Here is a 61,616-nt window from a genome sequence, read left to right on the forward strand (position 1 = left end):
TATTGGAGCTTCAACTTCAGCATCAGTCCTTCCAATGAATATTCAGGGTTGATTTCCTTTAGGATTGACTGGTTTGATCTCCTTGCTTTTCAAGGGACTCTTTTCCACTACCACAGTTCAAATGCATCAATTCTTTGGTGCTCAGCCTTCTCTGTGGTCCAGCTCTCTTTATTTGTAAATAAATAAAAACATTTTAAAAATAAGAGGTTGGCAGGGGCCTTTTAGGTGAAGGAATTTGATTTTATTACAAGATCAATTTATAGCCAGTGGTACTCTTCACAGGTAAGGAAGAGTCCTCTAGTGGCTGTGAGCATGAATTACAGGCGGGGAGGAGCAGATGACGCCAGCTGAACCGGGTGGTGACAGTGGGCATGATAAGAAAGGCAGGCAGATTTCAGGTATGTTTTGATACAATCCAAAAAGATGTTTTGATGAACAGAGTGGAGGGCAAAAATGAAGGAAGAATCAAGAATAATTCCTCATGTTCTGACTGAGGTTTGGCAGTGCTAGTCACTGAGGCGGGGAAGACCAGTATAGGCAGGGCAGGAGACAGAGTCAGTTTTTGATGCGCAGATTGGACGAACACCTTAAGTCCTCACTCCAACTCTGTGCGGCAGGGACTATCCTTAGCTCTACTTTAAGTATGATGCTTTTGGCCGAAAGTTCGTGTCCTTTCAAGGTTCATGTGTCAGAAGCTAATCTCCAATGTGATGGTATTTGGAGATGGAGACTTTGGGGGAGTGATACTCCCCCATAAGGGTACTCTCATAAGGGTAGAGCCCTCATGAATGAGATTACTGCCTTTATAAAAGAGCCCCAGAGAACTCCCTTGCCCTTCCACCAAGTGAGGACACATGAGAAGATGGTCATCTATGAACCAGAAAGCTGGCTCTCACCAGACACCAAATCTGCTGACGCCTTGATCTTGGACTTCCCAGGCTCTAGTGAAAGTGGAAGTGTTAGTTGCTCAGTCGTGTCTGACTCTTCGCCACCCCATGGACCTTAGCTCTTCAGGCTCCTCTGTCCGTGGAATTCGGGCGCTACTGGAGTGGGTTGCCTTTCCCTTCTCCAGGAGATCTTCCCCACCCAGGGATCAAACCCAGGTCTCCCACATTGCAGGTACATTATCATTTGAGCCACCAGGAATCCCAGGCTCTAGTACTGTGAGAAATTTAAATTTTTGTTGTTTATAAACCACCCATTTTATGATATTTTGTTATAGCAACCTGAGTGGACTAAAACATATGAAGAAACTGAGTGGCAGAGAAATTACCATTCCCCGGATTATAAATGATAAAGTTAGAAGCTGTTGATATTTTCATTTTCTACTTCTTCCCTCCGTCCAATTGTTCCTTTTCTCATCCATCCATTCTTCTAATCATCCAACTGCCCATTTTCCCACTTCCCCGCCTACATCTTTCCCAATCTATCTATCTGTCTCCATCCATCCGTCCCCTCACCTGCCAGTAAATATTCATCATATGCCAGGTTCCCCAGGCATCTGACACCTGATGTGCAGGAAGGAGGGGATTCCCAGGTGGCTCAGTGGTAAAGAACCCACCTGCTAATGCAGGAGATGTAATAGACTCAGGTTTGATCCCTGAGTCGGGAAGATCCCCTGGAGGAGGGAATGGCAACCCATCCCAGTATTCTTGCCTGGAGAATCCCATGGGTAGAAGAGCCTGGTGGGCTACAGTCCACAGGGTCGCAAAGAGTAGGACATGACTGAAGTTACTTAGCAAGCACACATGATAAGAAGACATGAGACAGACACATTGGTGTGCAACTTTATTTAAGATATTTATTTAATGCTTTTCCGGTTGGCCTCAAGTGGCTCAGCAAAGGGGTAGAGCGGAGAGGTGACACACACAATGACAGAGTGCGTCCTTCCACCTCCAGAGGCTTCAGGTCCTGCAGTCTTCCTTTCCGGTGGATGACTGATCATTCCTGACTGCAAGACACAGACACTTAGCACTCTTTGTAGACGGAGCACCCACCCCGACTTCCCCCTTCCCATGAGGACGCAGGTGCCCTGCTCCAAGAAGCCTAGCCTCCGAGCTGTATCCCTTACCATGGGGAGAAGTCCTGTGCTTTCCAATTCTCCAACGTTGTCTCCTTCTGGGAGTTAGGCCAATCATTGGTCCAGTCTGCGTCAAAGTTTCCACAGGCCCCACACAGCTTCCCGGCATGGTCATCGCTGACCACCACAGCCAGCTGCCCATCGGTGCCAAGCTGCACCTGGACCCCCGCCTTCTGCTGGACTAGCACAGAGCCGTCAGGTTTCTGACTCACGGACACAGATGTTAACACCTCAGCTGGGAGGTCCACTTGGAGACCGTTCACCTGGTGGTTTTGGCAGGGGAAAAGGTGGGTGAAACAGAGGTGAGGCTGGAACCACAGAGAAGCCTGAGTGTTACTACAAAGGAGACCCCAAGGAAGACCATGAGTCCTAGGAGCAGAAGCAGAGAGGCAGATGCTGAAAGAGATGAAGGCCCAGATGGAGGTACCAAATGGAGAGATGGACACCTAAGACAATCAGAAATGGGGATGAATGGATAAGAGCACAGAGAGTGGATGGATGAAGAGACGGATCGATGCATAAGCAGCTGTGCACACAACATTCCAAAGGCACCCGGGGTTGCGGGGAGGCACTTGCACCAGAGGGATAAACAACGAGTCAAACCCCAGCATCATCCTGTCTAATTCTAATTTTCAAAACAAAAAGAACCCTTGAGCATGTCCTGTTAAGTTACTGGTTCCCTAACAGGGCAACTTTATCCCTTACTTTCGCCCCGCTGATGTCTGAGGACAAGTCATGACCTAGCCAGTGTAATAATCATGTGAGAAAATGACTGTTTGTCCATCACAAGCTGTGGACTCAGTAACCCTGGTAACCTGATGAGTTTTTTCTTTTAAATAACTGTTGTCTGTTTTCTCTGACGAGTTAACCCTTGTAAAGTTAGACTCCCTGGAGAGCTTTCTATCAAAGAAAAGTTCTTTTTTTCAAAATGCTTTTGTATGTGACGCTTCCTCTGCCAGATGACTGGAGAGTCAGGTAGATAAGAAAGATAGGTAGACAAATCTGAAGAGGTGGATGGGTGGACGGATGGGTGAATCAATGGAAAAAAGGAGTGGAGGGGGGATGAAGGGAGGAAAAAAGGAAGGAGGAGGGATGGATGCAGTGAAGGACAGCTGGAGAAGCGGGAGAGAAGTCTCAGCAGGCTGCAAGCTTCGACGGTCTAAGAAGTGGGACTGAGTTATCTGTGTTCCCCAGCACATGGCCTGGTGCAGAGGGAATGGGGGTGAATGTAGTCATAAAACCAGACTCTTGCTGGGGCCAGGCCCTGATCTGGGTACTGGTGACAAAGTGAAGACCAAGGGGAACAGGATCCCTGCCCACCTGAGGACTATATGCCAGTGAGGGAGCATGTCAACCAACACGAAGAAATAATGGATAACTTCAGAGAGTTAACTAGCACTGGAAGGGGATAAAACAGAGTAACCGCACAGAGGCTGGACTGAAGAGGGAGAGCTTCCGTAGGGCGCTGGGAAAGGCCTCTGTAGAAGCAGTGAGGGCGGAACTGAGATCTGAAGGGTGAGAAGGAGCCGAGGCTTAGGAAATCTGGAAGGAGGGCACTGTGGCAGGGGGAACAGCAAGCGCAGAGGCCTGGCGGCGGGAGCAAGAGTGGTCCACCGTGTGAACAGCATAAAGGCCAGCTCGGCCTGTTATCAGCACAGCCCGAGAGCTCAGGAAGGAGTCGGAGGAGATGAGGTTGTTGAGGCCAGCGGCAGTCTGATCACATAGTCTTGCAGGCCATGGAAGGGAGGTGGCTTGAGTTTGAAATGTTGTTCTGAGAAGTGGCTGCAGAGTTTTAAGCAGTTTTAATCAGCAGAACCGATCTGATTCACATTTCTAGAGCATCTGTCTGCTGTGTAGAGGATTGTTTCTGGACAGATGAGCAAAGGAAGGTCGTGAGTAGGGGTCTGCCGTAATCTCACTCCTGGGCATACATCCAGAGAAAAAACACTGATAAAAAAGACACATGTTACCCCCATGTTCATTCACTGACGCACTATTGACAATAGCCAGGACACGGAAGCAACCTAAATTCCATCAATAGACGAATGGATAAAGAAGATGTGGTACATATACACCATGGAATATTATTCAGTCACAAAAAGGAATGAAATTGGGTCATTTGTAGAGACATGCACGGACCCAGAGTCTGTCACACAGACAGAAGTAAGTCAGAAAAAGAAATATATTAATGCATAGATTTGGAATCTAGAAAAATGGTACAAACGAGACGCAGACACAGGGAATGCACATGAGGACATGATGGAGGGGTAGTGGGACGAACTGGGAGGTCGGGGTTGACCGTATATGCACTGCCACGTGTAAAACGGATAGCTATGGGGAGCCTGCTGTATAGTGTGGGGAGCTCAGCTAGGTTCTGTGATGACCTAGATGGGTGGGAGGGAGGCGAGGGGATACATGTATATACATGCCTGATTCACTTCATCGTACAACAGAAACTAACACATTATAAAGCAATTACACTCCAATAAAAAAAATTAAGAACATATTCAACATAATAAAAGAGTAGGGGCCTGTCCACCTGAATTATGGATCCAGCAGAGAGTCAGAGAACGAGTGACTGGTCTAGACTATGCTAAAGAGAGAACACAAGCTTCCCTGCTGAAAGCAGGGCTGAGTCTTGGACCATCTCCCTGCACTGCAGGAGGGATGCAGACCATCCCCTGGGGGAGGGGCGTGTGGAGCATGGGCTATACCCCGCTACTGGACCTAGAAGACACCAGTGCGTGGCTCTGCAATCCAAGAACAGGCCATGGAAACAGGACACGGGAGCTTTAGAGCAGCCTGACATCTGTGTTTGGTCACGAGGCTCTATGACACAGGCCACGGCGGAGCAATCAGGGTGGTGAGAACTGTGGAGTTTGGCAAATGCAAGGCAGTGATAAGTCAATGGAAGTTGAGGAACAGAAGGGAGGACCCATCTGGGCTGGAATGGACTCAGGAGACAAACAGTGACAGGCCTGAGGGGACCCTGAAAGCAAGCTGAAAGACAGCTGAGGGCAGAGGCAAGTGGCCTGGAATTGACGGAGTTCCAAGAAAGGTCCTGCTGAGCTAGCACTGCGCCTGGAGCCCTTCTTGGTTCCCTGGGTGCACACCATCACCACCAGCACTCCATGGCCATCAAAGTGGTTTGGGGCATGGGCGGTGCTGGTGGGTTCAAGGCTTGAATCTCTCAGGTACTCTCTGAGTGATCTGAGTAAATGACTTCACCTTTTTGGGCCCTGGTTTCCCCTCTGTGTAAACGGAGATAATGATAATCTCTGTTTCTTGAGTCTGTTGGAGGCAGTCGCAGAGAATGAAGCTGACTGGTGATCAGCAAGTCTTAAACACAGAGGTACAAATCCAGGGCACCTAGATCCAGCCACTCGGGTGGCTGTGTCCCTGTATTTTCTAGTTACGTGGGCCGATAAATTCAGTTTTGCTCAAGGCACTCTGAAATTGGTTTTCTCTCACTTGCAACCACAGAGTCTTGATTAACACTAACATTTACACAGCTAAGTTACTTGACTGTGCTTTTGCTCCTCAAGAACTCAACCAGAACAGAGGGACTAAGTTTGAAGTATTGACACAAATACAAACCCAGAGAAACAAACTGCAGAGATCTGTGAAGAAAACAGACATTAGGACAGATAGGCCACAAGGAATGAAGGCACACTGCACCAGGAAGAATAAAGCCCAGGGGAGACACAGCCCCTGTGTCCCGGCTTACCCATACGCCCTTGTTTTGGGTCACAGTCACTAGCCCGTCCTGGAAGAAGATGTGAACCCGGGCCACGGCTTCCACTTTGCCCTTGCAGGGCTGGACATCGGCAACCACACGGTACCAAGGGACGGTCTCCTGTGATCCCGGGCAGCGGAAAGAGATCTCGTAGACACCAGAGGAGCTGACGGCGCCATGGGCCCCATCGAAGGTGGTGAGGTTGGCACCCACGGAGAGGGAACAGAGGCCATGGGGGAGCCAGCAGTCCCGGGCCCCAGCCTGGACCTCACATACACGGCCTGCTGGGCAGCTGGCTGCCTGGCACGTGAGGCCAGTGCTCGAGGAACAGGAACAGCGCTGGCTGCAGTCCGAGGTGAGCAGGGAGGAGTTCACCTGTGCACAGAAAGGGGTAGGTCACAAGGAGCGGTGGACCGCAAACACACCACCACCTTCCACCCTCTGGATCCATCCAGGGTGACGCTGCAGTAACTTCCTCTAAGACATGGAGGACTTCCCCGGTGGCCCAGTGGATGAGTCTGCCAACCAATGCAGGGGACACAGGTTTGATCCCTGGTCCAGGAAGATCCCACATGCCGAGGGGCAGCTAAGCCCCTGGGTCGAAACTACTGAGTCTGTACTCTAGAATGAGAAGCTGCCGCAGTGAGAAGCTCGGGGTACTACACTGAAGAGGAGTCCCTGCTCACTGCAACCGGAGAAAGCTCACGTGCAGCGATGAAGACTCAACCCCAGCACAGCCAAAAATAAACAAATAAATTTTTTAAAAAAGAAAAAAATGTTTTCTTAAAAAGAAAGAAATGTAGTCTATTTCCCCTTCCCCATTAAGGGGAAGTCTCCATGTCTGAGCTGGACTTAAGACTATGCCTTGGTTATTGCAATGCAGCAGAAGCAACCCTGTGCCAGGTTCAAGCCTGAACCTCAAGAGACCTTACAGCTTTACTACTCTTTCTTGGAACCCTATCCAGCCACCACAGGCTAGCCCACCTAAGGAGAAGAGATCTCATGGAAGAGGGATGGCTAGCCCTCAGCTAACCCACTGGGGGACTATAGAAGTATGAGTGAGCCCAGGGGATGGCAGAAGAACTGCCCTGCTGAGCCCAGACCAAATAGCAGAGTTGCTGAACTGTGAACAAAACAGTTTTTTTGTTGTTGTTGTTTAGCATCTTCTTTCCAAGAAGTCCTGCACTTCCAGAGCTTCCAGCCTACCGTTCTACTATTAATAAAACTAGGATGAGGGACTTCCCTGGTGGTCCAGTGGTTAAGACTCTGCCTTGCAATGCATGGGACACAAGTTCAATCCCTGGTCAGGGAAACAAGATCCCACACACTGTGGGACAACTGAGTCTGCATGCTGGAACTACAGAACCTGCGTGCCACAACTTGAGAGAAGCCTGCATGCTGCAGTGAAGACCCCATGCAGCAAAAAAAAAAAAAAAAAAAAGAAAGAAAGAAATGGGATGAATGGGGAAGGATTGTGGTAATCTATCTTTTCTTTATTTGACAAACATGCTTCTGAAGAAGCAGGACAGCCTCGTGGTTCAGAGGTGAGTTGAGGCTGCTGGGGTATGAACCCCAGACTCCTTCCTTGCTAATGGGTAGCCTTGGGCTGGCTTCTCTTTGTCATCTGTAAAATGGGGCACATAACAATAGTCCGTGTCTCATAGAATTGCTGTGACTATCGAATGACTTAACATCTATAACCAACTTAGTGCATAGTTGAGCTCCAAAAGCATCAATCATGGGCTTCACTGGGGGTTCAGTGGTAAAGAATCCATGTCTGCCAATACAGGAAACACAAACCCATGTCGAACCCCGTCCCAGGTCCAGAAAGATCCCACATGCCTTGGAGCAACTAAGCCTGTGTACCACAACTACTGAGCCTGTGCTCTAAAGTCCAAGAGCCACAACTACTGAGCCCACGTGTTACAGCTACTGAAGCCCGTGTGCTCTAGAGCCTGTGCTCTGCAAGAAGAGAGGCCGCCACAATGAGAAACCCGTGCACCACAACTAGAGAGTGGCCCCAACTCGCCACAACTAGAGAAAAGCCCGAGCAGCAACAAAGACCCAGCACTGCCAAAAATAAACTAATTTTTTAAAAAATCCGTCACAAAAATAAATTAACTCTTAACTTTCAATTCCCATTATTAAATGACCATAGCAGTGCTACCTACTGCTGCTAAGTCACTTCAGTCGTGTCCGACTCTGTGCGACCCCATAGACAGCAGCCCAGCAGGCTCCTCTGTCCCTGGGATTCTCCAGGCAAGAGTACTGCAGTGGGGTGCCGTTTCCCTCTCCAGGGGACTGCCTACTACACTGCTGTAAATTACTGTTATTTTTCCTGGGTGTGATGAATGTGGAGGGTGAGGCCCAGTGCTCAGCGAGTGCCTTTCAATCACCCCTGACTCCTCAGACACCTAGGGTGCAAGGATGATGGTTAACCTCATTTTACAGATAGAAAAAATAAGGCTCACAGAGAGGACTGCAGTAGGCCCAGTAACACCCTCTCTACAAAGATATCAGGTCCTAATGCCTAGAGCTACTAAATGTCACCTTATATGGAGAAAGAGTGTTTGCAAATGTGATTAAGGATCTTGAGATGAGAGATTAATCCTGGTGGGCTTTAAACACAATCAAGTATATTCTTAGAAGAGGAGGCAGAGGGAGATTTTGGGGCACACAGCAAAGAGGGGGCACATGTGGCATGGAAGCAGAAATTGGAGTGATGTGGCCATAAGCCAAGAGCTTCCCAGGTGGCTCAGTGGTAAAGAATCCACCTGCCAATGCAGAAGATGTGGGTTTGGTCCCTGGGTCAGGAAGATCCCCTGAAGGAGGAAGTGGCAACCCACTCCAGTATTCTTGCCTGGAGAACCCCATGGACACAGGAGCCTGGCAGGCCACAGTCAATGGGGTTGCAAAGAATCGGACCCAACTCAGGGACTAAAATAGTGAAAGTGTTAGTCATTCTGTCGGGTCTGACTCTTTGAGACTCCATGGATAGTAGCCTGCCAGGCTCCTCTGTCCATGGGATTTCCCAGGCAAGAATACTGGAGTGGGTTGCCATTTCCTTCTCCAGGGGATCTTCCCGACCCAGGGACCAAACCTGCATCTTCTGCATTGTAGGAGGATTCTTTACTATCTGATCCACCAGGGCAACCAGAAACAACCGAAGACAAGGCCATAAGCCAAGGAATGCCTGCAGCCACCAAAAGCCAGGAGAGACAAGGAACAGATTTCCCCCTAGAGCTGACATCTTGGCCCACCTATTCTGGTTTCTGACTTCTGGCCTCTATAACTAAACAAGAGAATAAATTTCTCTTGTGTTAAGGCACCAAGCTGTGGTCATTTGTCACAGCCGCCACAGGAAACTAATACTGGGACTTAACCAGCGTTGAGTCACACGGCAGGGAATGTGGCAGCCTCCCTGTCCCCATCCTTGAGGGGGTCAGCACAGAAACCCTGAGTCTCCACAGACTTAGAGGATGAACTTACGGTTCCCGAGGGGGAGGGTGGGAGGAAGGGATAGTTAGGGCATTCGGGGTGGACATGTACACACTGCTATGTTTAAAATGAATAATCGGCCAAGGACTGATTTTTTGGAACTCTGCTCAATGTGATGTGGCGGCCTGGATGGGAGGGGAGTTTGGGGGAGAACGGATACATGTATATGTATGACTGAGTCCCTTTGCTGCCCACCTGAAACCATCACAACATTGTCAGTTGGCCATACTCCAATACAAAATAAAAAGTTTTAAAAAAAAAAGAATATAAAATCTGAGTCCCCCTCAAGCTCCTCCATCCTCCTTGCCCACCTCAAGCTCCTTGTTGCTGTTTAGTCACTTCAGTCGTGTCTGACTCTTTGCGACCCCATGGACTGCAGCCCACCAGGCTCCTCTGTCCATGGAATTTTCCAGGCAAGAATACTGGAATGGGCTGCTATTCCCTTTTCCAGGGGATCCTCCTGACCCAAGGATCGAACCCGCGTTTCCTGCATTGGCAGGCGGGTTCTTTACTGCTGAACCTCAAGCTCCTCCACCCTTCCTGCCCACTTCAAACTCCTCCTCACCGGCAAGTATCGGCCATCGTGGGTGCAGCCGCAGTCTTGGACAGGAATGCAGATGCCCTGGGACAGCAGGAAGCGGTCGTCACACTGACAGCCCTCAAAGCAGCGGGTGGTGCAGCCCGTGAGGCCAGAAAGAGCCGCGCAGGAGCCCTGGCAGGAGCGCGTGCAGACGGAGTAATGGCTGTTGGCTGGGCACTGCAGCGCTGCAGAGAAAGGAGCGGGGTGGGGTCACGGCTGCCCGCTGAGTAACGAACGGGGCCCACTGCACAGCCGGCTGTGAGCTGCCGGCGCTGGGGACACAGCTCCAGGCCCCGCCCTCTGGGGCTCATGTCAGTGGGACAGACTGTGGTGGCCCAGTGTGATCAGGGGAAATACAGACAGAAGGTCAGGGCCAGGATGGGAGCTGTGAGGACCCAGAAGCACCCAGAGTGAGGGCCTGGGCTCTGGCTAAGCAATGGGTGGGTGGTGTGGCTGCCTTGAGATGAGGATCAAGATTGAAAAATAAGATTAAGTTTGGGGTGAAATGCTAATGTCACATGGGAACACAGGAGGTGTGTGATGGTCCCCTAAGGACACCTAGTGGAACATGTTCAGGAGGTCACTGGACCTGTGAGGCTGGCAGTCAGGAGACAGGTCAGAGAGGGAGACAGACAGTGTCCACTGCCTGCATGTAGGTCCTGCCCTGAGAAGAATGAAGGAGACAGAGCTCTGCCCTGGGGTCATGAGTGGCCACTGCTGTGTCCAGGAGAGTCCAAGGAGACACAGTCTTGTCCTGGGGGTTTGAAGGAAACAGATAAGCCCTGACTAGAGGCTAGCTAAGAGGTACAGTCTTGGGCTAGGGGTCTGAGGGAGCAGCTGCCTTGTCCTGAAGGATCTAAGGGGTGATGGTCCCATCCTGGCTGGGGCAGGGCAGGGGCCTGGGTGAGACTCCAGTTTTACTATGTGAGCCCCTGACCTGCCTGACCCACACTCCCAGGTCACCACAGATGTCCAGGAAGGGCCCTGAGAACAGTAAGAAGGTTTCAGGGGAGGGGGCTCCAGACACTCACGGCAGAAGCTGTCTGTCCTCCAGGGCTTCACGGCCACGCCGGCAGCCTGGCAGGCCGCTGTGTAGGCTGCCAGGCTGCGGCAGAGGTAGGTGATGTTGCCCTTCTGGGCACAGAGGTCATACACGCACTGGCGGAAGTACTCAGAGGGACTCAGCACCGCGTGGCAGGCTGAGAAGGGGCCGTTGGCATCCCGGAGCCGCCCGCAGGCCTCGAGGCTCTCGTATGGTGCCGTCTGCTCTGCTGAGCACACGGGGCAGCCTTGGGGTCCGCAGCCCTCGCTGCAGCCCTGGGAGGAGCCAGGATCCCGCCATGCAGCTCCAAAGGCATCCACGCTGGAGGTCGTGTCGCCGCTAGGCAGGACAAAGTCATCATTCCAGTTGCCATTGAAGTTGCCACAGAGGCCGCAGAGCCGGCCACGGAAGGTCGAAGGGATGGAAATGAGGATGTGGGCATCGCCATCAAAGAGAAGCCGCAGGTCCTTGGTTGTCTGCAGAACCATGTTCCGGCCCTCGGCCGTCACCCGCACGTGGCCCACAGCCACGGGCAGGGCTACGGCCTCACCATCCACAGTGACCTGGATGGAAGGGTCAGGTGGGTCAGGGACTCAGAGAAGCACAGGTTAGCCTGTCTCCTCAGACTCCCAGGCCACAGACTCTCTCTCTCTCTCAGATCCACTGGGGTGAGGCCATGTCCCCCAGAGACTTCCCAGGGCACGGTATGTTCCCGTCAGAGACCCCAGGCTGACAGTGTCTCCTCAGTCCCCAAGGCTGGGGCCATGTCTCCTTCAGGCCCCCAGGACAGATCTATGTCCTCCGAGTCCCCTTGCACTGGGTTCATCTCTCTCTCAAAATCCCTAGGTTAGGCCCTCTCCTCCTCAGACCCTCCCCCCCGCCAAGAGTAAGGCCGGGTCCACTTACCTGTGGGCCCCGAGCCAGGCTCACAACCTGGCCGGCCACAGTAACCACCACACGTTGGGGATCTCCAGCCGCATTCTTCTCAAGCACGATGGTAAAGTCCTCGTCCCCAGGCTGTGGGTGGCAGACCTGGGCCAAGATATAGGAGCAGGTGCCATGCAGGTCATAGACGCGTCCATCCAGGGTAATGTAGTGGGTGCCCCCATTGGCCAGGCAGCGGCCACAGCCGGTGGGGCGACAGGCCTGGACACCGTCCTGTACCCGGCACTCCTCGTAGGGCCCGCAGGTCTGGCCCTCCTGGCAGCTGACTTGGCCGCCGGGTCCACACTGGCAGCGCCGCCCACACTCGGGGCCCGGGTAGAAGGTCTCGCCCAGCGGGTAGTAGCGGCCCTCGTGGAGGCAGCCGCACTGGCCCACAGGCACGCAGGCGTCTCCGCTGAGCACGAAGCCGGCGTCGCAGACGCAGCCCTCACGGCAGGTGGACGTGCAGCCCTCGGGCGCTGAGAGGCTGGGGCAGCTCACGGGGCAGGAATCGCCGCAGAGCTGGTAGTGGCTGTGGTCAGGGCACTGGGCGGCTGCGGGACAAGAGGGGAAGGAGGCAGGGCTGAGGGAGGGCGACGCCGGGGAGGCACCGAGCGGGAGAGGCTGCCGGGGTGAACCTGTGTGTTTTGCCCGGGACATCTCATGAGTGAATCTGTCCAGGGATCAGAGTGGGGCATCTGACCCAGCACAGCCAACGAGGGATTCAGTGGGGGATCTGGGAAGCAGGTCTCTCCAGCCAGGCTGTGTGTCAACCAGCTCAAGTATTTCTAAAGATCAAGTCAGTCTGACTGGGTGAGTCCAACCCCATGTATCTGGCCAAGATATGCAGGGTTAGAACTGACCATGAGTATCTCAGGGTGTGACTCTTGCTGGGGTGCGGGGCCAGAGGCATCTTGGGGTATGAATCCATCTGACTATGCCTGCCTGTGGATGCCTGGTCTGGAAGCCTCTTCACAGTCTCTCTGACAGGGTCGGTCAGTGTGTGACTCTGACAACACGTGTATCATTGGGTAAAGCTGACAGGATAAATGTGACCAGGAGATCTGCCTGAGGGGAACTGCCCAGGATTCTCTGACCATGAACCTGTATGTATCTTCCTGGGGCTATGTCAGGGTCCTGATTCCACCAGAAAGGTATATCTGTCTACGTGTGTCTTTGTGTAAATGTGACCAAGTGTCTCTAACCAGAGGAGGCCCTGTCTGAGGTTATGAGATGAAATCGATCTGACCCTGTGCATTACTCTGTTTAAAAAATTAAAAAAAAAAAAAAAAAAAAACAGTCTAGAAGCATCTGGCAATTCGCTGGTGGCTCAGTGTAAAGAATCTGCCTGCCAGTGCAGGAGACCTGGGTTCTACCCCTGGGTTGGGAACATCCCTTGGAGAAGGACATGCCAAACCACTCCACTACTGCCTGGAGAATTCCATGGACAGAGGAGCCTGAAGAGCTATAATCCATGGGGTTGCAAAGAGCCAGACACAACTGAGCAACTAAACAACAACAACAACAACAGAGGCATCTGACCAGGTGTAACTTTCTAGGTCTCTCTGACCAGAGGTAACTGAGAGATGGAGTAATCAGTCACCGCAATCTATCTGAGTGCATGAATCCTGACAGTGTACTGGATCTCTTTGCTGACAAAGGTCCATCTAGTTAACGCTATGGTTTTTCCAGCAGTCATGTATGGATGTGCGAGTTGGACCATAAAGAAGGCTGAGCACCAAAGAATTCATGCTTTTGAATTGTGGTATAGGTGAAGACTCTTGAGAGTCCCTTGGACAGCAAAGAGATCAAGTCAGTCAATCGTAGAGGAAATCAACCCTGAATATCCATTTGAAGGACTGATGCTGAAGCAGAAGCTCCAAAACTTTGGCCACCTGATGTGAAGAGCCAACTCACTGGAAAAGACCCTGATGCTGGGAAAGATTGAAGGCAGGAGGAGAAGGGGACGACAGAAGACGAAATGGTTGGATGTCATCAGCGACTCAACAGACAGGAGTCTGAGCAAATTCTGAGAGGTAGTGAAGGACAGGGAAGCCTGGTGCATTATAGTCCACGGGGTCACAAAGAATCAGACACAACTTAGGGACTGAACAACTGGACCCAGGGTTTCTAACCACGTGTATGAGTCTCTCCCACTGCAGTATGTCACTGGGAATATTCCAGTGTGTGAATGCCAAGGTATTTCTTTCACAGGCTAAGGGAAGGCGGGCTGGTGGCTATTCCCCACAGAGAAGGCGCTTGTCTCAGGGCCCAGGGAAGAGGGTAGGAGGAGAGACTCCACTATGTGTCCCATGCATGGATCAGTACTCACGACAGAAGTCCGGCCGCCTCCACTCGCCGATCTGAGCCCCAGCGGCCTGGCAGGCTGCCACATAGGCGGCCACGGCCGGGCAGAGGCCTCCTGGATGGCCCTGAGCCTGGCAGGCGTCCAGCAAGCAGGCCTGGAAGTACTGCTCGGGCGGAATGAGGCTGTGGCAGGGAGCCAGCGGGCCTTCGGTAGCCGAAATCACGCCGCAGGCGTCTGGGCCGCCGAAGGGCTCCTGCTGCTCGGGCGTGCAGGGTTCGGGGCACGGCCCGGGCACGCACTCTCCGCAGCCCGCGGCGCCGCCCACTTGCCAGCGGTCGGGCTTCCCCTCCACCGCGTCCAGGTCGTCGTTGGGGTTCTTGTTGTAGTTCCCGCACAGCCCACAGAGGGCGCCCGCGTACGCCGCCGGCACGCGCAGGCGCACGTTGCTGTCTCCGTCGAAAGCCAGCGAGATCCCGGAGGCTGTGGTCACCACCACGTCTGCGCCGCTCAAGTAGGCGTGCACGCGGGAGTCCAGCTGGAAGGGCAGGGCCACCAGCTTGCCGTCCACCTGCAGGGGCGGGGTGGGAGTGGGGGTTACTGAACGTCGGAGGCACAGGTTCGAATCTTGACTCCACTATCTACTGGGGGCGGGAGCGGAGACACCTTGTGCGCGGCACCTCCCCCTCCTTGTAATAGTTAATAGTTGTAGTAATAATAACGAGGGCTTCCACGGTGGCTCGGTGGTAAGGAATCCACCTGCATGCAGGAGAACCGGGTTCGATCCCTGAGTGGGGAAAATACCCTAGAGAAGGAAATGGCAACCCACTCCAGTATTCTTGCCTGGAGAATCCCATGGACAGAGGAGCCTGGTGGGCTACTGTGGGTGGGGTCACAAAAAGATGGACATAATTGAACTAAATTTTTTTTTATAGACAGGATATCATTGGCTTTTCACACTACCCTCTGAAGCAGATACTTTTCTTAGACCCATTTCACAGAGGAGTAAACTAAGGCTCAGAGTTGGGGAAGCCACTGCTCCAAGCCCCCTACTGTGAATCCCTCCCTCTGCCCCATTAGCCTGTGAAAGGCAGTCAGGGAATTGGCAGACCCCTAACTATCCCAGGCAACCCCAGGGCTGGCACATGCTGGTGCACTGACCGCTCACCTGCAGCTGCCGGGGCCAGCCGGCACTGAGGGTGAAGCTGTGGCCGTAGATGTGCAGGGTGACAGTGCGGGTGTAACTGACGGCCTGGCTGCCCCTGTGCTCGTTGGCTACCGTGACTGTGAAGTTCTCAGCCCCCTTGGGTGGGTCATGGCAGGGCGCACTCAGCAGGTACTCGCAGGTGCCTTGGAAGTCGAATCGGTGCCCATCCAGGGTGATGTAATGGGGGTCACCCCAGGCCTGACACTCGGCTGTGCTGACAGGTTGGCAGCCCTGCTGACCTGAGGGCAGCAGGGCACACTCTTCACCTAGCCCACAGCTGGCAGGCTTGCAGACCAGCGAGCCACCTCCGGGCCCGCATTGGCACCGCTGGGAGCAGGTGGCATCAGCCCAGAACTCGCTGCCGGCCTCGTGGTAGGTGCCGTTGGCCCAGCAGCCGCAGCCACCTTCCAGGGGGACGCAGCGGTCGGCACTCAACACGAAGCCTGAGTCGCACTGGCAGCCCTCCACGCAGGGGCCCTCACATACGGCAGGGGTGGTGTTAGGCGTGGGAGATGGGCAGCTGGCTGGGCAGGGTGGGCCACAGAGCTCGTAGTGGCTGTTCTCCGGGCAGGGGAGCTCTGTAGGTGGAGGAAGAGAAAGAGAGAGAGAGAATGGTGTCAGGAGGTGGGGTCTGAGAATGGGGTAGGATGAGCCAGAGAGAGAGAGAGAGGGACAGAATAAGAGACAACAGAAGACCCATGGACGGGAAGAGAGAAGAGGAGAAATAGACAACCAAAGGCTGACACAAGAGACAAGGGCCGAGAGACAAAAACAAACAGCGAGACAAAGAGAAACAAACAAACAGACCCAAAAGGACTGGGATGAAATCAAACCGGCTCCAAAGAGGTGGGACCCTTGCCCTCAGTGCTCACCACAGCCGGCCTCCGTCCTCCAGTCCTTAATGACGATCCCAGCGGCTTGGCAGGCAGCAGCATAGGCAGCCAGAGCCTGGCAAAGTATGTCCTTGGCCCCACCGCCCAGGCAGACATCCAGAACGCAGCCCTTGAAGAAGCTATCAGGGGCCACGTGCTCATGGCAGGCGGCGAAGGGGCCTCCGGAGCCAGGGACCAGGGGGCCGCAGAAGCCGGGGCCCTCGTACTCCTCCAGTCGGTCCTCAGCGCAGGTCGGGCAGGACCCCTGACATTCATCCCAGCACAGTGGGTCCCAGCCTGGAACCCGCCAGCTGCCGCCCCAGATGGGTATGGAGGGGGCCAGGGTGCCGTTGGGGAAGGCTTGGTCGTTGCTCAGGTTGCGGTCCATGTTCCCGCAGAGCCCACACACGGCGCCGTGATAGCTGCTGGGCAGCATCACCTCCACGCGCCAGTCCCAATCGTAGGTGACCTGCAGCCCGAAGTCAGTGGCCAGCACCGCTTTGGATGCACCGTGGGTCACTGAAAGCCTCCCATTGGCCTCGGAGACAGGCAACGCCCTCAGTACACCATTCACCTGGGAGGAGAGGGGGGTGGGAGGCAAACCAGGTCACTGGAGATGCGGAGGCCCAGATCTGGCCCCCTGTCTCCCTCGCTCGTCCCGCCATGGCTGGGAGCTGCCAAGGCCTTCCTTATGACTGCTACTCATACAGCCATTTGACAAACACTATGGACATCTGATCTAGTCCAGGCCCTGGAGAATGAAAGCCCACCCTGTGGCTTTTTCTGGGTTTCTCTTTTGCTCTCCATCTCTCCCTTCTTCCCTCTCTTTCTCTTTCTATATATGGACCTATTGCGCTCTCTCTGGTCTCTCTCTCTGAGTTTCCCTCACTCTGTCTTTCTCTTTCTCTGGGTCCTCTTCCCTCTCTGTTTCTCTCTCACTAGTGCGTTATCTCTCTCTGCATCTGTATGTGTGTTACTTTCTCTCTCTGGGTCCACCTCTCTGGTCTTTCTCTGGGTCTTACTCACCTAGTCCCCCCCTCTCTCCTTATTTCCTGTGCATCCCTGTGTGTCTGGCCATCTCTTCCACTCACTCACCATTGTTTATTGAGTGCCTACTCTGTTCCATAAATCATTCTCTGCCTGTGAGCTGCCATTAATCTGCATCTCCACTATTCTGGGCAGAAAGGGCAGCACATCTCACTCTCTCTGGATCTCCTTGAATTACTCTCCATGTCTGAGGCTCGGGGCCTCTCATCTGTTCCCTTGCAAACAATCAAGGGTGCTTACCTGGGTCAGACCCTCAGCTGAACACTTTACATGCATCACCTCACTGTGGGGCAGTGCCTGCTATGATCCGCACTTCACAGATGAGGAAACAGGCCCAGCAAGTCAAGTCATTTGCCCAGCATCACACATTTCATAAGGACAGGGTGGATTCAAACCCAGATGTCTAAAAAGGCAAATTCTGAAGTCCTGCATGAAAGCCCTTAATGAAGGGCTAGACTCATTTAATTCCCAATAGTGGGGTGATGTAATTATCGTTGCTCTTGCTATTTTGTTTCAGGACCAAGTGAAGAGAGAGAGCCCTGAGCTCCCCACCTATGACTGGCAGGACCCTTCCCACCCTACCTGGGGACTCGGGACCAGCCTTACCCGGACTTTGCCGATCTCGCCTTTGTGGATGGCGATGTTGGTGTTGAGGGTGGTCACGGTGACCAGCCTCACGTAGGACACAGAGGGGTTGCCCCGGTTCTCGTTCTTGGTGGTGACAGTGAAGGGTGTCAGGCCCTGGGCATTGCTCCCTGAGCAGTTGGTTGATGCCAGCACATAGTCACAGGTGCCCTGGAAGTCAAAGTTCCAGCCGTCGAAGGAGTGGTAGTGTGGGTCGCCCCACAGCCAGCATGTGGCCTGGTAGTTGGGCACGCACACGCCCTGGCCATTCTTATCCTGGCACGTCTCCTGTGGCCGACACGTCACACCGTGGCATGGGTCTGGGGGCAGAGGAGAGAGGACCTTGAGGGGCTGCCAGGCAGAAAGCCAGTTTCTTCCCAGAATCAGCCAGGACACCAGCTCTGAGGGCTCCTGGGGTGCGGGGTCGGGGGAAGACCAGGTTCCAGGGGCCTTCCATTTGAGAGGCTGGCCCCCAGTCTGCCATTTCTGAGATCAGACCCTGGGTGCCCCTACTCCCATGTCTGAAGCTGTGTCTGAGACCCTGTCAAAGGTCAAACTTCTGAGACTCAGGCCCCAAGGTCCTTGCAGCCAACACACAGGTTCCAGTCCCTACCTCTGTGACCCAGGCTCTGGGGTCCCCTTGCTTGAGATCTCAGCTCCAGAGGACTGAGGTCTGAGACCACAGGGGTGCCTGTGTCTGTGATACCAGCCCTGCAGGCATCCCTAAGGACACCCACAGCCAAGGGTCCTCTGTGTCCCGGGTTCCTGGAGCCCAGGTTCCCTCACACCTGGGCTCCCAGCCTCCTGGAGGCCACCGCATCTGAGCCCAGGTCCTGGGGGTCTCTGCGCCCAAGACCAAGGTACTGCATGAACTTTCTGGTGGGGAACTAACCTCAGAGGTCCCACCATTTGAGAGCCTGACCCCAGGGTCCCTTTTTCTAAGTCTCATAGCCTGGCGAGCCCTCTGTTCCAGACTCCATCTCCCTGGGACTGCTGTGCCTGAGAGCCTGGTCTTGGGAGAGCTCATTCCTCAGGCCCTGCCTCCGAGGGTCCCTTTGTCTAGGACTCCCTTCCTAGGACCACTGAATCAGTGAGCCCAGTTTTTGGAATCCCTGTGCCCAAGTTGTTACTGTTGTTTAGTCCCTAAGTTGTATCCAACTCTTTTGCTACACCATGGACTGTAGCCCATCAGGCTCGCCAGTCCATGGGATTTCCCAGGCAAGAATACTGGAGTGGGTTGCCATTTCCTTCCCCTAGGGGATCTTCTCAACCCAGGGATAGAACCCACGTCTCCTGCATTGAAACCCAGATGTCTAAAAAGACAAATTCTGAAGTCCTGCATGAAAGCCCTTAATGAAGGGCTAGACTCATTTAATTCCCAATAGTGAGGTGATATAATTATCGTTGCTCTTGCTATTTTGTTTCAGGACCAAGTAAAGACAGAGAGCTCTGAGCTCCCCACCTATGACTGGCAGAATACTGGGTGGCCCTTTACCACTGGGTTTTTTACAACTAAACCACCAGGGAAGCCTCTAGGCCCAAGACCCCAGCCTTAAAACCTCCTCTCTCCCCATGTGCCAGTTTTCAGTTGACTGCTTCTTAGCTCCAAGTCCTCCAGTGGAGTTGGGCTTCGTCAGTAGAGGGAGCTAGAGGGTCACCGCAGGAGGAAGGGGCGGCTTCTGCTTCTAGCAGGCTTTGCTCTCTGGGCTTCTGGTGGCAAGTGGCACCAGCAGCTTGTGGGGCGCCTGCTCAGTGAGGTCCACTGGCCCCTGCTGGTCTCCCTGTGCACCCCAGTAGGCGGCTTCCCAGTGAGTTCGCCAGCACCCCAGTGAGGGTTTTCCCGCCTGCCAGCTCCAGCCTGCACAACCTGCCTGCCACCCTCCAATAAGATCTGCCTGTCAGCCTTGATGTGGGGGCCGTCGTCCCAATTCCTCCCTTCCTTAGGTGCTCTGCTGTGACCTTTGGGGCGGGGGCTGCGCCCTACAGCTCCTCTTCTTGTGTTCATTAGCATTCTTTAGTAGTCAATCTCTATTACAAGCAAAGAATTCTGTTAAACTTTCCCTATTTAAGCTCCTGTGTGGCTTCCCAGGTGGTGCTAGTGGTAAAGAATCCGCCTGCCAATGCAGGAGACTTGCACTGGGGCAATGCAACCTGCTCCAGTATTCTTGCTGGAAAATCCCATGGAGAGAGGAGCCTGGTGGGAAACAGTTCATAGGGTCGCACAGAGTTGGACATGATTGAAGTGACATAGCATGTGTGGTTTCTCCCTTTTGGATTCAGACCAAGATAACAGAGTCCCTGGGAGTTCCTGTTATCCAGCCCATGAGCCCTGATATCTCAGTCAGTCCTGGAGGTATATCCATTTATCCTCAGGATAAGGGAATTTTCTCTGCCCTTCACCCAAGAAATCAGTCCTGGGGGGTGTTTTTGTGTCTCAGACTTAATCCTGAGAGGTGTCACTGTCTGAGGGTGTATCTATATAAATCCTGAACCTCCACTTGAGGCAGGCTCTGTATTCAAGACTCTGGCCTTCGGGAGATCTCTGCCTGAGACCTCAGGACTCTGCTTTCTTTCTTTCTTTAAGATATTTTTGATGTGGACCATTTTTTAAAAGTCTTTATTTGTTACACTATTGCTTCTGTTTTACTTTCTGTGTTTTTGGTCCAGAGGTGTGTGGGATCTTAGTTCCCCAACCAGGGATCGCGCGCACACCCCCTGCCCTGGAAGGCGAAGTCTTAACCACTGGACCACTAGGGAGCACCAGGACTCTGCTTTCTGTCCCTGGGGGTCCCGGTCTCCCCTGCCCCTTGGGGATGGTGACTGAAACCTTGAGCCTAATTCCGCATACCAGTGACCAGCAAACTATGCACTGCCAGCTGCCTGTTTCTGCAAATAAAATTTCATTGGAGTCACACCCATTCACTTACCTGGTCTACAGCTGATTGCATTCTGCAAAGCGAGAGTTGAGTAATAGGGACAGAGACCATATGGCCTGCAAGTTTAAATATTTACCCTCTGGCCCTTTAGAGAAGAAATTTTCTGGTCTCTGCCTTATGCAGAGGGCCTCTGCCATCTGCCTGGGGAAACCTATTCCTGAGGGTTCCCACTGCCTGCTTTCTACCATAAGAGTCCCTGCCTCCCAGCCTGGAGGGCCGCTGCCCCAGCCCTGGGAATCCTAGCCTACGGGTGCCCAGGTCAGAGACTCCCGTTGTTGGTCCTCTGTGCCTGCCACCATGAAGATCCAGGTGACACCACCCTCAGCTCCGGAGTCCCTGTCCTCTGTCCCCTTCGCTGCACCCGCCCTGGCCCCAACCCAGCACCTTTGGTGACGCAGCTCAGGATGCCTCCCGAGGGCTGGCAAACCTGCCCGGCACTGCAGCTGTGGTTCTGGCACACCAGGCCTTTTCCAGGCTGGCACACGCACTGCTGCTGGCAGTTGTCAGTGAGTACCACCTTCTCGGGCTGTGGGGACAGAAGATAAGGCTGTCAGGGCCGGGCTGACTCTGGCAACTGCAGTGTTCTAGGCATAGGCGGTCCAGAGGATGTAAAAGGGACATCTTCCAGCAGGGTGGCCCTTTATCTGTGAAACTAAAGCACAGCATGGCCTTGGGGTCCAATTCATTCATTCATTTGCCTTCATTCATTTACTCATTCATTTATTCTGAAATATCCACTAACTGTCTTCTGTATGAGAGAAACGGTGTAACGTGGGAATTAAGAACATAGGATCTGGAGCTGATTGCCTGGGCCTGAAGCTGGTTTCTGCTATTTCCAAGTTACATCATTCTGCACAAATTGAGTCTCGTTATGCCTGAGTTTCCTCACCTGTAAGTTGCAGGTAGTAATAGCACCAACTTATTAAAGTATGTTGTTGTTTAGTCACTAAGTCGTATCTGATTCTTTTGCAACCCCATGGACTATAGCCTGCCAGGCTCCTCTGTCCATAGAGTTTTCCCCAGGCAAGAATACTGGAGTGGGTTGCCATTTCCTCCTCCAGGGGATCTTCCCAACCCAGGAATTGAACCCACATCTCCTGCATTGGCAAGCAGGTTCTTTACCATTGAGCCATCAGGGAAGCCCTGTTAAAGCATAACTGACTTAATAATACATATAAAGTACAGATGAAACGAAAAGGGATTTCCTTTAAATATCCAGACTGGAGAGGAAACAGGGGTAGAGATGAAACAAGACTGGGAAAATGTTGATTATTTTTGAAGCTGAGTGATGGGTACATGGAGATTTATTATACTGGTCCCTTGACGTTTGCCAGTGTGAAAATTTTTATAGTAAAATATTTATATATAACATTAAAATATATATATTATATATGAATAAATAAAAGGCATGTATACTGTGGGCTTCCCAGGTGGTGCTAGTGGTAAAGAACCTGCATGCCAATGCAGGAGATGTAAAAGATGCAAGTTCTGCCCCTGGGTTGGGAAGATCCCCTGGGCAAGGAAATGGCAACCCACTCACGTATTCTTGCCTAGAGAATCCCATGGACAAAGAAGCCTGGTCGGCTACAGTCCATAGGGTCGCAAAGAGTTGGACACGAATGAAGTGATTTAACACACACACATGTGTGTATTGTTTACACGGCACTTAAAGCAGTAACTGGCACACAGCAAGCACCATCTACCTGTTTGCTGTAGCACTATTGTTATTCGTATGAGGAGGAAAACACATAGGGTTCCTGCCCTGACAGAGCTCTCAGACCTTTAAGAGAGACAGACTTTACATAACACATGTTCAAAGGAAAAGCAGTAACTCTGAACACGGGAGAGGGACGCAGAGGGAGTCAGCCTCTGATATGACAAAATCGAAATCTACACCTGGGATACAAAGCCAAAACTTGACCTGAAGAACCAGGGGAAGGTTTCAAGTTGTGGGTGCATGCATGTCTACCAAGGCGCTTCAGTTGTTTCCAACTCTTTGTGACCCGATGGACTGCAGCCTGCCAGGCTCCTCTGTCCATGGGGATTCTCCAGGCAAGAATGCTGGAGTGGGTGCCATGCCCTCCTCCAGGGTATCTTCCAGACCCAGAGATCAAACCCATGTCTCTTACAAATCTGCATTGGCAGGCGGGTTCTTTACCACTGGCACCAAATGGGAAGACCTCAAGTTGCGGGACCTGTGGTCATATTTACAAAGGTCTTACCTGCTACTGTGGGGATGGTAGGCCAGAGGGAGCAAAAGTGGACAAACTGGACCACGGTGGGGCCATGTGAGGGGAAGAGGAGCAGACGGGAGAGACGTTGAGGAAGCCAAATGGACAGGCTGTAGGAGGGGCGGTCCAGCATGCAGCCCCCATTCTGCCCAGGACAGCGGGGTCCCTACCTCGTAGTAGATGCCGTTGTGGTAGCAGCCGCACTCTTGGATGGGCACGCAGCCTTGGCCGTCACTGAGGAAGCCGGAGTCACACTGGCACCCCTCTGCACAGCTCTCTGGGCACTGCGGGGGGGCGCTGAGTGCCGAGCAGCCCAGGGAGCAGGTGTCTGCACAGATCTCGTAGTGGCTGTTGGGGGGGCACGGCATGGCTGCAAATAGGGGGTGCAGGTCAGGGCCCTGGGAGTGAGAGGCGGTGGGGCCCAGCGTCTGCCCCTTCCGTGTCTCTACCTCCCCCTCCCTGCCCCTCACTCACGACAGAAAGACTCCGTCCTCCAGGGTTCCACGTGGCCTCCAGCCGCCTGGCAGGCGCTCACGTAGGCGTGGATGTTGCTGCAGAGAATGCTGTCGTTGCCGCCGCCCACACAGAGGTCGAAGACACAGTTTTGCAAGTGGCCCTGGGGGTCCAGGAGCTTGTGGCAGGCGGCCAGCGGCCCTGTGGGGCTGGTGAGGAGCCCGCAGAACTCCGGCTGCCCGTATTTGTTTTGCAGCTCCGGTTTACACTCCAGCTCTGCGTCACAGCCCTCGTTGCCCGGCTGGCAGGTGGGGGGCGGCAGGCAGGGTGAGTCGGGCACTTTCTCCTCCCAGGAGTTGCCAAACTCATTGGCGCTGCCCGCCTGCAAGCCATCCGGCTTCTGGAAGTCGTCCTTGGGGTCGCCGTTGTAGTTCCCACACAGGCCACACAGCTGCTGGTAGTAGTTGCCTGGGACGGTGACCCGCACGTTGTACACGAGGTCGTAGGCCACACGCAGGCCGAAGTCAGTCTCGATCACGACGTCGGAGCCGTGTTGGAAGACACGGATCCGGCCCTCGTCCAGCACCACGGGCAGCCTCCTGTCCACGCCGTTCACCTGGGAGGGAGGACAGGCCGGGCTTCAGAGGGTACACTTTGAGACCCTAGATCAGGCCCCTGCCTGACACTGAAGATCCCTGGGATCTCACCTCTCTGGGTTTTAGTTTCCATATGTGTAAAATGAGCATAATAATAGGGTTCATAGTGGGTTGATAAGTGGCTCCCCAAAGATACGTCCGCCAAGAACCTCAGAATATGACCGTATTTGGAGAGCTAATTAGGGCAGAGATCTTGAGATGGGATCGTCCTGGATTAGGGTGAACCCTACATCCAGTGAAAAATGTCCCTAAAAGAGCAGGAAGAGGAGAAGGTACAGGCAAACCCAGAGGAGAAGGCTGTGTGAAAAATGAAGATGGGACTGGAGCGATGGGGTGACAAGCCAGGAACACCTGGAACCCCCAGAAGCACCGGGAGGAGGGAGAGGGTTCTCCCCCAGAACCCCTGGGGGAGAACTTTGCCCACACTTTGATTTTGGACTTCTGGCCTCCACAGCTGTGAGAGAATAAATTTCCGTTGTTTTAAGCCACCAAGGTGGAGGTGAGTTGTTACGGCAGTCTCGGGAAATGAATACAGGTCTCAATAGAGTAACGCTTTCATGACAGCAGAGACCAGGAGGGAGGGGAGGTGGAGGGGAAGGTGGAGTGGAAGGGAGGAGGGGGTTGGGGAGGGTGTCCGGAAGGGATAATCAAGGGTCAGGGACTGGCTCCACAGTGGTTCAGTGGTAAAGAATCCGCCTTCCAATGCATGGGACACGGGTTCAATGTCTTGGGTCCGAGAAGATCCCAAGCCCGTGTGCTACAACTACTGAGCCTGTGCTCTGGAGCCTGGGAGTCACAACTATGAAGCTCTGCACCCTACAGCCCGTGCTCCCAAACAAGAGAAGCCACTGCAACGAGAAGCCGAGCACCACAAGAAGAGTGGCCCCCACTCGCTGCAACTAGAGAAAGACTGTGGACAGCCGGGAAGACTCAGCACAGTTATAACTAAACAAATTAAAAAAAAAAAAAGGGCAAGGAGAGGGGAGATTGAGCCACATGGGAGAAGGCCCAGGTCCCCAGGGTCTCCGCCCTCCTTGGTTCCCCACTGTAGGCTCTGACTGGCACCTCCTCTCCTGGGGGACCCAATGCCCTCCACATCTACTCAGAGCTCTGTGCCCCCTGCCCCTCAGCTGAGATCTGTGCACGCCCCGCGCACAGACTGCCCCCTACCGAAGACCCCTCCCCTTCACGTTGCGGGCTGTTCTCACCGTGACTTTCCACTGGTTCTGCTCCAGCCGCAGGGTGTAGTTGGCCACCTGGACGGTGATCGCCTTGGTCACGCTGACTTTCCCGTTGCCCCAGGCCACATTCTCCTGCAGGACGGCAAACTGGGGCAGGCCAGGCCGAGTCCCGCAGGTCTGAGCCAGCACGTACACACAGGTACCCATGAAGTCGAAGCGTTGGCCGTCGAAGGTGGTGTAATGGGGGTCTCCCGACGCCTGGCAGGTGGTAGAGCCCACAGCCACGCAGCCCAGGACTCCATTGGACGGCTGGCAGGCCTCGTGAGGGCCACAGCTAGACGGCACGCAGGACACCAGCCCGCCCTCCTCGCAGTAGCAAAGGGAATCGCACTCGGGTCCCGGGTAGAAGGTCTGTTCGGGCGGGTAGTAGGCGCCCTGGTACATGCAGCCGCAGGAGGCCACAGGCACGCAGGACTCACCGCTGAGCACGAAGCCCTCGTCACACACGCAGCCCTCTTTGCATTCGAAGCCGCAGCCCCCGGGCACCGGGAGGTCTCCGCAGGACAGCGGGCAGCCGTAGGAACACTCCTCGTAGTGACTGTGAGATGGGCAGCTCAGCGCTGCGGGGAAAGGGGCCATCAGGACGAAGCAGCCGTGCTCCCCGGGGACACCGAAGACCCCCCCCCCCCGAGACACACACGTGCACGCCCATATGCACACACACACTCACACGTATAAGCAGTCCAGCAGCAAGGAGCCCCTCGGTTCAGTGGGGCCCAGGAAACATTACATCACAGTTAATCTAATCCTGATAATTAAGATTCTATTCCAACTTAACTGTGGTCTGGGGCCATCTGTACTGTCTTTAATGACCTTATTCAAGTTGGTAACAAGTTGTGAATCTGTGATATATATTTTAACATACATAGGCATGTGTCTCTATAATCTATGCAGTGTTTTTGTGAATGCAGTATTTTTAGCTTCTTTGTTCTATAGCAGTAATGTAGTACCAGTGGTAGTAGTAGTAATTCTATAGAAAATTAAAATAGTCGCCCAGGGTGGTAAACAAAACAATGAAAAAGAATCCCCATTCCTCGCTCCAAACTCACCACCCCAGATTATAAAACAGGGGGTTTCCACAAAAACAAAAAACCCTGAAACTGAACCCAATCAAGTCTCTCTGCACCGTCCAATACAAGAGCCACACATGGCCCATTTAAATGTAAGTTAGTGACAATGAAGTAAAAACCTCTGTTTCCCCATCTGTTAAATGGGTATAACCACACCCCTACCTCACGGAGCATTAAGTGACTTAATGCTATCTATACATGAATGAATGTACATAAGGCCGAGCCCCCAGCTGTCACTCCCGGTACTCACGGCAAAGTTCTTCACTCCTCCAGGGGTGCACGGTGACCTCGGCAGCCTGGCACGCGTCAGCGTAGGCCGCCAGCGCGTCACACAGAGGCCCGGACTGGCCCGGCAGAAGGCAGCGGTCATAGACACAGTCGCGCACAGCACCCTGTGGGTCCAGCGTTTGGTGGCACTCCCGGAAGGGACCGCTGGGGTCGGCGAGGATCCCACACTCCTTCTTGCTCTGCAGCTGCTCAGCCACCAGGGCGTCCAGCTTGGGACAGTCGCCTGGCTCAGCCGCTCCGCAGCCCGGCCTCGTTTCCTCCTGCCAGCTATTTCCGAAGGCCAGTGCGTTGGCAGCTTGGCCTCCACCCTTCAGAGCCAAGTCGTCAGATGGGTCCTCATTGAAGTTCCCGCAGAGCCCGCACAGGGCCCCAGCGTAGCTGGTGGGCGCCTTGACGGTCACATGGGCGTTCCAGTCGTAGGTGACTGTCAGGCCAAAGTCCGTGCGGATGACAGCATTTTGACCCTGGCGGAACATCTGCACCTGCCCATCTGCTGCCTGGAAGGGCAGGTACTGAAGGATGTCGTCCACCTGGGGAGAGATGGGAGAGGACCAGGAGGTCAGGGTAGCCAAGGCTCTGTGGCCCTCCCTTCACTCACTCAGCTCTGGCTCTTCTGGGCTCCTTGCTATTCTCCTGATGCCCCTCAGGGCCTCTGCACTTGGTATTCCCCTCTACCTGGCACACCATCCACCTCCCCGTCCATGGGGTTCTCCAGGCAAGTGGGTTGCCATGCCCTCCTCCAGGGGATCTTCCTGACCCAGGAGTCGAAACCAGGTCTCTTACATCTCCTGTACTGACAGGTGGGTCCTTTACTGCTAGCACCACCTGGGAAGCCCTTCGTCCTTCAAGTATTTGCTTAAATCTAAATCCCTAACCCATGGCCTTCAAAACCTGCAGGATCTGTCTCCCTTGTTACCTCCCTGACCTAACCTTTCTCCCACTCTCTCCCTCACTCCTTCTGCTCCTAACTCACACTGGCTTTCTTCTTCTTTTTTTTATTCCTACTACGTGCATGTGTGCTAAGTCGCTTCAGTCATGTCCGAGTCTTTGTGATCCCATGAATTGTAGCCCTTCAGGCTCTTCTATGGGATTCCCCAGACAAGAATACTGGAGTGTGTTGCCATTCCCTTCTCCAGGGGATCTTCCCATCCCGGGACAGAACTCACATCTCCTGCATTGACAGGCAGATTCTTTACCACTGAGAAGCCACCCTTTTTCCACTACATTTATGATTATTGTTTTATTATAAACAGTACAAATGATGAGCCAGATAAACAGGAATATTGGGTACCAAGCATAAGAGCTTCTATCCCATGGGTCAGGGTGCACCTCCTTCCCAGGTATCTACACTGATTTTTCACCAACCAGGAAGCGCTCATTGTTCAGAGTTTTTATGGAGGTTACATTACGTAGGCAGGTGAAGTCATCTGCCACTTGCTTAAGCTCAGGCTCCAGCTTCTGTCTCCCCACTGGAGGCCCAGGGTGGGGACTGAAAGTTCCAACCCTCAGTCACCTTGGTTTTCCTGACAGGCAACTGAGCCTTCATTCTGAAGCTACCTAGGGACCTGCCCTCAATCACCTAATTAGCATAAACTCTGGTGTGGTTGAAAGAGGCACTTCCTGACAAAGGTGCTGGCATTTCTGATAGTCACCCAGCTCTCCTAGTTTAGTCTAACTCTGGGGTTTTTCACTTTGCCAAGAACACCGCCTACCACTTTTCTCCTGGCTGCTTCCCTTCCATGCTTTAGGACTTGGCTTAAATCTAAGCCCCTTCCCTAGAACGTCCTGCTTAACTTTGGCTCCTTGGGCTGGCACCACCTCCCACCTCCCTCACTCAGGCTCCCTGCTGTCTCCCAGAGCATATCAAGTGCACCCCCATCCCTGGGCCTTTGCACTTGCTGTGACCTCTCCCTGGGATACCTGGGATACCACCCATCACTCTTTATTTAGCCACCTCTACTTCACCTTCTAGGTGTCAGCCTTGATCCAGACTTCTTACAATGAACGGCCTAAAAGGCCATAGTGTGGTGGCATGCAGGTTCTTAGTTGCGGCATGAAAGATCTGTTTCCCTGACCAGGGACTAAACTCAAGCCCCCTGCATTGAAAGCATGGAGCCTTAACTGTTGGGAGCCATTATGGGAGGTCCCGCCCGTGACGAAGTCATGAAGAAAATACCGGGCAGGCAAGGCCATCCGGGACCCCATCCATGATGAGTTCACGAGGAAAATACCTGACAGGCAAGGCCATCTAGGATAAGGGACCCTCCAGGTTGGCCTCGGCCTCTACCCCACCCTGTATCCTCCCCTCTTTTCTGCTGTTGTTCTTATTTGCCCTGCTGCAGATTCTTGTGTTGCCTGCCGAGAGCTCTCCTGCTCCTCTTTCACTGAATGAGGACCAACTTAAAACCCTAATTAATAAATCTCCTGGATGCTGGTACCCTATGAAGGGGCCAGGGATGAAGGAAATGCTTCCATTCAAACCCTTTTGCTGGCATTCTGGCTTGTTTGATAAATGTGTGCTCTCATTGCAAAAAATGCTCATGATTGTTCTAAACATCCTAAACACAGTACGCTAACAAAAGAAACTATTAAGCATAGGTCCCTCCGCGGGGTGAGAAAAGCCCCACAAATGTTATAACCACATATATGCCCAATAAAAAATAGTTTAGATAGACATTAGCTGGTGACTCCTTGCAGGTAATTAACTTTTGGACTAAGAGCCTGTTTTGTGCCATATCTGCTGTTTTTGCAATCCTTTGCATTTCTGTTCTGTAAAAATGTAATCCTATCTAGTTCCCATGGAGATGACACCTAATAGAAAGAAAATAGATTAACCATAAAAAAGACCGGGTCGGCTACTGAAGTTGCTTAAAGTTGCACCAGGTGCAAGCCATAAATTGTCAACAGGCCTGAAAGCCAAAAGATATTATACATAGAGATTAACCATAAAAAAAGCCCTAATAGGCACAGAACCCTTTGGGGGGTGAAGAAGCCCTATTAGAAAATACAAAAAATATTGTTTTAAAAGTGGTTATTAGATCAACTTTTGATTGATTTTAATGTGCTGAGGTTGTGCAGTGGAAACTATTGTTAATATAGTTAAAGATATAGTAAAATAAGAGTTTAGCCCTAGTGTAAAAACAATAAGATAATTGTTAATTTTAACCAAGAGTGCTAAACAGGGGCTGCCTCACCAGAGCCGCAGAGTCTTTTTGTGTTAAACTTTTGAGATAAATTTAGCTGGGAATTTCTGCAAAAAGACTGACTTTTATGTTAACAGGATTGTATTTCTATTATGTTACAACTTGCTGTACCATGAGACTGCCACTTTTCTGTTTTCTGCTAACCTCAAGGCCAGAAGATAATGTACAAAAAATCTATGGGAAAAGACTCTCATAAACAAAAATATACAGAGCACATCTGGTTTCGTGAAGGACAAGCTGATGTCATGTTAAACTAAGTCTGTGTGCTTATCTGCCCCTTAGAAATGTACCAACTTAGGGTATAAAGGCTACAGTGAAAAATAAAGCAACTGCCAGACTCTGCTGCACACTCCTGTCTGGTCTCTTTCTTTCTCTCTCTCTCTCTCTCTCCCTCGCAGACTTGGCCCTATCAAGGCCGGTCCTACGTGTCTCTCTCTCTCGCCGATGCCGTTCATCCTGAGGGTTCCCCTGGATCCTGTTGGGGCTGGACCCCGGCACTTAACTACTGGACCATAAGGGAAGTCTGCATGCAAGCATTTTGACAGTCTCCTGAACTCACAAGCTCAGCCCAGCCTCAGGGCCTTTGCACTTAACTGTACACTATGCTTGCAACATACCTCCTCTCTCCCACATCCTCATTCTTGGTCTGACTGCCTGCCCATTATCCTTCACATCTCAGTTTAAAATCAAGTCCTCTACCCACCAGGCCCTGCTTGCCCCCTTTTCTGACCTCATCTCCCACCAACCTCTCTACCCTGTCTCTCCAGCCTCCCTCTCTCAGTGCAGCCTCTGACTCCCTGCTGTTCTTCAGCTCAGTCCAGCCTCAGCCTTGGCACCTGTTGTTCCCTCTGCCTGGCAACCACCACTCTTCACCTGGTGGCTTCTTCCTCATCTTCCAGGTTTCAGATTAAATCAGAAACCTCCATCATAACCATCCCCGACATCACCCCCCACCTCGCCCTCCCCTCCCTCTTCCCATTCCAGCCCTGCTGGCCTCCCTGCTGTCCCTCTACCCCTCATGTTTGTTCCTGCCTCAGAGCCTTTGCAATTGCTGTTCCTTCTCCCTGGAACACTCTTCCATCCACTTCCCTCCCTGCCTGTTCCATCTGTTTATTCAGGAAAAGCAATAGAATGTAGACTTAAGAGTATGGACTCTGGTGCCAGACAGCCCGGCTTCAAATCCTGACTCTGCCACTCATTAGCTGTGTGACCTTGAATAGGTGACTTAACTTCTCTGTGCCTCAGTTTCCTCCTCTAACAACACTAGCTATCACACAGTGTTGTTACAGAAGTTAACAAGTGAGTTACTGTACATCAAGCATTTAACACATAGAAGTAAATTATTCCCAAGTGACTCAGTGATAAAGAATCTGCCTGCCAATGCAAGAGCCGTAAGAGATGCAGGTTTGATCCCTGGGTCGGAAGATCCCCTGGAGAAGGAAGTAGCAACCCACTCCAGTATTCCTGCTTGGGAAATCCTGTGGACAGAGGAGCCTGGTGGGCTCTAGTCTACGAGGTCGCAAAGAGTCGGACACAACTGAGTGAGTGTAATGCATGCATATTCTGTCTGTCTATATATATGTATACATATTGGCTATTATTGTTCAAGACTCAGCTTAAATGTCATCTCAGATAAATGAGAATATAAATATTAATAATTACACCTTCTGTTTAGCTACAATTTCTCTATTTCAAACACCAGGCTTTGTGGGCAGAATTTCCTTTACTCTAAGGCTGTTCTGAGGATTACAGATTAAGGCCTATAAAGGGTTTAGTGCTGTGTCTGGCACATGGAACACTCTCTTGGTTTTCCATTTCCAATTCATTCTCCTCCCTAAGGCAGGGGCTACTGCCTCAAATTGCTCAATAATAATTATCAACTATCACCGTAAATCTTAAGAAATCCTACTTCTCAATTTTTATCTTTTTTAAAGAGAAAAACCAATGGTTCTTGACTTCTGCACTGGGTGGTTGTCTCTTTAAGAACACTTCGTCCAGAAACCTATGACCTGTGGGCCCATTTGTAAGCAGCGCCCACACCTTGCAACCCCTCCTCGCCAACACACTTTTTGTTCTGGACCTTTCAGGTCACCTTACTATCTGAATATCAATTGTCCTTCAGAGAATGCCCAAATCTTTACCTTTGGAGGGTTCATAGCAATAAAACATTAAGTCAACATTTACTGAATACTTGTTGGGTGCCAACGCCTCTTTTAAACATTCTGCAGATAACAACTGGACAAATATCCACAAACACCTTATAAAGCGACAGCCACTGGAGAGGCACCACCTTATTATCCCATTTGTCAGAGGACAAAACTGAGGCTCCAAGAGACAAACACACAGCCAGGAAGAGGCAGCACTGCCCAGCCTGGAGACGGGGGCAGGCCTAACTACTGACCATCAGGTCTTCTAACAGACCCCCATCCTCCACCATTCCCATCCTCTTTAAGAGGGATTCCGGCCCCTCCACCCCGCTTCGGGCGCCCCTCGCTCACCAGCACTCGGCCAGGGTACTCCCGGCGCACCGCCACCTTCACGCCGAGGGCCTCGACCCGCACGGCGCGCGTGTAGCTCACGGTCTGGCTACCCCGATGCTCGTTTTCCACCAGCACCCGGAAGGTGTGCAGCCCTGAGGCCTGGCCGCATGAGCCGGCCAGCAGGTATGTGCAGGTGCCCATGAAGTCGAAGCGTCGGCCGTCGAAGCTCACGTAGTGCGGGTCCCCGGACCCCTCGCAGGTTCCGAAGCGGTTGGGGTAACAACCCCGGAGGCCGTTCTGGACGAGGCAGCGCTCGCCCTTCGGGCAGCCCTGCGTGTCGCTGCAGCGCACCTGGCCGGTGGTGGCGTCGCAGGTGCAGCGCCGCTGGCAAGTGTCGTCGGCCCACACCTCCTGGCCGGGCGCGAGCGGGCGGCCCTCGTAGGTGCAGCCGCAGGACGAGGCCGCCACACAGGCGCCGCCGCTCTGCACGAAGCCATCGAGGCACACGCAGCCCTCCACGCACTGGCGCGCCGAGCAGTTGGACGGCGCCGCGTCGGGGTTGCAGGAGGCTTGGCAGGCCGGGGCGCAGTGCTCATAGCGGCTGTTGGCTGGGCAGGACAGGGCTGCGGGGACACGGGAGGGTGGGTCAGGCCTGTGGGAACGTGCCAGGTCCTCCCTTCCCAAGCCACTGCGTACCCACGGTTCCCCATCTTAGTTAATGGCATGCCCACCCTTCTGGGGCGGGCAGGCCCTAAACCGGAGATGTAGTTGGCTCCCTCCCCTTCATCCGCTGAACAGCCAAGTTGTCCACAAATCCTGTGAGCTCCATCTCAGGAGCAATCCGGAATCTGACCTTTCTCCTTGCACCACAGTCCCCACCCTGGTCCTGTCCGCTCCTGTGGCCTCCTGCCTGGTCTCCTGCCTGGTCTCCCGGCTGCTCCCATCCTACATCTCATCCTGTTCCTCACCTGCAGCCAGAGGGATCTGTGAACACTTGACTCCCCTCTCCTGCTCAGAGCCCTCTGGTGGCTCCGTCTTGCTCAGGTTAAAAGCCAGAGTCCTCCTACTGGCCCATGAGGCTCCCCAGGTTCCATGGTCTGTCCCCTCTCTCCTCCTTGTCCTCATCTCCTCCTTTCAGTCTGCCTCTGGCTCTCTCCACCCCTGCACGGTGGCCTCCTCTCTGGTCCTCACACTCCCCTCTCTCCTTTTCCCCTCTGCCTGTACTGTATTAGCCTTTTCTCATTGAAGACATGCAGTTAAGAGAAGGTTCCTGGAACCCAGATGGCCTGGGTTCAAATCCCAGCTCTCCCCTTCTTAGCTGTGTGATTATGAGCAAACACCTCCAACCTCCCTGTGCCTCAGTTTCCCCATCAGTAGAATGGGATAATAATAGTCTCCTCTATGTAGACACATCCCATGCAGAGCGTCATTGCTAACTCACTCTGTTGTCTAATCCTGGTCTCTGCTCCAAAGGCACCCCCTCACAAAGGTCTTCCCTGATCCCTCTCCTCCTGAACCTCCCATTTACTCTTATCCCATGAACTCTGTCTCTTTGCTCTCTGATGATATCCCACAGTTTACAGCTTACTGTCTGTCTCCCCTGCTAAGACTATAAATTCTGTGAGAGTGGGGACCTGATCTGTCTCAAACATGGTGGAATCTCCAGCACCAAGGACAGGGCTTGGCCCACAAGAGATGCCCAGAAAATACTGTGAAAACTAATGCGGAGATAAATGAATGCACTGGTTCCTCTTTTGCACCAGGCATTGGGAAACTCAGTGGTGGTGGTTGTGATGGTATGGTGGTGGTGTTTACTGGGCAGTGAGGACACAGCAGTGACCAAGACAAACCCCAAATGGCCCCAGTGTCTCCCTCAGACTTAACACCTCTCCGGAGCCCCTGTCTCAGGTCCTGAACCTGGAAGGCTTCTCCTCCTTCCTGCCCTAGGCTTTCTGCCTCCTGAACATTTCTCTGGGAGCCTCACAATGGCATAGACAGGTGTGTGTTGGTCCCCATCACCAACACAGGGGTGGAGCCAGATAGGGGTTTAGGGGATGCATGAATGAATGGGTGGATATATAAGTGAATGAGTGATTCAGTGAATGGATACCTGGCTATGGAGCTTGGACTTTACCCAGAAGATGCTGGGGGGTCATGGAAGGGTTATAAGTGAAGTGATATTCACATGTCTGCTTTGGGACACCTCATGCCAAGCGTTTGCACATGTCCTTCTCTCAGCTTATAGTTCATTTCTTGCCCCCCGCTTTTCCATCTAGTTCTGATTCCTTCTACAGGCTTCAGACTGGGCATCCCTTTATCTAGCAGATCCTCCTTCACCCCACAGGCTGAGTCAGGAAGCTTCTCTGGTCTCACATAGCCCCTCTGAACTTCCCTCATCCCAGCCCTGACCACTCTGGACCATCACTGTCTAGTGATACATCTGCTTCAACTTCAGGCTCACTGTGGGCAGAGCCTGGCCATCTTGGCCATTGCTGTGTCCCTGGCATCGTCCAGCTCCAGGCTGAACCACAGTCAATGCTCAGATGCAGGGGGCACCCCTGCCTCCTACCACCTGCTCCCAGCCCCCACCAGGGTATCACTCACGGCAGTTGGCTGACAACCTCCAGTTCCCGACAGAGATGCCAAGCTCCAGACAGGCCTGGGCATAAGCACTGAGGCCACGGCACAGGGTGGCTCGGTCCCCGTTGACCACACACAGGTCATACACACATTCCTTCAGGAAGGGCTGGGGGTCCAGGGCCTCGTGACAGACAGCGAAGGGGCCGTTGAGCTGGGTCAGCGTGCCACAGAAACGACTGCCCTCGTACTGCTGAGTCTGGTCTGGGGTGCAGGCAGGACAGTTTTCCTGGCAGCCATCCTCACAGAGGTAGTCCCCGTCATCCAGCTTCCAGCTGCTGGCAAACTCCACGGCATTGGGAGCCTGCTCCAAGTTAGGTGTAAGGAAGTCATCAGTGGGGTCACCATTATAGTTGCCACACAGTCCGAACACCTGGCCCTGGAAGCGCACGGGCAGGCTGAGTGCCAGCTGGGCATCCCAGTCGTAGCTGACCACCAGTCCGAAATCTAGCTCCACCACAGCCCGTGTCCCGCTCTGGTACACTCGCAGGCGCCCCCCATTCAGGGAGGCAGGCAGGCGTGAGCGCTGGTTGTCGATCTGCAGAGGGAACGAGGAGAGGAGGGTCAGGTCCCCGTGTGGTCTGGCCTTCAGTCCCTCATCTCCTCCCACGCGTGTCCCTCTTCTAGCCATGTGGGGATTCCTCCCTCCTGTTAGTGCCACCCATCAAGCTTCAGGATCTTTGTTCCTGCCTTTTCCTTGGCCCAAAACATTCTTTTCCTAGAAATACACATGGCTCACTCCCTTGCCTCTTACAAAGACTTTGCTCAGATGTCACTATCTCAGGGAGGCCATCCCTGACCACCCCATTTTATATGGCAACTCCTCACTGGTTCCTCTTCCCTTTCTCTGCTCTATTTTTTCCCTCTAGTGTCTAACTTTCTAAAATGTCATCTGCAACAACTATCTGATGCTTATTGCTGCTTACTTACTAAGTCATGTCCAACTAACTCATTGCAACCCCACGGACTGTAGCCTACCAGACTCCTCTGTCCACGGGATTTCCCAGGCAAGAATACTGGAGTGGGTTGCCATTTCCTCCTCCAGGGGATCTTCCCAACCCAGGGATCGAACTCACATCTCCTGCCTTTGCAGGTGAGTTTTCTACCACTGAGCCACCAGAGAAGCGCTAATCTGATGTTTATTGTCTCTAATTTGACTAGACTGTCAGCTCCATGGGACAGGGGTTTTGGTCTCTTTCAATCACTGCTTCATCTCCAGATACTAGAACAGTACCTAGCAGAATAGCAGGCGCTCAGTAAGTGAATCAGGCACTGCTGTATTAAATAAACATTCACTGGGCACTGACTCTGGACTTGACCCTGGCCTGGGAGAACCCTGGAGATACATTGATGACCAGATCCCACTTCACTGGGGGAGACAGACCCATCACTAGGTAGTGACAGATCAGAGTGATCAGGGCTGGGACGATGGAGGAATCAGAGGCTGCAGGAGCCTAGAGAAAGGACCAGACCTAAATTTTCAGGTCAGGAGAGGCTTCCTGGAGGAAGGGACACTGAACTGAGCTGTAAAGGACCAGGGAGAGAGAGAGCCACAAAAACCAGGAGGGAGAGAGATGTTTCTTTGCAAATGTCCTTAGTGGAGACAGAGAGTCCAGCTGGGAGATAAGCAGTGTATTCTCTCTGTCCCCAGGACCATTTTCCTCTGAGCATCTCTTTCTGATTCTTTCTTCACACAGTCTTGTCTTAGCCAAGTAGATGGAGTGTAAAGAAAGGAGTAACAGAGAGGACAGCATGAGCAAGGTCAAAGGTAAGACATCATTCATTCAGTCAGCAATGCCTCCCTGAGTCTTCCCATGTGTCCAAGTCTATGTCAAGCAGTGATTGAGACAGCCCATATTCACAGGCTCTCAGTCCAGGGACCACTGTCCAAATCCATCTCTTGCCTAAGACCAGGGGTCTTCTTCATTTTTACATGACACAAGTAGTATTTGTTCAGTACAGAAGACTTACAAAATACACATGATCAAAAATGAGAAAAGAGAAAACCACCTATATTGCTACAGACACACACACACATGTATTTATGCATCATGCAAGTTTCTTTTTCTACCTTTAAATACATTTTTAAAAAATAATGAGCCCATGCTGAAGTCACCATTTCATGAACCCCAATTGTCTCTAAAATAGTCTTGTGGGCATCCTAGCATCATTCTACCTGTAACTCTAAACCTTTGCTAAGTCACTGACCTCTGTAAGGATCTGACAAAGTAATAGTTCATCTCTCTGAAAAACTACACAGCACATGCAAGATCCTGGACATAAGTTCAAGGAATCTGAGGTCCCCCTGAGTTTGGGTTCAACCTATCTAGACCTCAAAAACATCTGCTTTAATCCACACGCTTATTGATCTCACAGATCCACCTGCACACTCACAAGATGAGAGAAGTACAAGAATATTCATGGGGACTTCCTGGCTGTCCAGTGGTTAAAAGTCCATACTTCTAATGCAGAGGGTGCAGGTTTGATCCCTGACTGGGGAACTAAGACCCCACATGCCTCTCAGTCAAATAAATAAATTTTATAAAAGAGATCTCCATTAAAAACTATAACTTAAAAAAAGGAATATTCAGGGCAATACGGCTCGCCATCATGAACACAGCATCCAATCACAGGGGCCTGAGCTAAAGGAACCACGATGCATTCAGCTAGTGGCAGGCTGTGCAGCTATAGAAAGAGGAGGCTCCCTCCCCACTGATAAGGAAACAGCTCCAGAATGCACTGTTCAGGGCAAAACGTCAAGTGCAGAACAGAGCCCACGTACAGTACTGTTTGCTAACAAAAGGGAGAAGTTAGAATGTATGTCTATATTTACTTGTATTGGCATAAAGAAACCCTAGAGGAACACTCAAGAAATCAGTAAAAGTCATTACCTGTGGGGAGCCGGGGAAAGCAGGTGGAGATGGGGGTAAAAGCAGGACCTTTCGCAACGTGACTTCTTGTTTTGAGCTGTGAATGCTTTATCTACTAAAAAATTAATTGCAGCAACAGGGAAGAACCTTGAAACTATTACGCTGAGTTTTAAGAAGCCTTCCACAAAAGGCTTCTTGCACTGGCTGATTCCGTTACTACGAAGTTCTAGAACCAGCAGAAGTAACCGCTGGTGGAGAAAAGTTAGAACTACGATTGCCTCTATGGGTGGGTTGGCCATTGTTTGAGAAGGGACATGAGGGATTTTTTTCAGAAGGATGAAAACATTCTATACCTTGACAGAGCTTAGATTTGCACGTTTATCAAAACTCAGTGAACTGTCCACTTAAGATGCGCGGATTTCATTATGTTTAAATTTTATCTCAAAAGTAAACAAAAATGTAAAAATATTATATTCTAGTTAATGGTATACATATTGAAATCTCTAGGGATGAAGTGTGTTGATGTCTAGAACTTACTTTCAAATGCAAAAGAACAAATTTGAGTCAGTTGTAGAGAGGTGGATGAACCTGGAGCCTGTTATACAGAGTGAAGTAAGTCAAGAAAAACAAATATAATATATTAAAGCATATATATGGAATCTGGAGAAACAGTACTGATGAACCTAATTGCAGTGAAGGAATGGAGATAACAGACATAGAGAACAGACATGTGGGCACAGTGGGGGAAGGAGAGGATGGGATCAATTGAGAAAGCGACATTGACATATATACACTACCAGGGGTCAAGCAGATAGCTAGTGAGAAGCTGCTGCATAGCGCAGGGAGCCCAGCCTGGTGCCCTGCGATGACCTAGAGGGGTGGGATTGTGGGGGCAGTGGCGAGAGGCTCGAGAGGGAGGGGTTATATGTGTAAATGTCCATGTACATATGCATAGACATATAGTTTTGACTGAGTTACCATGTTGTACAGCAGAAATCAACACAACATTGTAAAGCAATTATCCTTCAATTAAAAATAACTTAAAAATTAAGTGACTAAAAAAAAGGGACTGTTGAGTGGACAGAGGAATAGGCAGATGGTAGATATGTGATGAACTAAGAAGAGTAAAATGTTTCGAATCTAGGCAACTGGCAAATGAGTGTTCACTGTATAACGATTTCAATCTTTCTGGATGTTTAAGCATGTTCATAGCAATATAGTAGGAAAAAAATCACTACTCACTTATTTTCCTATTATTAGATTGCTGCTATTTGTATTGGCTGAGTAGCGACCCATTTATCAGAGGCAGAATAGCCTAGAGGTTAAGATGGAGGCTTGGGAGCCACCCTGCTGGTGTTCCCAGCTCCACCTCTTACTAGCCCGAGCCCTTGAGTAGTCATTCATTGCTCTGGATCTCAGTCTCCTCATCAAAAAGTGTTAATAGTGCCTATCTCCACAGATTACTGTTAGCATTAAATGCATTGATACAATAGAAAGTGGGAAGAAACAAACCCAGCACATAGTGAAGTTGCTCAGTCATGTCCAACTCTTCACGACCCCATGGACTGCAGCCCACACCAGGCTCCTCTGCCCATGCAATTTTCCAGGCAAGAGTACTGGAGTGGGTTGCCATTGCCTTCTCCGTACATAGTAGGTACTCACTAAAATTATAGTGTTTGGTCACTTAAGAAATTCCTATTGTTTGGATATTTGTCTTCTTTCTCTCCCCCACCCTCACTGCCTTCTTGATATAATAATATAAACACATTGGCATAAACCTGTTTTTCTAACCATATCTCTGAGCATTCTTAAAATTTTTAGAAATCGAATTGCTGAACGAAAGGAGTTTAAGGTTCTGCCACTGATTTTCAAATCCCCCTGCCCCAGCCCCCACGCCCTTGGCCCACTTCTCTGCACCCTCCACCCCATGGCAAAGAGCTTGGGTCTGGGGTCTGACACCCAGACATTGCCTCCTCCATCTGACTGGCAGGCGGCTCCTGGGTATTAAACTCTGATGCCTCCTCTGGATCCTTACCCGGGCGAAGCCAACTTCCCCGCGGGCCAGTGACACCACGTGGCTGTAGGCACGCACGTTCACCAAGCCCACGTAAGAGACACGGCGGCTGCCTCGGTGCTCATTCTTGGCGTCGACGCTGAAGGCAGGCAGGCTGGTGTCCTCACTGTTCAGCTCCACCAGTGAGTACAAGCATGTGCCCATCATGTCGTAGTAGCGGCCGTCGAAGGTGGTGTAATGGGGGTCACCCTGGGCACGGCAGGTAGCCACGGAGGCCATGCACCTGGCCTGCCCATTTACCACCTTGCAGAGCTGCCTGGCAGCGCACTGCTTGCCTTCACAGGGGGTCTTCTCCAGCGTCCGCTGGGCTGGGGAGGGAAGGGGGATGGCCACAGAGAAAGAATCAGGAGTGTCCACCCCAGTGGGAATCCTGGAGCTCTCCCGCCCTGGAGAGTTTGAGTGGTTGACTCCAGCCGCCCATTTGAGAAGTTGGGAGACTGAAGTCTGGAATCTCACAGGGAGAGAGCAGCTCAGGCTTGATTGTTCCTAGGTTTGGTGGTTCCCCAGTTTAATATGGCTCAGCCCCGAGGAACTGGAAGGTAATGAAGAACCTCGGGCAGGAACAATCATGGAAAGGCCTTCATTTTTGCTTTTTCTCGTTTCCCCCCTCTCCTCAACCTTCCCACTCAGGGTAAAAGGCTAAGGGATCCTTTTTTAAAGATACAAAGTGGGGACTTTCCTGGTGGTCCAGTGGTTAAGACTCCATCCTTCCAAGGCAGGGGGCTCAGGTTTGATCCCTGGTTGGGGAACTAAAGTCCCACTTGCTGTTCGGTGTGGCCAAAAAATAAAAATAAAACAAAGATAGAAAATGGAAAACAGAGACTGTTCAACAGAATGGAAATGGCAGAGTTCGAATCTTGGCAAAACTAATTAGCTGTGTGACGCTAGGAAGTAATTTAAAATTCTCTGTGCCTCAGTTTCCTCACTTGTGACATGGGGGCATAGTAATACCTTCTTCACAGGGACAGCTGGGGAGGGGAGAGTGGCCAGGTTTAAATAAGCTAAAACATAAGTTAGGGTTTGGAACTGATCCCAGGTGTTAATGAGGTTATTATCTGTTGTAAACATTCACCTATCTTTTCCCCATTACTAGTCAAGCTCAAAGTGGCCCTTTGCAGTTGAGTGGCTTCCATGCCCTGGAGGGTGGACAGGAGTGCTGGGAACTCGTGTCTAGGATCCTTGCTTCGGGATGGGGGCCCACACAGGAAGAAACAGCTCTTCCTCCCCTTCCCCCTGGTCTTCAAAAGCTCATGCCTTCTGTCTGCTCATAATAACGGTTCACCCTTATGTAGCCCTGCTCACTGTCCGATAACCCCCCAAAGGCTCCACAAACATTAACTTATTGCACTGTCACTTCACAGTCCCATGAGGGGTGCAGCATTCTTCCCATTTTGCAGATGTGGAAACAGGTCCACAGAGGTGAAGTCACAAGCCCCAGGTCACACAGGCAGAGGTGGGATCTGAACCTGGGAAGTCTGGCTTCAGCATCCATGCCCTCAAACGCTGCACTGCCTGGTGGCAACTCCTCAACAGGCTGGGCCCCAAAGCACACACGGGGCTGGGTCCTAGAAATGAACTCTGTTAACACATACAAGGCCCTAGAGTGCTCCCTGGTATTTTGAGAAATACTCCCCCCACAGTATCCATCATTATTATATTAATACTTTTAGACCTCCTGAGTTTGGCATTCATATATGAGGTGTGTGTGTGAGGGAGGGAGTTAGTAACTGGTATAGTTGGAGCTTCCTAGAGAGGCTCAGTGGTGAAGAATCCATCTGCCAATGCAAGAGATGCAGGAGACAAGGGTTCAGTCCCTGGGTCAGGAAGATCCCCTGGAGGAGGAGGAAATGGCAACCCACTCCAGTATTCTTGTCTGGAAAATCCCATGGATGGGAGACTGGCAGGTCACAGTCCATGGGGTTGCAAAGAGTCAGACATGACCGAGTGACTGAACACACACATAGTTGTCTATCAGTTGCTAGAGTAACAAAATATTTCCAAGCTGATTGGTAAGAAACTGCTGACCTGATCCTGCCCCATAAAGATCCCTTCCTCTTGGCACCCTGGCTCTCCCCAGGACTCTTTCCCTATCACCAGACCCCCCTCCCTCCACAAAAGCAATAGACAAAGGGCTGATGCCAGACACCCTGGGGGCTTCTAGGACCCTGCTGCAGAGCTGTGTCTGGTATCTCTGCAGACTGGTTGGGACCCTGGGTCGTGCCAGTTGCTAAACATTTAGAGAATTGCTTCTGTGGTAGGGTGGGGGGAAAAGGACAGGGAGGGCCTGGGAAGGCTTAAGGAAAGGAAGGATGGCAGGGAGGATTCAGGTAAGTGGGAGGCAGCCCAGCTGACCCAGAAACCACAGATGAGCACAGAGAGGATGGGAGAGGGGGAAAGGCAAGAGAGTCGGCAAAGGGGTTACCATCTGGACGGGGTCAGAGGTCATTTTTTGTCACTCACTCCGGCCACAGGCAGCTGCTGTCCCGAAGCTCACGTCCTGGTCTAGCCCAAAGGTGAGCAGCGCAAAGCTGGTAGTGGCCTCGACCACATGGACACTGTCAGTTGTGCCAAAGTCCAATTCAGCATAGGAGAACTCACTGCCCGGCACAGCGGCCCAGGGGAGTTTGGCCCCTAGCCTCTGCCCATCCATGGTCAGCTCGTCAGCAGCCTTGGTCGGTGCCACCACCAGGGCCACACCCTTAGAGCCTGGCACGCTCCTCACCACGTAGGCAGGGCAGTAGGCCGCCACGTCTGGGATCAGGACCAGGTGGGGGTCATAGGTCTTTCCATCTTTGGTGGCACCCGCACCAAACACCAGGACTTGGATGCCCACGTTTGCGGACAGGTAGAGTGGCCGGTACTGCTGGATCTCAAACTTGGCCACGTCGCCCGCCTGGAGCCCCCGGGAGCCAGCGGTGCGCCCCAGGCGGTAGGTCAGCTCTGTGGGCTGGCTGGCCATGACGTAGACCGCATCGCGCTGGCTGCGGGAGGACAGAGGCGGCACCACGTACCGGGTGCCCCAGGCAGACGTGGGGAGCAGCTGCTCTACCACATGGTTGCAGTTCGAGCTTTTCTGGGCACAGCTGTGACCGGAGAGGACAGCCACGGGGCTGCTGGCAGTGACCTTTGACCCCGAGAGGTTAGCCGTGCCCTGTACCTGGGCCACCTGGTAGGGGTCCAGGCTCACATTCAGGACATGGCCCGCTGAGTAGGGCTTGTCCTTGAATGTCACCGACCCCTTCAGCTGTATACTGACAGAGGCCCCGGCTGCACCCGCCACCACAGCAAACTCCTTGAGGTTCTTGGACGAAGGGCTGGAGGGCGTGAACACAAAGTATTCAGTGCCCAGGGCGCGGACAGGCCTCAGCAGTGTCACATCCGCCGTGTGGGGCTTAGCGTTTACCGCCTGCACCGAGATGGCGCGGTCAGAGCGGACCACCACCGCATGCTGGAAGGTGTTGCTGCCGACCATCTCAGCCTTGGCGCTGATGTTGACCAAGACTGACTGCCCTGGCCTGACAGTGACATTCTGTGCGGTGCCATCTGCCCGGCTGAGGATGGAGACTGAGGTGAGGCTGTCCGACAGACTGGAGAGGAGGAGGCAGAGATAGGCCTTGCTGTACCCGAGATTATAGTTCTGCAGGAAGGCCGTGAGGAATTCCTCACCCCCGCTGTTCTGGGGGTCCACTGAGGCCTCCTGGGTCAACCCTGGGGTGAGAAAATGCAGTCGTGGGTCTTGCTTTATCCAATCCCCCCTACCCCTGTCAGAGAAGCAGTCTCCTGCCCTGTGCCTGGCTCACAGGTTGGAATACTAACACGAGCTTCTGTTTTCTCTCTTCTCTCTCCTTTCCCCCTAGTCACGCAGCGGTCACCTACCAACCTTTCTGGCTTTTGCCTTCCAGAAGCCTGAACACTTCAGACAGGGCTCTCAGGCTCAAATGCTGATGGGGCCGAACAAGAGACATAAATGTGTGAGACAGAAGGGGCAGGCTGTGGGCTAGAGCATTCATTCGCCATACACATTGCTACTGGCTTTAATCTGTTGTGATTATAATGTCTTATAGGTTCTCCCTTAAAATTATCAGATCTTACCATTTTTCAAGAGACACTGGAGAGTTGAATTTCCGTGTGAAATCTCCAATCCAAAATTGTTTTAAGTAAGCAGTATGGGGATGTCCCTGGTGTCTAAGACTCTGAGCTTCCAGTTCACGGAGCCTGGGTTCAATCCCTGATCAGGGACCTAGATTCCATATGCTGGAACTAAAAGTTCAAGTGCTGCAAGTAAAGATCCCACTTGCTGCAACTAAGACCCGGTGTAGCCAAACAAATAAATGAAACAAATATTGCAGTGTGGGGCCCAACCTCAGGTGCAGTTTGTGATTTCTGTCTTCACAGGATGAAGCCTGTGTGTGAAGGGTAACAGGGGATTACAAGAGTATGGACAAAATGTCTCCTAGCAATAGAGAGGAGTGGGCACTTTTCAACACCTCCATCAAGGAAGAGATCCTCCAGAGCTGAGAGATGGGGAGAGGAAGAGATATATCACTCTATGGGGTCTTGGAGAGAGTTGTGGGGGGTTATAGAGGGACTGTCTGCTGAATAAGGGGATCTGTGAAGAACACCCCAGTGTCCCGCAGGGTCAGGGTATCAGGGGGGGTGAATGTAACTAGAGTAACCTAAATAGACGTTGACTGGTAACTAGAGGGCCCAGATGTCCCATCCGTCCCCCCAGACTTTGGCTTTATGTAAGACTCTAGTCCTGGACAAAGCCTTAGAGAATGAGGCACCAAGCCCCCACCCCCCCACCCCCAAATGATGTTAGTGAAATTTTCCATCACCTCAACAGAATGAGGCTCTAAGTCAAAACTTGAGCTGCAGAAAATCAAGAAAGCGGTTCTTACCTACTTGAATTTGGGGACTAAAGTTTTTACCTGTTTCCCTCCAGAACTGACAGAAGATAGGTGAATTCCACCACATTTCTCTGCCCGACTTAACGGGCCTCTCTCCCAATCTCAGCTAGCCTGAGGTCACATTGGGAGATGGGTTTGCAGAGGTGGCTCCAGTGGAGGGTGCTGACCCAGGCAGGCAGAGTTCTTCAGTCTGGAACCAGGACATAGATGGGATTTTGGTCTAACTTACCCCACAGGAGGGTTGCTCCGGCCCAAAGCATCCACCAGCTCCGCAGGGAACCCATGTCTGCAGTGGGAGAAGAGAGGGGGTCATGGGAGGCTGATCTGTCTTCCTGTCAGAGCACAAAAGTGCTTGTCTCTGGACAAGGGCTACCTAGACACCAGGAAGAATGAATTGGGCTGAGTCCAAGGGCCAACATTTGTATAAGGGGAGTTGGACATCTGGTGGGCCTGGGGGTTGGGTAGGGAGGGCACGACAGGAGTAGGATGGCAAACTGGATGTCCAGTGGGTCTGGTGGGCGGGTGGGATTGGGAGGCCTGGAGCCAGGGGCAAGGGTCGGGGACCTGACATCCCACTTCTAAAGGTGATGCGGCCCCTCTCACCTGCAGGTTCCTGGAGCTGCAGGAATGGCCCCTAGGCTGACCTATATAGTGGAGTTTCTTAATTCCTCAGGCCACACCCTGGGCCACCTGCCACGCAGATGGTGCCAATTTCCTGGAGGAGGCTGCTGACCCCAGGGTCAGCTGGAATGGGCGCCCTGGAGGCCTGCGAAGGGTGAGGGCAAGCCTGCATGCCTGATGCCTGAGAGGGGTGTGAGAACAGCTGGTAGCTGTGCCTAGGGAGTCTGCTAGAGACTTCAGTCCTGGAAGGGTGGTGTCCCCAAGAGAAACAGCTGGGGAGCAGGGTGCTGGGGGCCTGGACCTGGGCTCCCAGAGGGCAGGGAGCAGGAGCTGAAAGTAGCATTTGGTTCTGTTTGCTGGTTCGATGGCTAGGTTTTTTTTTTCCCTTTTGGCTCCTGCCAGGAACAATAGTGAAGGACTCACATCCGGGTCCCCAGTCCCTCCAAGCTCTTCTTTGGTCCCCAGCTACCCATATCGTTTCCAGCCACTTGAGGTGGGGGTGGGGGGGAGGTCAGGTGTCAGGTGGGCAGGAATCTGAGCATCTGATCCAGGGCTGCGGAGTGGGACACAATACTTCCACCCCCAAACTCACAGGGTCTCCTGGGTACCTAATCTGCAAGATGGGAACATCAGATGTAGCCTCACTGGGCTTATTTATCTCCCAGAGGACACTCTGTAAACTCTCAAGGACTGTGGCGGGGTGGGGGAGGCAGGCTCTTCTGGTGTGGCCCCAGGTGGGGAGTAGGTGGGCCGCAGGGGCTGGAGCTGTGTGCAAAGAAGGATGGAGGCCACTGTTTCCTGGTTCCACGTAGACGCTGGGTTCGGCTTTCTGGAGAATTTGTTTTTTGGGAGGTGTTTTGTTTTGTTTTCCTTAGAAGGGACTAGCTGAACAAGTTTTGGGTGATGTGGTGCCCCCATCAACCCAAAATCTGCCTGGGATGAGAGATGGGGTTCTAGGTCACATCTAGGGGAGCAGAAGCAGAGACAGATGAGAGGAGGTGTGGGTGTTCAGAGATGGAGTCTCTTCCTCCTGAGGGACTGGCCTGACCCACGCCCTGCTCTCCTCCTCCCAGCCTCAGGACTCACTGTTTGCTGGGGAGTCTCCCCTGGAACAGCAGCTGCAAAGCCTGGCTGTCCTCTCGGACAACACCCCACCAGCTGCTGCCCCCAGGACTTCACCTCCCTTATCACAAGGCCTGGGCCTCCAGGCGGCCAGGGTGGGTGGGAGCTGTCATAGCCCCCACCCAGGGCAGGTTCCCAGAGGGAGAGATAAAGACTCAGAGTTGACTGGAACCCAAAGTCAACCAGGAAAATGAGGTGAGCAAACAAGAGACAGGATGAGAGCCAAAGATATTAAGAAACAGGTAGGGGTGAGGGAATGCACGGGGAATGAGAGCTCCGTGTGGAGGCATTCCTGGGTCCTGAGGGAAAGGATTAGGAGGAGGGGCTGCTGCGAGTCCTGAGGAGGAAACAGCGATTTGCAAACAAAGATGTCAAAAAATCTTCTATATCAGATAGACACCCCTCATTTAGCCTGAGACATCTAGAGAAATAAGGGGTAAGGGGCAGAGAATTAGAGTAAGACCCAAGGTGATTCTTCACATCAATCTCTAAGCCTTGAGGTCTCCCCTGGTTAACCCAGAGAGGAACCTTTCCCCATCCAAATCCATGGCTGCATTCTGCAGAGAGAGTTCCCAGAAGTGGGGTGGTGATGGCCCCCACAATTTAGAATTTGACACCCCTGGGACCTTCTCCCTCCTTTCAGAGCCCAAGGGGTATGAGTGTGGTAGGTGTGTATGGAGGGGGGGTACGGTGTGACATGCCTTCTGCCCTGCTCCATGTTATATCAAATTCTCAGAAACTCCACCGGTGATCCCTGCGATAACCTTCGGGGGCAGTTCCTTGCGGTCAGTGAAATCACATCCGTCCTGCACCAGCAGTCCTGGCTGAGCCCAGATAAGGGGGTGTTTGTGTGTCTGAGCCTCTGGCCTCTCCCTGCCGACAGGCTCTGTTGGGGGCAGATCTGTATTGGTCATACCATTGGAGACCCCTGGGACTCTTCGGCTTGTCTGGGTTTTGGAGATCTGGAGCACAGGTGGAGAGAATTTATTCTGCAGCTCAATTCAGAGTACATTCAGATCAAGGAGGTCAAAATTGCTGCAAATTTAGAACTTCATTCTTTCATGCTCTGGATCCCACAAAGGCGTCTTTACACCTCCTTGGGGATTCCTCCGTCTTGCCACTAAGCTCTCTGAGGTTCAAACTTGACCTTCTTCCTCCTTTGCTCAAGAACATTCCATGCCTCTCTGTCCCTATGAATGCAAGTCCACACTCTTGGCAGGGCTGTCTGAAGCCCTAATGCCCCACTTTCAGCAACTTCCATCTTGCCGGTGCAGTTCCTTCCACTCTTCATCATATTCTACCTGCTAACCCCAGGCCTGGAATCTAGATATCCTTTTCTGCATGTGTCATTTCCTGAGAACCCGAGGTAAGGCTAACCATTTTTTATTCCTCCTACACGGCACTGGCCATCCACTTCCTTGCTTTATGGGAACTCCATTTATTTGTTTTACCCTCTTGAAACTTCAGACTTGCTACATCTATGTTCTGCACCTCCTCACCCATCTCTCTTTCACCCACCACAATCTGACTTCCATGTGCATTGAACTCGCTCTGCTAAACCCTCCAATGTAGCTCCTCAGCAACATTTGACACGAACACTTTCTCCTCGAAAATTTCGAATGCCTTGGTTTCCATATCACTTTCTTCTGGCTCTTGTGTTATTTTGGTCTGTTTTCTACAATAACTCTTTTAACATTGGTGTTCTTTAGATTCTCTCTCTGCTTATTTCTCTAACTGCCTCTTTTTTCCAAGAGATCATTGTTTAGTCACTAAGTCGTGTCCGACTCTGCAACCCACGGACTACAGCATACCAGGCTTCTCTGTCCTTCACTGTCTCTCAGAGTTTGCTCAAACTCATGTCCATTGAGTCAGTGATACTATCCAATGATCTCATCCTCTGCTGCTCCCTTCTCTTCCTGCCCTCAATCTTTCTCAGCATCAAGGTCTTTTCCAGTGAGTCAGCTCTTCCTATCAGGTGACCAAAGTATTAAAACTTCAGCTCCAACATCAATCCTTCCAATGAATATTCAGTGTTGATTCCTTTTAGGATTGACTGGTTTAATCACCTTGCTGTCCAAGGGACTCTTGGGAGTCTTCTCCACACCTCAATTCGAAAGCATCAATTTGTCAGCTCTCAACCTTCTTTATGGTTCAACTCCTACATCCATACACGACTACTGGAAAAACCATAGCTTTGACTATATGGACATTTGTTGGGAAAGTGATATCTCTGCTTTAAAAATAAATATTTATTTATTTATTTATTTATGGCTGTGCTGGGTCTTCACTGCTATGTGGGTTTTTTCTAGTTTCGGGGAGTTGTGGCTGCTCTCTAGTTGCAGTTTATAGGCTTCTCATTGCAGTGGCTTTTCTTGTTGCAAAGCACAGGCTCTAGGGCATAGGCTCAGTAGTTGTGGCTTACGGGCTTAGTTCTTCCACATCTGGGATAGAACTCGTCTCTCCTGCATTTGCAGGTAGATTCTTTGCCACTGAGCTACCAGGGAAGTTCTCTCCAGGAGATCTTATCTGTGTCCACTTATACTATTTTTTGTGATGATGAAACTTCTGTGTTTTGGGCCATCCAGTGTGGTAGGCAATAGTTTCATGTATATATTGAGCTCTTTTAAACATTTTTTTTTAATTTATTTATTTGGCTGTGCTGGGTCTTAGTTGCTGCACGTATGATCTTCTGTCTTTGCTGTGGCATGAGGGATCTTTAGTTGTAGCAATGCAAACTCTCAGTAGTGGCAGGTGGGTCTAGTTCCCTGACCAGGGATCGAACCTAGGCCCCCTGCATTGGGAGCTCGAAGTCTTAGCCACTGGGTCACCAGGGAAGTTCCTCTACTGAGTTCTTGAAATGTGACTCATGTAATGGAGGAACTGAATTTTAATTTAATTAATCCATTTAAAATTAAATTTAAATAGCCACCTGTAACTTATGTCTGTATTAGACAGGATAAAACTCTAAAAACCTCTATCTGCCATCCATACCTACCTACCTATCTATTCTCTTTTATACCCATTTTCTATTCCTGGACCCCTTGTAGAAACCATTCTAATTTGATTCATGGGAATATTTTTTTAACATCCTCTTGAAATAAAATACACATACTGGTAAATGCACAAATCATAAATGTATGCAGCTCACTGAATTATTTAAAAGTGAATACATCCTTATAACCCACAACCAGGTCAAGAAAGAATATTTTCAGCATTCCAGAGCCTTCTGAATTTTCCTTCCTAATCACTACCCACTCCCTACTTCCCATGCTTCCATGCAGTCGCTCAGTCATGTCCAACTCTGTGCGACGCTATGGACTGTAGCCCGTCAGGCTCCTCTGTTCCTGGGATTCTCCAGGCAAGAATACTGGAGTGGGTAGTCATTCCCTTCTCTAGGGGATCTTCCTGACCCAGGGATCATAAGGAGTCACTGTCATGACTTCCAACACCACAGATTGTTTAGCTTGTTTTGTTTTCTTTTCTTTTTTGGCTGAGCCGTAAGGCATGTGGGATCTTAGTTCCCCAACCAGGGATGGAACCCGAACCCCCTGCATTGGGAGCTTGGAGTCTTAACCACTGGACTCTGATTTTGAACTTTATACAAATGAAATGTCCATATTGTTTTGTGTCTGGCTTCTTTCACTCGGTATTATCCTATGTACATAACTGTAGTTCATTTTCATTGCCATATGATACTTGCTTGTTTAAAAATCACTACATATTTCCCCATTTTACTTTTTCCACTTTGGGCTAATGACTTCTATCTTTTGACACACGTGCAGTTTGTTGGGATGTACTGTGGAGTTCCCAATGGTCACTGCTGGGTAACTGAGCTTGGCTTTAGTAGATGCTACCAAACATGTTTCAGTTTCAACTCCCATAAACGACTGGTTTGGTTGCTCCATAGCTTCACCAATATTTGGCCTTGTTAGACTTTGTAATTTTAGCCATTCTAGAGGTGTAGTAATGTTGGGTTGTGGTTTTAATGAGCATTTCCTTGTTCTTTTAATGAGGCTGAGAACTTTTCACATAGTTATTGGTGATTAGAATCTTTTTGCAATTGGTGATTTTAGTGATGTGCTTGTTCAAGTCTGCCCATTTTTTAAAATTATGTAGTCTTTGTTCTTATTGATCTGTATGAATTCTTTATATGTTCTGGGTACAAGTCAATTATTGGTTATATATTTTGCTTTTTTCCTCTCATTCTGTGATTTACCTTTTCAAAATTTATCTTTTTCTTTTTTTGGCTCAATCCACATGGCTTGTGGGATCTTAGTTCCCTGACCAGGGATCGAACCCACAGCAGTGAAAGCGCCAGGTCCCAACCACTGGACTGCCAAGGAATTCTCTCTTGTCACTTTCACTTTTTTAATAATAAAAAATTCTTAATTTTAATGTGGTTCATTTCATCAACCTGTAACATTTTGTGACTGGCCTTTTTTTTTTTATGTGTTGAATTCATCTAATCCATAAACATTCTTGGGCTTCCCAGGTGGTGCTAGTGGTAAAGAACCTGCCTGCCAATGCAGTGAGACATAAGAGATGTGGGTTGGCTCCCTGGGTTGAGAAGGTCTCCTGGAGCAGGGCATGGCAACCCGCTCCAGTATTCTTGCCTGGAGAATCCCATGGACAGAAGAGCCTGGCGGGCTAATAAGGCAAAGATTTAAAAAGCAGCAACATAAACATTCTTTTTCCCATTTATACAGATTTTTCTTGGATTTACTTCAGCAGTAATTAATTTTTTTTTTCAGAAATATTCTGGGGGTGAGAAATAAGAATTCTGAGGGGACTTAGAGAAAACCAAAGAGTAATGTGAGCCGTGGCACTTTGGCATGTGCTGAATAAACTAATAAACACGTGCTCTGAAAAATCCCACGGACAGAGGAGCCTGGTGGGCTACACTCCATGGGGCTGCAAAGAGTCAGACACGACTTAACAATTCAACCACCAACAGCACCGAAGACTTTCAAAGGGACACTTTGTGTTCGAGGTAATGGTCAGCCAGAGTCAGAGCTATGGTGGCTATTGACTCTGGTGAGGAATGAATAAATATTCCTCGCTGTTCTCAGGAACTGTGATCAAATGTTGAAACTCTTTTACGCCTGGTCTCTGTAGAGCGGGTTCTCCTACTTAGGGTGGAAACATGACACAGTCCAGGAAGTTGAAAGAATGCCTCCCAGCCAGAGATAATACCTTTTTTCTCTTCTTTGAATAGGTGAACTACAGACACAGGGCAACTTCCTGCCCGAGCCACGACCTTCCCCCTCAGTCATGGATGGTTCTGAAAGGCAAAGGAAAGGCAGCAGATAGTGGGCAAAAATATTGACTTAATATTTCAAAGCTGAACTGATGCAATCCCTGTGAAGAGAAGCTTTTGGAAAACCTTTAAGACAGAGAGCTCAGAGAGTTGAGTTCCCTCCCAGAACCCTGTAATTCCGTTACCAAAACACATTTCACACTATCTTGTAATTGTTTTTTTGACCTCCTTGATCTGAATAGGGATGTGTTTATTTTGCTGATTAGTGAATCCCCAGGGCCTGGTATAGTCCTGGCTTGCCGGGAGCCATTATGGGAGATCCCACCCATGACAAGGTCATGAGGAGAAGACCTGAAATGCAAGGCTGTTCAGGCTACAAGGGACCATCCAGGTTGACCCCGGCCTCTATCCAACCCTGTATCCTCCCGCTCTTGCTGTTGTCCTTGTTCGTCCTGTTGCGGATCTTTGCGTTGCCTGCCGAGAGCTCTCCTGCTCCTCTTTCACTAAATAAAGACCAACATAGAACCCTAATTAATAAATCTCCTGGGCGCTGGTTCCCTATGAAGGGGTCAGGGATGAAGGAAATGTTTCAAGTAAAAACCCTTTTGCTGGCACTCTGGCTTTTTGGCAAATGCGTACTAATGCACAGGACTGCTCACAACACCTTAATCATAACAGCATAAAGAACCTGATCACAAAAGGCCCTGATAGGCACAGAGCCCTTCAGTGGGTGAGAAAGCCCTATTGGAGAACACAAAGAATATTATTCTAAAAGTGGTTATTGGATCAACATTTGATTGCTGTTATTGTGCAGAGGTTGTACAGTAAAAACTATTGTTAATATAGTTAAGGATTTAGAAAAATAAGAGTTTAGCCCTAGTGTGGAAACAATAAGATAATTGTCAATTTTAACCAAGAGAGCTAAAACAGAGGCTGCCCCACCAGAGCCACAGAGTCTTTGTGTGGTAAACTTTTTAGATAAATTTAGCTGAGAACTTTTGCAAAAAGGCTGACATTTGCATTAACAGGATTGTATTTCTACTATGTTGCAACCTGCTGTACCATGAGACTGCAACTTTTCTGTTTTCTGCTAAACTCAAGGCAAAGTAGAACAATAAATAGACTACGGAAAACAGTTTTGCCTTCACCTAGATCATAAAACGTTAATAGGCCCCAAGGCCAGAAGATAATGTACAAAGATCCACTATGAAAGAAGACTCATGAACAAAGAAGTATGCAGAAAACACCCTGGTTTCGTGAAGGACAAAACTGAAGTAATGTTAAACTAAACTTTGTATGCTTATCTTTCACCTCCCCTTGAAAATGTACTACTTAGGGTATAAAAGCTACAGTAAAAAATAAAGTGATGCCAGACTCTGCTGCACACCCTGGTCTGTGGGTCTGGTCTCTTTCTCTTTCTCTCTCTCTCTCACCGACGCTGTTCATCCTGAGGGTACCCCTGGATCCTGCTGGGGCTGGACCCCGGCACTGGCTCACGGTGAGTACTTAGCAATTATTTCCTGATTGAATGGAATGGAGAAATAAGCGAAGATCTGGAGGAGTGACAGAGATTTGTGGGGTTCAGTTCTGTCTGTTATATTGGCCTGTGATGGAAAGTGTCCTTCCCATAGCGTTAGGGGAGAGTGGTATATATATATTTTAATATTTATTTATTTTATTTTATCGGTTATTTGGCTGCATTGGGTCTTAGTTGCGGCATGCAGGATCTTTGATGTTTGTAGCTGCAGGTAGAATCTAGATCTCGGACGAGGGATTGAACCTAGGACCCCTGGATTGGGAGTGTGGAGTCTCAACCTCTGGATCACCAGAGAAGTCCCTGGAGGTTAGTATAGACACTTTGCAGAAGCAGAGTGGGAGAATCAGGCTGTCTGGCCATTTAAAATGGATATGCTTGTTATACTTCAAGTATACAGCTCCGATCAATGGTCTCTGTGCTCATCAGACCTTTTCTAGAAGTGATAGTTGAATATTTTTAGGTTTAGTCAAATTTTGTTATGATATACAACATACATGTATTAGCCAGATATGAATATAGACCATGGGAATTACATATGTGAAGTTTACATAAATATTTAAAAATTTTAAAAATGCAAATGCCCTGGTGGTTAAGAACCTAAGGTCACTGGCCCCTCTGCTTCTCATTTGTCTATCTTTTTTTCTTATATTCTTGTGGGTTAATATGAGCATTTTGTATAATTCCATTTTGACTTGTCGTTCTTTTTTGGCTGTGTTGGGTCTTCCTTGCAGCATGCAGACTTCTCTAGGTGCAGTGCCCTGGCTTCTCTAGTTGTGGCTCGTGGGCTTAGTTGACCCTTGGCATGTAGAATCTTACATGCCTGACCAAGGATTGAACCCGTGTCCCCTTGCATTGGAAGGTGGATCCTTAACCACTGGACCACTAAGGAATCCCCTGTATTCTTTTTGGGTACATTTTTGTTATTGTTCCATCACTCAGTCGTGTCTGATTCTTTTGGACACCATGGACTGCAGCACACCAGGCTTCCCAGTCCTTCACCGTCTCCTGGAGCTTGCTCAAACTCATGTCCTTTGAGTTGGTGATGCCATCCAACCATCTTGTCCTCTGTCATCCCCTTCTCCTGTCTTCAATCTTTCCCAACATCAGGATCTTTTCTAATGAGTCAGCTCTTTGCATCAGGTGGCCAAAGTATTGGAGCTGCAGCTTCAGCATCAGTCCTTCTAATGACTATTCAACATTGATTTCCTATAGGACTGACCTCCTTGCAGTCCAAGAGATTCTCAAGGGTCTTCTCCATTACTTTGGATAAACTTTGTTACCACTTGCTTCAGGTATTGTAAATGAATATGTAACTTATTATTCAATATTTTACCACTTTGACTGAAGTGCTGAAACTTTACTTCCATGTGGGTTCTTTCACCTTCTTCACTTTAAAAAATATAATTGTTTCAATATCACCTCCATCTACAGTAAGCACCACATCAAATAATATAATTTTTTCTTCAGCCATAATTGATTTTTAAAACTCATGAGCACGGTAATATATTTAGTCCTGAGAAAGGTTATATATCTACCCATTCTGTTTTTCTTTCTTTCTGAAGTTCTGAGACTTCTATTATCATTTGGAGTTTAGAGAACTTCCTTTACCCATTCTTTAACAGCTGTTCTACTGAAAAGATATTAGCTTTTCACCTAAAATTTATTTCCCTTTAATTCCTGAAGGGTAGTTTTGCTGGATATAGGATTCACAGTTGACAGTTCTTTACTCTTGGCATTTGAAAAATATGATGTCACGCTTTCTTCTCAAAGGTACTAGATGAAAAACCCACAGTAATTCTATCAGTGTTTCCCTGTAGATAATGTATCATTTGTCTCGAGTGCTTTCAAGATCTTTCTTGCCTTAGTTTTCATAAGGTAATTGGTGTGTATTTCTTTGGATTTACTGTTTAGCTTCTTGAATCTGTAGGTTTAGATCTTCTGCCAAATTTGGTAAGGTTTAGTCATTATTTCTTCAAGTACCTTTTCAGCCCTGCTCTTTCTTCTTCTCCTGTTACTCTGTGATACAAATGTTAGATTTTGTGTAATTCTCCTGCAGGTTCTCTAAGGATTTGGTAGTTCTTTTTTCCTATCAATTTTTCTTTTCTGATTTTTTTTTTTTGATTGGGCAATTTCTATTGTTTTATCTTTAGAGTCACTTATGCTTTCCTCTGTCATATTCATCCTCCTCTTGAGTCTTTCCAGTGAGTCTTTAATATCAGTTATTATAGTTCTCAGTTTTATCATTTCCATTGTTTTATATTTTCTATATCTTTGGTGAAATTTTCTATTGTTTCTTTAGTCTCAAGAGTATTTGTAATTGCTTGATGAAGCATTTTTATGATGGCTACTTTACATCTTCGTCAGATAATTTCAACATCTAATTCAACTCAGTGTGGGCATCTGTTGATTGTCTTCTCATTCAAGGTGGGACTTTCCTGGTTTTTGTTATGATGTGTGATTATTTTATTATATCCTGAACAGTTTGGCTATTATGATAAAAAAACAACTCTGGATCTTATTTAACTCTTCCATTTTAGCAGGCAGTTGCCATGTTTAGGTTTAGTATGCAGGTCCTGGCCTAGTTTTGTGTGCTCTGGTTCCAGTGACAATTTAATTTCAGAAGACTTGTAGTGTTATTCTGGTCTTTTTACTTTCCCTAGTTATGGTTGCACTTGCATCCAGTTTGTTTTGGTACCACCAGTGGAAATTGAAAGAATTTCCTAGTGTCTGCATGATGCTGCTAGATTATGGGTAGGAGACGCTGGCATGAAGCGGTAGAGAGCACTTTCTTCCTGGACTGCCCAGGGCCAGCAGGGCTCCTGCTTGATCACTGCTGATACTGCCCATGGGAGAGAAAAGTACCTACTTGGGTGCCTTCTGCTGCTGAATGAAGGCTAGGGAGCCAGTGGGTGTGGGCCACTTCCTGTAATTGGATCAGCTGAGAAATGCTGGTTTATTGTGCTGTTCCTCAAGTCCTAAAGTCCCAAGTCACGTAGGCTTCTACTTTATACCTTTCACAGACTTCTTACAAATGTCTGTTGTATTATTTCTAGAGTCTTTCTTGGCCTTATCAGAGAGGGGTAGGGAGAAATGAGCCTCTGCCAACTTGTCTGGAACCAGAAGTACCCTTTATTATTCTAATAATTTATTGGTAGGGTTTTAAAAAATTTATGTACCCAGTCATATTGCTTATGAATGTGCTCAGTTGCCTCAGTCATTTCTGACTCTACAACCCTATGGACTGTAGCCTGCCAGGCTCCTCTGTCTATGGGATTCAACCCACTGGAGTGGGTTGCCATGCCATTCTCCAGGGGATCTCCTGACCCAGGAAACAAACCTGCGACTCCTGCATCTCCTGCATTGCAGGCAAGTTCTTTATGCACTGAGCCACGTGGGCTTATGAATAATGAGTTTAACTACTTTCTTTCTCATCTTGGTATCTTTTCTTTAGCCTCTCTGATACATAGTAGGAAAAAAGGCATGACCAGGGCATTCTAGTCTTGCTCCTGATCAGAAAGCAAAAGTTTTCAACATTTTGCTACTAAATGCAATGCTTGCATAGTATTTCTGTGAGTACACATTATTCTATTAAACAATTTCCTTTTATTTTTAGTTATTTTTACACATAAATGTTTAATTTTATTAAATGATACTTCTGCATCTGTCTCAGTTATGTTAACATCCACTGTTGATCATTATCTAGATCTAGGGCTGCCAGGTCAAATACAGGACATTAGGTTAAACTTGAACTTCAGATAAAATTAATTTTCAGGATAAGTATGTTCAATATGGGGCTTCCCTGGTGGCAGGAGACCCAGGTTCAATCCCTGGGTTGGGAAGATCCCTCAGAGAACGGCTATCCTCTCCAGTATTCTTGCCTGTCTAATTCCACGGACAGAGGAGCCTGGAGGGCTAGAGTCCATGAGATCAAAAAGAGTTGGACATGACTGAGCAACTAACACATACATGTTCAATATAACTCTACTATAATGTTATAAGTAGTTCCCATGAAATTTATATGCTGAATCTGGCAACCTACCTAGATTTATTATTTCATTAGGGACTTTGCAAAGTGGGGATTGCTAATTTATCATTTTTTCTTCATTTACTAGCTACTATATACAGAAACATCTGTATACTAATATATACATATACACTACTATACAGAGAACCATCCCTCATTAATTCCTTGGTTGCCCTGAGTTGCAGATAATACAGAAAAAAACAACTCAAAGGCTTCAGTTTTCAGACTAAGCTCTTTCTGAAGGCAAACAAACATTGGGTGTGTGTGTCTGTGTTTAATATTATTACAAATATATAGGTTTTAAACATATTTGCTCTTTCAATTTCCACCTTTGACCAGTAGGAGCCTCCTTGATTTATAGTATGACAAGATGTTCCAGGCTCATCACTGTACACTTCCTCACCAAACCCAGAAATCAGTCATTTCTCAAAGAGCTTTTTGATTCCTACTAGTTAACCGAATTACATTTGGAGACCATAATCTGGGCACTAGACAAAGAATTATGTTTTTGTTTAATTTTTAAAAAATTTCGGAGTTTCGTTCGTAGCAGAGCAGCTCGCTCGCTGTGATCTGCTGAAAGTCAGCCCTCCACACAACGGTTTGTAGCCTCACTAGCGGCGGCGGGACCCTGGAGCCTGTTCGTTGCTACCTCTCCCGACTGGCGACCCCCTACCCCGACCCAGCGGCGTCCTCGGCGGCTGCCCTGGACCGCGCGACAGGAGCGACGGCAGGTCTCGCGCGCACGTTCCCGGACTCGCCCGCGCCCGTGGGTCTAGGGAGGCGTCGGTCCAGCCTAAGCCGGGGCCTCGGGTGCAGCGGCGCGGTCCCGCCGGAGGAAAGGCGAGGGGCAGGGGGCGGCCTTCGCGGGACCTCTGGGCCTCAGCGCCTCGCCCCCTCCCCTCCCGGCCGTGGGCCACGCCCGGGCGCTGGGGCCCGGACAGGGGAGAAGCTGCGGGCAGAGCCGATGCGCGACGAAACCTGCGGCTATAAGCATCCGCGCCGCGGGTCCTCTGCCACTCCTGGCGCAGGGGGAGAGGGAGCGGTCGCGGCCCTTTGATCTCATCGGGGAAAAAAAAAAGAGAGAGAGAAAAGTGTATGAAACGTTTGCACGATTCCAAAGCCCAGGTTTTATCATGAGGTATATTCCCAGAGGTCTAGCTGCCGTCTCTGAGCCCTCTATCACATTTCTTCTTCTCCCGGCTTCCCGGGTGGTCAAGAATCCGCCTGCCAATGCAGGAGACACGGGTTCCATCCCTGATCCGGGAAGATCCCACATGCCTCAGGACAGCTAAGCCCCTGAGCCAGCAACTATTGAGCTTGGAGAAGCACAACTACTGAACCCACACACTGCAACTACTCAAGTCTGCGCACCCTAGAGCCTGTGCTCTGCAACAAGAGGAGCCGCCCCAATGAGAAACCTGCCCCCCGCAACTTGAGAATAGCCCCCGCTAGCTACAACTAGAGAAACACCTGCACAGCAATGAAGACCCAGCACAGCCAAAAATTAAAAGAAAAAGAGATGCTTAAAAAAAGATTTCTTATTTTCACCTATAAATAACTATATTTACGGGATTTTTATTCATTTCCATTGTTTCTCTTTGAAAATACACAAACATATGTACGTGTGTATTTGCATTTCCCTTCTTTCTTACACGAAAGGTAACATTGCATACACCATCCTACACTTTACTATTTTGTGTAACACTTATGGCGATCATACCATAACAATGTGTAAAGATCTCCATTCTTTTTTAGAGTTGCATAGTACTCTGCTGTGTAAACATACCTTAAGTTTATTCAATCATTCCACTACTGATGGATATTTTGCTTTCAAGTATTTTTTCTGTTACAAAAAGTACTACCATAAATACCCTTGTACTTTCATTATTTTGTATGTTTGTCACTGTACCTTTGTGATAGAACCCTAGAAATGAGAGAAAAATGAGAATTTCTGGATCAAAGGGAATATATAAGTTTGTTAGAAATGAGATTGATATGTAAAAAGCTACATGTATGTGACTTGGCTGGAGATTACCAGATCCTCCTCCGTATGAGTGAAAGTCATTCAGTTGTTTCTGACTCTTTGTGACCCCATGACCTGTAGCCCGACAGGCTCCTCCATCCATGGGATCCTCCAGGCAAGAATACTGGAGTGGGTTGCCATGCCCTCCTCCAGGGGATCTTCCTGACCCAGGGGTCGAACCCAGGTCTCCTGCATGTAGGCGGATTCTTTAAGGTTTGTACTATTTTTCATTCCCACCAGCAATATGAGGGTGCCAATTTCCCCACAACATTACAACAAAGTATGTTGTCACTCAGATAAAGAAATTATATCTCAATGTAGTTTTATTTTGCATTTTAAGTATTATAAGAGGTCAACCATCTGCTCATTTGTTTAAGGACTTGTGTTTTCCGTGAATTCTGTTCTTTTGTCTTTGTACTTCTCTCATTGTATTTTTTGCTATGCAAAAATTTATGTAGTCAAATGTATCTTTTCTTTTACTCCTTCTACATTCTGAATCATGGTTAGCAAATTTTGCCTACTTGAAGATTATACATCAATTCATTGTTTTCTTTTAGTATATTCATAGTTTCATCTTTTAAAATTCAGATCTCTGACTCTTTTAAAATTTTTTCTTATATATGGTATAAGGAGTAGATTCAATTTGATCTTTTTCCATATGATTATCCACTTACCCCATCCTTCTTCCCTCCAGTGGTTTGAGATGCAACCTTTATTATATGCTAAATTTCTATATGCACTTGTGTCTGCTTTCTGAATTTCCTATACTATTTTTTGGCCTATCCATTCATGTGCTAACTCCTCATTGTTGTAATTACAGAAGTTTTATACTATGTTTAACTCTCTGGTAGTACCTACCTGTCATGGTCCTTTTTCTAAGAACTTTCCTAGCTGTGCTTGTTTATTCTTTCAAATATGTTTTTATTATCAACTTTTCTAATTCTAGATAAAAACCTGATGATAGCTTTGAGGGAGTTCCATTGCATTTATAAATTAACTTTGAAAGAATTACTATATTATGTGAGACTTCTATTCAAAGAAATTGGCCTTTCATTTGTTCATGTTTACTTTTCTGTCCTTTATGAGTATTTACAGTTTTCCTCATATAAGCTTTACAGGTTCCTTGCTAAGTTTCTGCTTGGGTATTTTATTATCATTACTGTTTGCTCTTGTGTAGAGGGTGTGCTCTTTTGTGACCTCTTCTAACTGGATACTGCTGAAGGCTGTTGACTTCTGTATATTAATTGTGTCTCATGCTACTTCACTAAATTCTCCTGTTGATGGTTGCTTTTCACCAATTCTTTTTATTTATTTATTTTTTACTTTGGCCACACCGTGCAGCATGCGGGATCTTAGTAACCCATGCCCTCTGCATTGGGAGTGCAGTCTTAAACATTTGACCTCCAGGAAAGTCCCTTCACTGATCCTCTTATAATCATATTATCATCAAATAGAGGTAGTTTCCAGTACTCATGCCCCTTACTTAGTGGCATAAAGTTAAAGGAACTGAAGATAGAGGGCAACCTAATCAAAATACTATCCCCCTCTCCTTGTGTCAGGAGACAGGCTTCACCAATTAACCTCATTCTCTAAACCTCTGCTCCCACACATCATTTTATAATCATGTTCAATTTCTTTAAAATACATATGTACTTGCACACACATACACACACACACTTTTCTAACAATGCATTCTGCCCTAAATGAAGCCCTCTAACTCTCCTTTCTATAGAGTCAAGTTTCTTGAAAGACCTGTATACACTCACTGACTCAACTTTCTATATCCTTCTACATTTATTCTTTCTACATTCTTCAGCCCTTACAGTCTATTTTTTACCCCACCACTTTACTGAGTTTATACCAGCCAAGGTCGCCAATAACCACTGTAATTAAATCCAGAGGACATCTTCCTGCTGTGGTGTGATCTCTCACAAGCACCTGTTTTTTTTTAAATTTTCTCCCTCTACTGGTTTCTCTGACAGCAATACTTATGTGCATGTGTGTGTGCATGCACACACATACCCCCCACCCTGGTTTCCATCTAACCCCTCGGGTTGCAACTTTCAAG

General features: G+C 49.9%; 1 protein-coding gene across 1 annotated transcript; it reads right to left on the reverse strand.

Moving 5' to 3' along the window:
- Nucleotides 1-1,791: 1,791 nt before the first annotated feature.
- FCGBP (Fc gamma binding protein) lies at nucleotides 1,792-45,248 on the reverse strand. Its single transcript, XM_065920591.1, has 19 exons — nucleotides 45,194-45,248; nucleotides 40,016-40,362; nucleotides 35,078-35,648; nucleotides 32,492-33,096; nucleotides 26,753-27,320; nucleotides 25,400-25,992; nucleotides 23,557-24,151; nucleotides 23,253-23,452; nucleotides 21,236-21,377; nucleotides 17,898-18,235; nucleotides 16,245-16,818; nucleotides 15,334-15,950; nucleotides 14,193-14,736; nucleotides 11,843-12,414; nucleotides 10,926-11,499; nucleotides 9,880-10,079; nucleotides 5,808-6,191; nucleotides 2,072-2,343; nucleotides 1,792-1,951 (listed from the first exon to the last, which is right to left on the reverse strand). Exons 1-19 carry the CDS (start codon nucleotides 45,246-45,248, stop codon nucleotides 1,942-1,944), a joined length of 7,761 nt encoding a protein of 2,586 aa, XP_065776663.1. The 3' UTR covers nucleotides 1,792-1,941.
- Nucleotides 45,249-61,616: the final 16,368 nt, after the last annotated feature.

Source organism: Muntiacus reevesi, chromosome 2 (assembly GCF_963930625.1).
Source record: "Muntiacus reevesi chromosome 2, mMunRee1.1, whole genome shotgun sequence".
Classification (NCBI taxonomy): Eukaryota; Metazoa; Chordata; class Mammalia; order Artiodactyla; family Cervidae; genus Muntiacus; species Muntiacus reevesi.

Excerpts from the sequence above, each read along its gene's own strand:
- FCGBP (XM_065920591.1), bottom strand. The coding sequence starts at position 45,248 with ATGGGTTCCCTGCGGAGCTGGTGGATGCTTTGGGCCGGAGCAACCCTC. Across the intron at positions 40,363-45,193 it reads CGGAGCAACCCTCCTGTGGG|CCCAGCGGACGCTGGAGAAG; the intron begins GTAAGTTAGACC and ends TTCCCTCCCCAG. Across the intron at positions 10,080-10,925 it reads GAGGACAGACAGCTTCTGCC|CGCTGCAGTGCCCAGCCAAC; the intron begins GTGAGTGTCTGG and ends CTTTCTCTGCAG.